The sequence below is a fragment of the Rutidosis leptorrhynchoides genome, chromosome 2 (assembly GCF_046630445.1).
Source record: "Rutidosis leptorrhynchoides isolate AG116_Rl617_1_P2 chromosome 2, CSIRO_AGI_Rlap_v1, whole genome shotgun sequence".
NCBI lineage: Eukaryota > Viridiplantae > Streptophyta > Magnoliopsida > Asterales > Asteraceae > Rutidosis > Rutidosis leptorrhynchoides.
In genome coordinates this window covers 413,219,789-413,291,877 of record NC_092334.1, presented here as the reverse complement: position 1 = coordinate 413,291,877, position 72,089 = coordinate 413,219,789, and the positions used below count along the sequence as shown (strand labels likewise).

At 34.1% G+C, this 72,089-nt stretch overlaps 3 protein-coding genes across 3 annotated transcripts; 2 read left to right on the top strand and 1 right to left on the bottom strand.

Annotated features, from left to right (window-relative positions):
• The first annotated feature begins 56,560 nt into the window (after positions 1–56,560).
• On the top strand, positions 56,561–58,038 carry LOC139892310 (octanoyltransferase LIP2p, chloroplastic-like). The gene is made up of 4 exons (XM_071875368.1): positions 56,561–56,876; positions 56,977–57,241; positions 57,323–57,473; positions 57,565–58,038. Exons 1-4 carry the CDS (start codon positions 56,722–56,724, stop codon positions 57,867–57,869), a joined length of 876 nt encoding a protein of 291 aa, XP_071731469.1. The 5' UTR covers positions 56,561–56,721; the 3' UTR covers positions 57,870–58,038.
• LOC139892309 (cytochrome P450 CYP82D47-like) lies at positions 57,990–60,586 on the bottom strand. The gene is made up of 2 exons (XM_071875367.1): positions 59,337–60,586; positions 57,990–58,782 (listed from the first exon to the last, which is right to left on the bottom strand). Exons 1-2 carry the CDS (start codon positions 60,297–60,299, stop codon positions 58,150–58,152), a joined length of 1,596 nt encoding a protein of 531 aa, XP_071731468.1. The 5' UTR covers positions 60,300–60,586; the 3' UTR covers positions 57,990–58,149.
• An 888-nt stretch (positions 60,587–61,474) lies between these two features.
• Positions 61,475–62,013, top strand: LOC139889154 (uncharacterized). Its single transcript, XM_071872119.1, has 2 exons — positions 61,475–61,908; positions 61,950–62,013. The coding sequence occupies exons 1-2, from the start codon at positions 61,475–61,477 to the stop codon at positions 62,011–62,013; spliced, it is 498 nt and encodes a 165-aa protein (XP_071728220.1).
• The last annotated feature ends 10,076 nt before the right edge of the window (positions 62,014–72,089 follow it).

Here is a 72,089-nt window from a genome sequence, read left to right as displayed (position 1 = left end):
AATTCAAATATTATATATTAAATTATATATGAATATGAATTATTAGACTGTCAACTGTGGACTATCGACTGTGGAATAATAACATTGGATAATTAAAATGAAGTAAAATATTGACTATAACATATGAAACTAAACAATTCTTCAAGTTTGCCACTTGATTTCATCTTAAACCTCATTTGTATCTTGACGATTCCAATCTGTGTTCAAACCTTTCATGATTCTTGAAAACACTTCAATCGAGAGGATGAACCAACTGCACTTCATTTACGGGAGAAACGATTGATGTATATAGTTATGCACCTGAAAATACTCGGAACCTGAGTAGATGTTTAACACGTAGTTGTGTTAATTCCTTTAGCGTTATTATTACCAAAAATAACTTTGAAACTCCTGTTCGAGATAGCCAGTTTTGTCACAGCTCCAGCAAGTTAACTTCGACTTTTCAATCGTATTAGCTTATTATAACCCTGATATATATAAGTTGCCTTTCGTCATCGATACCGGAAAACCATTTATATTTCACCACATTAGCAGTAAAATTACCAGCAACTTCAATGAATTTGGACTTTCCGAAAAATTATTATATTCATTGAAACCCCATCTTGTATTCATCTATACCCTGTAACAATAATTGCCATACCAATTACCGGGAATCAGCAATCAGTACTTCGAATCTCGTAGCATTTCTACATCAATAGTTATATGTATATATATAAAAATTATCTCCTAGGATTACGATCTTCAATTCTGAAATTTTGAAAAGGCACCCAGTTTATGAATCGATACTCTGAATGTTGGAAAAGCTTAGAAACGTTGAAAATGGAAAACGGATAAAGTTAACCATGAAGGAGACCAAGGATAAATACAAGGACCATACCCTATATTCAAAGAATCCAGATAATTCTGGATCCGTTGAAATCTTTAGAGAATATCTTGCTCCGAATTCATGTTAAAATATTGCGGAAAAATCTTTATCCATCAACCATCGAACTTAGAAATTCCAAAATAACATCATCAATATCTTCGATATTTCTGAGGATATTTTCATAAATATTCTCGTTCGAAATTATATACCTCCTCGTGCTTCCTGTGTATCATTATATTGGAAACATTCAATAGAAAATTTAGTACCGAAAAGCGGATTATGCGAAACTATGAAAGAAGCCGTGGATAAATCGCAAAGAATAAGTTTGATTTCAAAGAATCTAAATGATTCAATGTCTGCTGAAGTCTTTTGCGAATATTTTGCTCATTACTCTAAACCCTTGCGGACAATAGTCTCCATCATCCTCTGATCTTAGATATTCAAAAATATTATCGTATCTTTCATTATAAATATCCTCGATATTTCTGAATATATTTTTATAACTAATACTATCTGAAATTATTTATCTCTTCGTGCTATCAGTGTTACATCATATAGAAACTATTAATTTCTATATTCTGTAAACTTTCGAGATTAAAATATGAATGTTATTGAAGTAATGTTGGGAACTGATGCATGAGTTAGTATAATATAATGACACTTGATCAACGTGATTATATTACAGTAAGTCATGCTGAGTTCTAATGGGACATGATGGTTCACAGTAGTTCATACCACCATCATGTGTCATGTTACATAACTCTTTCATTCTAATTAACTTCTGAACATATCAAGAAAGTATATTCTTGATAGCTCTATTCTCAATGATTCTGGTAATTTGACGAATCAAATCGTGCTATTACGTTCTTTCTTGATTATAACATTAAATTCATTCGAAACTCCATACTTACAAATTCTAGACCATTACTCGTTTTACTAGAGATCGAGAGGAGATTAAAAAGACGAAGAGCTCCGAAACATAAAGGAAGATATAAAACCCGACAACAACACTGAAATTACAATAATTAAAAATTAAAAAATCACGACAATTAAAAATTAAAAGATTACAATCAAACTAATCGTCGTCGTCAGTTGTCATCTGCAAAGTAGCGTTCACCAGTCATTTCACCATCCGTGAGGTACTATGGAGACATCGGTATTTCTCTTGATGCCTCAACTGCTGCTTCAGCTGATTCATCGAGGTAACGATAACCCAACGTCTCTTCATCTTCAAGAACCGCATACAAAGAAATGCGTTTACTGCGATCTTCAATGGTATCTTTTATAAAGTACCATTGATCATCGGTACACAAAAAACTTGCCCTACAATCCGCATCATAATCGTCTTTATAAAAGAACACAGACGTGAATTCATACGGAACTTTTTCATTCAGAAAGGATAGCAAGTCTTGTAAACCAACATCACGAATGTCGATATCTTCAAACGAAATACTGTCGCCCCACTTATATTCCTTCATTTGATTACGGAAATCACCTCCGTAATGAACATCGAATGAAACAATCATTGGGGGAAGTGTTAACATTTTGCAGTTTGGGAGTGTTTGATTTTGATTTTGAAAAAGATGGAAATATAAAAGAAATATATGTTTGAGTGTATAAAATGAAGTATATGGTTGGTGTTTTTATAGTGTAAAAGTGACCGTTAGGATAGCCGTTGAATTTTTTTTTTTATTTTACTAACGGCTAAAAATTTGGGTAAGTTTTTGGGCGAAGGTGGACGATGCCCGTTGGGACCTCTCTCATGATAGTTTCATTCGTGCTCTTCGAATAATCGAATTATTTTATCTGTATTATTCTGTAATGATGAAAACTCTATTTATCAGCTCATATTCGTCAAGAAAAACATATTTATTGTTAGCCATGCCGACCTCACTCAAATTTCGGGACGAAATTTCTTTAACGGGTAGGTATTGTGATGACCCGAAAATTTCTGACTAAATTTAAACCTAAAACTGTATATGATCTCGACATGATAAGCAAAGTCTGTAAAGTTGAGTCTCAATGTTTTTTTTTTTAAACTGTTATAATATATTAGTTTAACCTTTGACCATTCCCGACGATTCACGAATAATTATTTGTAAATTAAATATGTACAGATGTACACATATATAGATGTAAATAAATATAATTGGAAATGATAAAATGTAATCATTTGAATTAAGAAATATTATTATTATTATATATCATTTAATTAATAACATGTAATGTTAATATAATAAATTTAATTATAAGTTAAACTATAATTGTTATAGTAATATTATTATCACTTCCAATATTAACAACTATATTAGTAATAATAACATTATTATAAAAATAGATATGAATATAAATTGTTATATTATTATAAATATTATTGTAGATAGTATTATTATCAGTATCATTAATGATATTATCATTATCATTATGATTATAGTTAATAACATTATTATAATAAAAATAATACAATTTAATATGATTAGTATTAATAATAGTAATATATGTAACATATAATTATGAAATATGACATGTAAGAATTATTATATGATAACATTATTATTTATTATAAATAGTATTATTATTAGCATTATTAATAATATTAATATTAACAGTTTTATTATTATTGGTTACTATAAAAATATATTGGAATTATCATTGTTATTACTAACATCATCATATTATCATTATCATCATTAGGTATTATTAGTATTATTAAAATTAATATTGTTATTATTAATAATATTATTATTATAAATTTTATAGTTATTATTATAATGAATATTAATAATAATAATATTATTATCATTATATACAATATATAGGGAGTGTCGGCAGGTAAAAACCATATAACATTCACAAGTTGAAATTAAAACAAGAAAAGGTGATTGAAACTTTGTTTAGACATGTGGGGTATAATGGATATGTATGATCCTAGCTTTAGATCGACATCTCACAAAACACACAATAACATATATATATATATATACATATATTATATACCATATTTTTTTTCCCTTCTGCTATTTCTGTTTCTAATTCAATTCTATACCTTTCACCAAACCATGAACACCCTCAACAGTCCGAACTATATACCTGCTAATTCCATTAGGGTGCAACCCACAAACGAGACCCATTTGATGTCATCTCTTTGCTACTTTACTCGACACTGGTTCTGTTTCGATCAGGCACCATCAACATGAGTCACATCACCTTCTTGTTCAAACTTCACCCAATGTATTTGCTGCTACTGTTGTGCTCGCTGTTACCGTTCGAAACCACCATCATAAACCCATCATTCCATAACCCTACAACCCATATAGTCACCCTATAAACTAATTTAGATCACCATCACCACTTCTGCTATTTTGCACCTAAAACCACCCTCTAATATTGTCACACGATCACCATCAACTCCATGACATCTCCTTCATCAACACCGTAGACCATCGACTCGTTCATCACCACCGGTTATCACCTTTCATCACAGCTAACGGTCCTTTATATTTCTATTAGGATGTTAACAAATCAAAACCCAGTTGATTGCTAATCGACTTACAACAGGATCAAACTCTTAGGACTACTGTTTTCCTGCTCGATGGAATACCAAACCACAACACCATCATCAAACTGAAAGGTTTGTTGTTATTAAAACTCTTCTATTTTTAATTATCTTTACAAAGATTGAAACCACGACAGGTTATATAAATGTTACGATGGCTATTCTGTTTCAAGTCACAATCACCATTAAACCATCATGGTTCCATCATGATCATCACACATCACTATAACATCCTTCTATTTTCATTACCGAGAACAAAATACAAACACCATCTTCATCTCTCTAAAAATCCATGATCTTGAACCCCTTCATGAATCACCAACACAACAAATCACAAACCTTCACCTTTTGTATATAATTATTTTTTTTTCTCTATAATCTTTGTTTCTTTTCTTGACCAAGATCAAACGTTCATCAAACCCATCCAATTTGCTTCCTAACCGTGACTACCATACAACCCAAAACAGTTTATTTGTTGTTTCTATTTTCGCTGCAATTAACCTTTTATTTCTGATGTGGTAGCGTGGGTGATAATGCTAAAAACGAACATATATTTCATAGCATTATTCCTCAAGAAAGACAAGCTTTTAGTTGCAATTGTTCTATTTAAAAGTGATATTCGTTTGAATAATAAAAGGTGAAGACAAAAGACAGATTCGACGAATTGAAGACGCAAACGACCAAAAAGCTCAAAAGTACAAAATACAATCAAAGAGGTTCCAATTATTGATAAGAAACGTCTCGAAATTACAAGAGTACAAGATTCAAAACGCAAAGTACAAGATATTAAATTGTACGCAAGGACGTTCGAAACTCCAGAACCGGGACATGAGTCAACTCTCAACGCTCGACGCAATGGACTAAAAATTACGAGTCAACTATGCACATAAATATAATATAATATATAATTAATTCTTAAAATTAATATATATATTATAATATATTTATAAATCGTCGGTAAGAAAGAAGCCAAAGGAGGGTGAGCTGTATTTTCAAACTCCGCGACTCGCGGAGTTTGAAGGCAAAAGTTGCCGCGAGTCGCGGAGTACCCCTGAACTCAATTCCCTATAAAGCCAACCGAATTCTGATCATTTTCAATATCCATAATCTATCTCTCTCTCAATATATACGTAAATATATATATATAATTTATATTTTAATTTTAATTTTAATTTTAAATCCTAATAATAAGGGTATGTTAGCAATTGTTGTAAGGGTGTAAGTCGAAATTCTGTCCGTGTAACGCTACGCTATTTTTAATCATTGTAAGTTATGTTCAACCTTTTTAATTTAATGTCTCGTAGCTAAGTTATTATTATGCTTATTTAATCTGAAGTAATCATGATGTTGGGCTAATTACTAAAATTGGGTAATTGGGCTTTGTACCATAATTGGGGTTTGGACAAAAGAACGACACTTGTGGAAATTAGACTATGGGCTATTAATGGGCTTTATATTTGTTTAACTAAATGATAGTTTGTTAATGTTAATATAAAGATTTACAATTGGGCGTCCCTATAAATTACCATATACACTCGATCGGACACGATGGGCGGGGTATTTATATGTACGAATAATCGTTCATTTAACCGGACACGGGAATGGATTAATAGCCACTAGAATAATTAAAACAGGGGTGAAATTATGTACAAGGACACTTGGTATAATTGACAACAAAATATTAAAACCTTGGGTTACACTCAGTCGACATCCTGGTGTAATTATTAAATAAAGTATTAAAATCTTGTTACTGTTTAAGTCCCCAATTAGTTGGAATATTTAACTTCGGGTATAAGGATAATTTGACGAGGACACTCGCACTTTATATTTATGATTGATGGACTGTTATGGACAAAAACCAGACGGACATATTAAATAATCCAGGACAAAGGACAATTAACCCATGGGCATAAAACTAAAATCAACACGTCAACATCATGGTTACGAAAGTTTAAATAAGCATAATTCTTTTATTTCATATTTTATTTCCTTTATTTTATATTTAATTGCACTTCTAATTATCGCATTTTATTTATTGTTATTGTATTTAATTGCACTTTAATTTTCGTACTTTTTAATTATCGCAAGTTTATTTTATCGCACTTTTATTATTCGCAATTTCATTATCGTTATTTACTTTACGCTTTTAATTAAGTCTTGTATTTATTTATTATTTTACATTTGGTTTTAACTGCGACTAAAGTTTTAAAATCGACAAACCGGTCATTAAACGGTAAAAACCCCCCTTTATAATAATAATATTACTTATATATATATTTGTATTTTTATAAAAGTAAACTAATATAGCGTTAAGCTTTGTTTAAAGATTTTCCCTGTGGAACGAACCGGACTTACTAAAAACTACACTACTGTACGATTAGGTACACTGCTTATAAGTGTTGTAGCAAGGTTTAAGTATATCCATTCTCTAAATAAATAAATATCTTGTGTAAAATTGTATCGTATTTAATAGTATTTCCTGCTAAAAATTAATAGTATTTTATACCCCTTAGCTTTAACTATCAAGTATTTTTGGCGCTGCTGCCGGGGAACAATTTAGCTTAAAAGCCGGAAGCGCAACGCTAAAAAAAAAAAACAGATTTTTAGTTTACTTTTATTAAAATTCGTTTTTATAAAAATACGTTTTTGTAAAAAAAATACGTTTTTAATTATTCAAAAATATAAAAAGAAAACAAAAATATAAGTATTTTTAAGATTTTGTTAAATATTTAAGTTTTATAAAGTTTCTTTATTTTTATTTTATAAAAATATAAGTTTTATTTAAGTATTTTGTTTTTATTTAAAAAAAAAATGAAAAAAATATATATATATATAAATCTAGTTTTAAGATTTTTATTTATAAAATTATAAAGTAGTTCTATTTTTATTCTAGTTTTTAAAATATAAGTTTTTATTATATAAATATTTTAGATTTTAAAACAGAAAATATAAAACAGAAAATATAAAATAAAAAAAATAAAAAAGAAAAACGCGTCGAATTTCAAAACTGTACCTGAGTTGAATTTTGAAACCCCGTGACTCGCGGAGTTTGAAGCATCGAATACCGCGACTCGCGGAGCAGACCTGACACGGGTACACAGGAACCCTAATTCGCATTAATTACGGGTTTTATTAATTTTAATTAATTTTAAACCCTAATTAGTTTATTTATATTATATTGTTTAGTTTAGTTTTTATTTATTTGTTTTATTTAGTTAAATTAGTTTAAATAAAATATAAAATTAATAGTTTTAATAAATAAATAATATAAAAATAATATTTTTATAAAAATTTGTAACTTTTTACAACTTTTTGTATATTTTTATATTTTGTCCCTTTTTAATTGTTTTAGCGTAATATTTGTATTTTTCGCTCATATTTAGTTTTAAACTTAGTTTTTGCCATAGTTATTTTTATTTCTAGATTTTTAGGCTTTGCCGTAAAATCACTTAAGTGTTTTTTTTCTTTAGACTAAGATTTAAGTGCTTTAGAATTTTGCGACGCCTTTTTAAGTTTTAGTTTCTTTTTAAGTTATTTCCATTTGGGATTTAGTTTTTCCTGTAAGCTTTAATATTTTTAGACGACTTTTACCTATGTATCAATTATCATTCCAATTAGTAATCTCAATTTGCGATTATAATTTTAAGTTAGTTGTGGTAATAAGGTTGGGTTAGTCAAGTGTTTTTAAGTTTTATAAGTTTCTTTTATTTTTCCGTCACCTTTTATTTTTCAACCATTTTTTTTTTCGACCTTTTTCGACACGCTCTTTTTCTTTCTTATTTCTCGCTATTCTAGTTTTTAGGACATAGATTTTTATTCTACTTCTTATCTAAATTTCTTAAAATTACGAAAATTTATTTTAAGTGGTTAAATTGATAGACATCAAAATTTTCTGGTTCGTAGTAATAGTTGGATTTGTACGTGGACCGGGTAATTGGAGCCAAACAGTCCTCAATTATATTGAGACCAAACGAATCCTACCCCTCTGCTGCATCTTTTGGCTATTCGAAACGTGGGCAAAATCAGAAAAGTCTATTGATTGGATAACTTATTATAATTTTTCTTTCCTTTTAAAAACTAATAGGATATTCAGTGAATGCACCGAGCAAGACGTTCACCACCTTTTGTACGTTCACCACCTGTAACTAGATCAAGACATTTAGCAAATATTACTGCCGTTGATTTTTCTTTAGAATCGTCATCCAGTCGACCAAGTACTCCAGTTCAAATTTCTGATAATCCATTTTTTGAACCCGACCTCACAATTGAGAATCCGGAGAATATTCAGGGACGATTCATAGATCCTGAACCACTAAATTTTCCTCTGGAACCACCAATCATTCAAACAGAGATTGTTGAGGAACGAACCATTAAATCAGAATCCTCTAGTGATTCCGATTCAACAAATTCAATTATGGAGAATCTGGAACCATTAAGTATGGAAGACCGAATGAGAGCTAAACATACTGGCCAAGGTCACGCAATTACTCATCCAGACATTAATGAGCCAGATTATGAAATCAAAGGACAAATTCTACACATGGTGACTAATCAATGCCAATTTAGTGGTGCGCCGAAGGAAGATCCAAATGAACATCTATGTACCTTTAATAGGATCTGCACACTATTTAAAATCCGAGAATTGGAGGATGAACAGATATATCTCATGTTATTTCCCTGGACTTTAAAGGGAGAAGCCAAAGATTGGTTGGAATCGTTACCTGAAGGGGCGATTGATACATGGGATGTTTTAGTTGAAAAATTTCTTAAACAATTCTTTCCTGCATCTAAAGCCGTAAGACTTCAAGGAGAAATTGTTACATTCACACAGAAGCCAAATGAAACTCTATATGAGGCGTGGACAAGATTTGGAAAGTTATTAAGAGGATGTCCGCAACATGGTTTAGATACCTGTCAAATAGTACAAATATTCTACCAAGGATGCGACATCACTACAAGGAAAGACATAGATATAGCAGCTGGTGGTTCTATTATGAAGAAAACCGAAACTGATGCTTACAAAATTATTGATAACACTGCTTCCCACTCACATGAGTGGCACCAAGAAAAAGATATCGTTAGATCATCTAAAGCAGCTAGAGCCGATTCTAGCCATGACTTAGATTCCATTTCCGCAAAGATAGATGCTGTTGAGAGACGAATAGAAAAGATGACTAAAGATATTCACTCAATACGAATTAGTTGTGAGCAGTGTGGAGGACCACATTTGACAAAAGATTGTCTCGGTATTGAACTAACAATGGAACAAAGAGAGAACATTTCATACATAAACCAAAGGCCTGGAAATAATTATCAGAATAATTATCAACCGCCAAGACCGATTTACAATCAAAACCAGAATTATAACCGAAATATTCCATACAACAACCAACAAGGTCCTAGCAATCAACAAGTATCCAATAATACTTACAACCAGCAAAGACCTAATTTTCAAAACAAACCACCATAACAAACCGATGATAAAAAGCCGAATTTAGAAGATATGATGACAAAGCTAGTTGAAACTCAAACGCAGTTTTTCACATCTCAGAAACAAACTAATGAACAAAATGCTCAAGCATTTATTAATCAACAAGCTTCTATTCAAAATCTGGAACAAGAAGTAAGTAACCTAGCAAGGTTAATAGGTGAAAGAAAACCGGGAAGTTTACCTAGTGATACAAATGCTAACCCCCGGAATGAAACAGCTAAAGCCATTACCACAAGAAGTGGTACAACACTTAAACCACCTGAAATACCTGTAACTTCTGATGAAGCTATTCCTACTCCACAAGAACCACAACCTAATCAAGATAAGGAAAAAGAACCGGTAGTTGAAAAGGTTAATGAAGATAACACAGTTAAGGCTAAACCTTATGTTAAACCATACCAACCACCACTTCCTTACCCAAGTAAAATGAAGAAAGAGAAACTTGAAGCCGAGCAATCTAAATTCTTGGATATGTTTAAACAGATAAATGTAAATCTTCCTTTCATTGATGTGATTTCAGGAATGCCTAGATATGCTAAATTCTTGAAAGATCTAATCTCAAATAGAAAGAAAATGGAAGAACTCTCGGCTGTTACCATGAATGCTAATTGTTCAGCAGTGCTGTTGAATAAGATACCAGAAAAATTATCTGATCCAGGAAGTTTCACAATTCCATGTTTTCTGGGTAGTCTTAGTTCAATAGAAGCATTGGCAGACTTAGGTGCTAGTATAAATCTAATGCCGTATTCACTATACACTAAACTAGACCTTGGAGAATTGAAACCAACCAGAATAAGCATACAACTAGCCGATAGATCAATAAAATATCCTAGAGGGATAATGGAGAACATGCTAGTTAAAGTTGGTACTTTAGTATTTCCAGTAGATTTTGTTGTTCTGGACATGGAAGAAGATTCTCAAGTTCCTCTCATATTAGGAAGACCATTCTTAAACACGGCTAAAGCAATGATAGATGTGTTCGGTAAGAAATTGACCCTAAGTATAGAGGATGAGAGTGTTACCTTTTCAGTTGATAAAGCAATGCAACAACCGCAATCTGCAGATGATACATGTTATTATATTCAAACTATAGATGCACATGCAGAATTATTAGAAGAATTTCCAGAGTTACAAGGAACAAGAGAATGTTCTTTAAGAGAAGGTAATGAACCAATTGATGAAGTTGAAATGTTAGCTACACTTATAGCTAATGGATATGAACCAACAACAGAAGAAATTCAAATGCTAAAAGAAGAAGACATATATCGATACAAATCATCGATAGAAGAACCTCCGAAATTAGAGTTAAAGCCACTTCCAAACCATTTGGAATACGCTTATTTACATGGTGAATCTGAATTACCTGTAATAATATTGTCTTCTCTTACTGAAAATGAGAAATCACAACTCATTTCTGTGTTGAAAGCTCATAAACCAGCCATTGCATGGAAGATTCATGATATTAAAGGAATAAGTCCTTCGTATTGCACACATAAAATCCTTATGGAAGAAGGTCATAAAACGTATGTGCAACGCCAACGAAGACTAAATCCTAATATGCAAGATGTAGTTAAGAAAGAGATTATTAAACTACTAGATGCAGGTTTGATATATCCAATCTCTGATAGTCCATGGGTAAGCCCAGTTCAATGCGTGCCTAAGAAGGGTGGCATGACTGTCATTACAAATGAGAAAAATGTGCTTATTCCTACTAGGACTGTAACAGGATGGTGTGTGTGTATTGATTATAGAAAATTAAATGACGCCACCAGAAAAGATCACTTTCCCTTACCTTTCATAGATCAAATGTTGGAAAGATTAGCCGGAAATAGTTACTATTGTTTTCTAGATGGATTTTCCGGATATTTTCAAATTCCAATAGCACCCGAAGATCAAGAGAAAACCACATTCACGTGCCCTTATGGTACTTTTGCTTACAAACGCATGCCATTTGGACTTTGCAACGCCCCTGCAACCTTTCAAAGGTGTATGATGGCAATTTTTCACGACATGATAGAAGAATGCATGGAAGTTTTCATGGATGACTTTTCAGTCTTCGGTGATACATTTGAATCATGTCTAGCTAATCTGGAACGAATGCTTATTAGATGCGAACAATCAAATCTAGTACTTAATTGGGAGAAATGCCATTTCATGGTTAAAGAAGGCATCGTTCTTGGACATAAAATTTCAAAAGAAGGAATTGAAGTGGATAGAGCTAAAGTAGATGTAATTGCTAAACTTCCACATCCCACCAATGTTAGAGGAGTAAGGAGTTTTCTAGGGCATGCCGGTTTTTACCGACGTTTCATAAAAGATTTTTCTAAAATTGCCACTCCTATGAATAAACTCCTAGAAAAGGATGCTCCATTCATCTTTTCAGATGAGTGTATCAAATCTTTTAATATTCTTAAAGAGAAACTCACTAATGCGCCGATCATGATAACACCAAATTGGAATCTACCATTTGAACTAATGTGCGATGCAAGTGATTTTGCAATGGGAGCCGTTTTAGGACAAAGGATTGAAAAACGATTTCAACCTATATATTATGCTAGTAAGACGTTACAAGGAGCACAAACGAACTATACAACTACTGAAAAAGAACTCCTTGCTATTGTCTTTGCGTTTGACAAATTTCGATCATATCTCGTTCTAGCAAAAACGGTGGTCTATACCGACCATTCTGCTCTTAGATACCTATTTTCAAAACAAGATGCTAAACCAAGATTAATCCGTTGGATCTTACTCTTACAAGAGTTTGATATTGAAATTCGAGATAAAAGAGGAGCAGAAAATCTCGCCGCTGATCATCTTTCTCGTCTTGAAAACTCCGAATTAGAAGTTCTAAATGAATCGGCCATACAAGACAACTTTCCTGATGAATATCTATTGAAGATAGATTATAATGAAATTCCATGGTTTGCAGACTATGCAAACTACTTAGTTTGTGGATTCCTTGAAAAAGGATTATCGTACCAAAAACGAAAGAAATTCTTCAGTGATATAAAACACTATTTCTGGGAAGATCCACATCTGTTTAAAAGTTGTCCCGATAGAATAATACGCCGATGTGTATTTAGAAATGAAGCTAGTAAAATTTTAAACCATTGTCACACAGGACCAACAGGAGGGCATTATGGGCCTCAATTAACAGCAAGAAAAGTTTATGAAGCTGGATTCTATTGGCCTACAATTTACAAAGACGCACACCTTCTTTGCAAATCCTGTGATGCTTGTCAAAGGGCCGGAAAAATAAGTCAACGTGATGAAATGCCACAAAATGTCATCCAAGTATGTGAAGTATTTGACATTTAGGGTATTGACTTTATGGGTCCATTTCCAAAATCTCATAATAATCTATATATACTCGTAGCCATTGATTATGTATCTAAATGGGCGGAAGCACAAGCTCTCCCAACTAACGATGCACGAGTTGTAGTCAACTTTTTAAAACGTCTTTTTGCAAGGTTTAGAACACCGAAAGCTTTAATAAGTGATCGGGGTACTCATTTCTGTAATAATCAACTTGAAAAAGTTCTTAAAAGATATGGAGTAACTCATAAAATCTCCACCGCATATCATCCACAAACAAGTGGACAAGTTAAAAATACCAACCGAGCTTTAAAACGTATTCTAGAGAAAACCGTAGGATCAAATCCGAAGGAATGGTCCATTAAATTGGAGGATGCACTCTGGGCTTTTAGAACAGCCTACAAAACTCCAATAGGAACCACACCTTTTAGACTTGTTTATGGAAAAGCATGTCATCTTCCAGTAGAAATTGAACACAAAGCATTTTGGGCTTTGAAGACATGTAATCTTGATTTACATGAAGCCGGACGTCTACGATTAAGTCAACTAAACGAATTAGAAGAATTAAGACATGAAGCATACGAAAATTCGTTAATCTATAAGGAAAGAATGAAGAAATGGCATGATAAAAGAATCAGAAGTTTAAAAGAATTTAAAGAAGGAGACATAGTTCTTCTTTTCAATTCACGATTCAAGCTATTTCCTGGAAAATTGAAATCAAGATGGTCTGGACCATTCATAGTCAAAAGAGTTTTCCCATACAGAACGATAGAATTAATAAATTCAAATGGAATTGAATTTAAAGTTAATGGTCACAGAGTTAAACACTACATAGATAGTCCAATGGAATTCGATAATGAAGTTAATCACAATTTCGATACCACAGCTAACTAAGTATAGGGGGTTTATGTATTTCTGTTAGAGTTAGATTGTCTGTTTTCGTGTAGTTCTCGAAAATGGAACCCGAATGGTCTTTCTCTAGCAGACCCTAAAGAACTAGTCTTCTCTCCCCATTCTGAATTTTTATTTTTTTTAGGAAATGAAGACTGCCTGTGAACTAAACCATGGTCTAATGCTACACGTTTTGATCACTAAACGTAATAATGACACACTTCCGAGTGAAATAGTATCAGTAATCAGAGAAAGATTGGACGGAGTTAGAAAAGAATCCAGATGCGAAGATAATAAGTTACAATTTGGTAAAGGAAAATCAAAATCCGCAGCGAAAAGAAGAGCACGACACCTAGAAAGATGTCACAAATGCGAAAAATGGTCACATGGAGGTAAATGTTCAAATAATCAAACCTATTCAAACACCGAATTTGTTACTTTATGCAGAGACGGACCGTTCATATGTTTAGAAGAAAAAACACTGAATGCTCGAGGTTACGCTTATGTAGCCATGGAAAACCAATTAAACCGACTATCTTATGAATGAGATAGATCATATAACTAAGAAATCTATTTCACAGGTATGTTTGTACAGTTTTTATTTTTTTTTATTTTTATTTTTAACCTTTCGATAATAAACGCTAATTTGTTCGCTATAAAGTATTAAATTGGTATTGAATAAAATTAGGTTTGGCGACCGAAATTATTGATATCATTCAAAAATTTATTACATCACTGCGAAATTTAACGTTTATTCTTAAGGTATAAATATCTTTAATCAATCAACCCAAAATATTTCAAAAATTCGTCATGAGTTAAATTAGGTCACGGAATCGAAATTACTTTACCGAAAAGAGGGGCGCATATTTTTGATAATATTTGATTGATTAAAGTGGGATAAAAAGCCAAAAAGATTTTTAATTTTATTTTTACCATGTTTTTAAAATTAATATATAAATCTTAAATTAATATTGTAAACTTTGTAAAATCAATATATTTAAAATTGTAAATATTTGAAAAATTAATATAAGTTTGGTGTGAATTTATAATATGAATTTTTAAATTAAGTTTGGAGTGAATTTTTAATTTTTAAAATATGAATTTTTAATTTTATGCATTTTAAATTTTTAGTTTGGTGTGAATTTAAAAACAAAAATTTACTTTATCTCATTAAGTTAAAAATATGATTTTTAAAATTCGTCGTAAGTTGAAGACTAGGTCGTTGAACCGAAATTGTTTACCCGAGGGAGGGACGAGAACTTTTATTATCATTATTTTTAATCTTATTGAATTAAAGTATGCCAAAAACATTAAAAAACTAAAAAAAAAAAAAATCTAAGCTTTTAAAAACAATCGCTTGAAAAAGACAAATTTTAAAATTTTGTCGAGGGACGGACTAGGACATCGATCCGAAACGACCTCGTCCTAAATAACAAGGGAAACAAAATTTTAAAATTAATTACTTAATTGTTTTAATTAGTATAAGATATAAATAAATAAAAAAAATACAAACTCCGCGACTCGCGGAGTTTGAAGGGTCAAACACCGCGACTCGCGGAGGGACCGAATTACAGAAAAAAAATAAAACGCAAGAACAGCTCAGTTGAACACCCCCATACCACAAATACTGCGAAACATAGCCGAAAAACCCCGAAAAAACACCCCCAAATTTACAATTTTTGACCGTTAATCATCAAATCTTTTACTAAAATCATGTTGAGAAGGATGCTATCAAGGAATTACTCAAGAAAAACGGTAAATTTCTACACCTAAACACCATTTAATCCGAAAATTAGTGTTCTTGAGCAATTTTTTCCCCAATTCGATTTTGATGCTTTTTAGTGTAATTATGCTTAAATTGCTTATGTATTATGCTTGTATAAGCTAGATTGATGCTATTTAACATGATTAGAAGCCTTAAACTTCAAATTTTGAGTAATCTAGGGTTTGTGTTCTTGAGCAAATTTGGGGCTTTTTGATATAAACAGGTTATGGCCGATTTTTGTCATGAATTGTTGCTAAATTAAGTAGTGTAACATGTTTAGGTAGTTAAATGATCCAAACTTTGAGCCTAAACATGATTTTGAGAATTAAAGTGGACTTTTACAAGTCTAAAATTCATGAACTTGATTTTTGAAAGATAATGCCATTTGAAACTTGTTTAATTGCTAGTAATGATTATTTTGACATGTTATTTGAGTTAAATGCTTATGAACTTGGCGAACATTTTCGTATATGCTTATTTGAAAAAGTGTAGATTTGATAAAAATATGAAAATGAGCTTAAGTTTGATATAAATTGATCATGTCATTGTAATTATTTTGATTGATGATTTTGCTGACACTAATGCATATTTGGATGCACAAAAATTGTGTTTGATGTGTTTTCCAGACTGAAAGGGGTGAATCTTCATCTCAAGCTCGCAATGCTCCTGCTAAGAATGTGGAACAACAGGAGGTGGATAACTACTACAAACAAGATATACCTCATCCAGTCATGACATTTTCTGATATGCACTTGGAAGATTTGCACCCGAACCTGAGATTTGACAGACTTTGGATAGATTATCCAAAATACCAAAGGGGTTTGCATACTCTTCATTCTAAAGTTGTTGAGGTACCTAGGGTCATAAAATGGGGACCATTAGAAGCTGTAGAATTGGCCGGGCCAATTAGGGAATTACTTGCACAGAGGTATGGTAATTCTACTTTTAACGACTGGGTACGTTTATTCACCATGCATAGACCTATATATAAAGTATGGTGTGAAGAATTGTTGTGTAGTATAGAATTAAATGATCGGGTAGCTAGTTTAACCGATCGATCTTTTATTAGATTTTTGTTAGGAGGTTCGATGCGCCACATGTCTTTACTAGACATGGCTCAGGCTTTACGTATATATACGCCTGAGGAGTTAGCATCTGCCGATTGTAGAGGGTTGATACTAAATGGTAGAAAGATAGATGAAAATTTTGATACACATGGTGTATGGAGTCAAATGACAAGCCATCACCGATTCAAAGGGGGAAATTACTCTTATTTGGATATAGATAGAGCTGAATTAAGAGTAATTCATAGGTTTTTAGCTAATTCGATTACACAAAGAGGTAAGAACAAGGAAAAGGTAAATGAACAGGATTTGTTTTACCATATGTGTATTCGAGACCCACAAAGCGCTGTAAGTATACCTTATTGTGTGGGTTATTATTTATCAGCTATGGTTAGGGGGATGAGACCGCATAGCATAATAGGAGGTGGTATATTTATTACTTTGATTGCTGAATATCTCGGTGTGGATATAAGTCGGGGGGGATTATTAGTCGAAGAACCAGAACCCCGCGATACAATAGGTTTAAATGTATACCATGGGGCGAAAGTTTTGAAGAGGCGAAATAACGCCGCAGTACAATACCATGGTAGACATCCACAGGTTGAGAGAAACCAACAGCAAGGTAATGTAGGAGGGGGAAATGAAATGCAAGAAATGCAAAGGTTTATAGCTTCACAGGAGTACGAAAATGCTAGACAAAGAGCATTTGAAGATTGGCAAGTTCATCAAAATCAAATCATAGCTTATTGCCAACATATAGGTAGAAACTATATTCCTACTCCAAAGCCCATATTCCCTCCCTGGTCTATAGAGATTCAACCACCGTATCCTACGTATAACCCAGCCGAAGCATTTTATAGCACCTATGGTTATGCATGGAACCCCTACTGGTATCAGTATCATCCCTAGTCTACTTAGTTTTATTTATTTTGTAATTTGTAATGTTGATACGTTTAATACTTATGTTAATATTGTAATAGTTGTTATAATTTTCTAACTTTTATTCTTAGATTTTAATAATTTTTGAATGTGGGGTAATATACCAAACTTCAAAAATATGTATATATGTTTGCAGTTTATCTTATGTACACAACAGGGTAAAACAACGCATTTTCAAAGACTGACATTAAGTTCAGCAAAAGCAACTAATTTTGACGACAAGATGCAAAATATATGTGAAATAACAACAAGACGGAATGAACAAATGATATGCACCATTTATCATTCAGCAAGCAAACACAAATATGTTTGGAAACTTTGGTAAAATTTAATCATTTTCACACAATCACCCTCAATAATTTAAATTGTTACTGATTTCTTGCAAATGAGGGCATTGCAAGATCTTAAGTGTGAGAAGGGGTTAAATTCTTTCGGATTTTTAAAATTTTTATCTTAAACACTTGGTTACCATTAAAAATACTAGTAAAGCAGTAGTTGTATTAGAATCTAGTGCTCTCTGATAATAAAGAACAGCCCTAGTCTTATATACTGACTACCCAATTCTAGTAAAATTTTTCAAAATTTTTAATTAAATGAACTCAAAATCATGTTTATACATATTTATGAACGATAAAACTAGGTTTTAACACCGAAATTATTGTTACCTCGGAAAGGACATAAATTGATAAACAAACCAAGATGTTAAAATTCATTTAAAATGGAATAGAGGACAATAAAAAGGAAAATAAAAGCCAAGTGTGGGAAAATTCTCCAAGTTATTCAAAACATATGTCACATATTTTTGTACAAATAACTGAAAATGCTTTTGTTTTGGACTAAATTAACTGTTTTACCTGATTTACTGTAATGAAAGATGGATCTACACGATGAATCAATTCCATCATTAAAAGGAAGTAAAGTCTTCCGGAAAAAGAAACGCGCTTCTTGATTTAGGTCACGAAGTTGTCGTCCAGACCAGCTGTAGGTTGACGAAAAACCTAGAAAAGTCATCACTAAAATCAGCAGGAAATCCACGGACCTCAGCATCAAACAGGGTCGCCAAGTGGTCAGACTTATCCTAACCATGAGAGGATCTGTCTCATAAAATGGGGAGGGCGCCGTGCAAATTAGCTTGATAAGACTAATGAATCAGACCCCCAGAAAGGATAATCTCCTTAAAGATTAAAAATCAGCTTTTAAGCCTGATATTACTCAATCCTAGAGATTGACCTTAAAGATTGAGAATTCAAACTCATGGAATTCAATGATATCTACACTCGAGCTTGAACGAGAAAATATTTTGATCAAATTATAAACCGATTTGTTTTCTGAAAACCCATTTTCAATGCGTTCATTACCATTGAACGTAAAATCCTAGGAATTCACCGGGAATTCATTAGGTCATCTGAACCAAATTGGGTGTCAACCGTAAGAACGGTGGTTGCATAGCATGGTCGGAGACAGGACCTTGTGCCAGACCGAAAAAATTATAGGATGATCTTACTATTGCTCCTACAAAGGATAGTACTAGTATCCGACACGTTTTTTAACCATAATCAAATGCATGTCATTAGACATTGCCTTAACAGTTGCTTGTTCATCGCTTTCCTTTACAACCGGAAGGTAGTTTACCGAAAGGTAATATACGGGACAAGTAAACTGGACGTGTTGCTTTCCAAATACAAGGTTAGCAAGTGGGTGACACAAAACCATAAGTTTTGAGCTAAAATTTTCAAATCTGAAACCCACCAAACCCACAAAAATATTTTGCAAACACCGGTGAAGGGTTATTCCGGAAAACTTATCTAGGGTAAAAACTAGATTTAATTTTCAAAAGATCAAATGTTTTCATAAAGATCCAATTTCTTTAATGGATCTAAATTTTTATAGTCATGTGGGACTGTAAACCATATCGTTACTACGTGTTTATACCGCCGTATAGAAATCACTGATGTACAAAGTGTGAAGAATAAAGAAGTGATTCTAGTATTTCAAGACGATATTGCTTGAGGACAAGCAACGCTCAAGTGTGGGAATATTTGATAATGCTAAAAACGAACATATATTTCATAGCATTATTCCTCAAGAAAGACAAGCTTTTAGTTGCAATTGTTCTATTTAAAAGTGATATTTGTTTGAATAATAAAAGGTGAAGACAAAAGACAGATTCGACGAATTGAAGACGCAAACGACCAAAAAGCTCAAAAGTACAAAATACAATCAAAGAGGTTCCAATTATTGATAAGAAACGTCTCGAAATTACAAGAGTACAAGATTCAAAACGTAAAGTACAAGATATTAAATTGTATGCAAGGACGTTCGAAACTCCGGAACCGGGATATGAGTCAACTCTCAACGCTCGACGCAATGGACTAAAAATTACGAGTCAACTATGCACATAAATATAATATAATATATAATTAATTCTTAAAATTAATATATATATTATAATATATTTATAAATCGTCGGTAAGAAAGAAGCCAAAGGAGGGTGAGCTGTATTTTCAAACTCCGCGACTCACGGAGTTTGAAGGCAAAAGTTGCCACGAGTCGCGGAGTACCCCTAAACTCAATTCCCTATAAAGCCAACCGAATTCTGATCATTTTCAATATCCATAATCTATCTCTCTCTCAATATATACGTAAATATATATATATATATATATATATATATATATATATATATATATATATATATATATATATATATATATATATATATATATATATATATATATATATAAAATTTATATTTTAATTTTAAATCCTAATAATAATGGTATGTTAGCAAATGTTGTAAGGGTGTAAGTCGAAATTCTGTCCGTGTAACGCTACGCTATTTTTAATCATTGTAAGTTATGTTCAACCTTTTTAATTTAATGTCTCGTAGCTAAGTTATTATTATGCTTATTTAATCCGAAGTAATCATGATGTTGGGCTAATTACTAAAATTGGGTAATTGGGCTTTGTACCATAATTGGGGTTTGGACAAAAGAACGACACTTGTGGAAATTAGACTATGGGCTATTAATGGGCTTTATATTTGTTTAACTAAATGATAGTTTGTTAATGTTAATATAAAGATTTACAATTGGGCGTCCCTATAAATTACCATATACACTCGATCGGACACGATGGGCGGGGTATTTATATGTACGAATAACCGTTTATTTAACCGGACACGGGAATGGATTAATAGCCACTAGAATAATTAAAACAGGGGTGAAATTATGTACAAGGACACTTGGTATAATTGATAACAAAATATTAAAACCTTGGGTTACACTCAGTCGACATCCTGGTGTAATTATTAAACAAAGTATTAAAATCTTGTTACTGTTTAAGTCCCCAATTAGTTGGAATATTTAACTTCGGGTATAAGGATAATTTGACGAGGACACTCGCACTTTATATTTATGACTGATGGACTGTTATGGACAAAAACCAGACGGACATATTAAATAATCCAGGACAAAGGACAATTAACTTATGGGCATAAAACTAAAATCAACACGTCAACATCATGGTTACGGAAGTTTAAATAAGCATAATTCTTTTATTTCATATTTTATTTCCTTTATTTTGTATTTAATTGCACTTCTAATTATCACATTTTATTTATTGTTATTGTATTTAATTGCACTTTAATTTTTGTACTTTTTAATTATCGCAAGTTTATTTTATCGCACTTTTATTATTCGCAATTTCATTATCGTTATTTACTTTACGCTTTTAATTAAGTCTTGTATTTATTTATTATTTTACATTTGGTTTTAACTGCGACTAAAGTTTTAAAATCGACAAACCGGTCATTAAACGGTAAAAACCCCCCTTTATAATAATAATATTACTTATATATATATTTGTATTTTTATAAAAGTAAACTAATATAGCGTTAAGCTTTGTTTAAAGATTTTCCCTGTGGAACGAACCGGACTTACTAAAAACTACACTACTGTACGATTAGGTACACTGCCTATAAGTGTTGTAGCAAGGTTTAAGTATATCCATTCTCTAAATAAATAAATATCTTGTGTAAAATTGTATCGTATTTAATAGTATTTCCTGCTAAAAATTAATAGTATTTTATACCCCTTAGCTTTAACTATCAGTGGGGGTACGTGATAGTACTATATTTTACTACGAAATACGTTACAAATTACACAAGTTTTAATTATTTTTTTACAAATGGGATATACCTAAACCTTGCTACAACACTATAGGCAGTGTACCTAATCGTACAGTAGTGTAGTTTTTAGTAAGTCCGGTTCGTTCCACAGGGAGCGGGCTTATTGCACACTATATTTTTAAACAATTATATTTGTACAAAATATATTATATTAATAATATATAAAAGGGGGTTTTTACCATTTAATGACCGGTTTGTCGATTTTAAAACTTTAGTCGCAGTTAAAACCGAATGTAAAATAAATATAACTTAATTTAAAACGTAAAATAAATAACGATAATGAAATTTCGATAAATAAAAGTGCAATAATTAAAAAGTACGATAATTAAAAGTGCAATTAAATACAATAACAATAAATAAAAGTGTAATAATTAGAAGTGCAATTAAATATGAAAATAAAGGAATTATGCTTATTTAAACTTCCATAATCATGATGTTTGACGTGTTGATTTTAGTTTTATGCCCATGGGTTAATTGTCCTTTGTCCTGGATTATTTAATATGTCCATACGGATTTGTCCATAATAGTCCATCAGTCATAAATATAAAGAGCGAAAGCCTTCGTCAAATTATTCTTATTCCCGAAGTCAAATATTCCAACTAATTGGGGATTCGAATTATAACAAGGTTTTAATACTTTGTTTAATGAATACACCAGGTTATCGACTGCGTGTAAACCAAGGTTTTACTACTTTGTAAACAATTACACCAATTACCCTTGAATGTAATTCACCCCTGTTTTAACAAGTCTATTAACTATTAATCCAGTTCTGTGTCCGATAAAATGAATAATTATTGGTATTTATAGATATCCCGCCCATCGTACCCAGTCAAGCGTACGTGGTTATATATAAATACGTCAAATTATAAGTTTGTATATTAAATTAACAAGGTATTGTTTAGTTAATATAAAATCCATTAATAGCCCATAGTCTAATTTCCACAAGTGTCGTTCTTTTATCCAAACCCCAATTATGGTACAAAGCCCAATTAACCCATTTTTAATATTTAGCCCAACATCACGATTACTTCAATTTAAATAAGAATAATAACAACTTAGTTACGAGACATTAATTTAAAAAGGAGAACATAACTCACATTGAGTATTTATCGCGTAGTGTTACACGGACAGAATTTCGACTTCAAAAACCCGTAAAATAACCTTTACATAACCCGAACTAATCTAATATAAAACTACCCTATTCTATATATATTCTATATATATATTTATTTATTTATTTATTACAGAGTATTATTATTTATTATATTTTTACTCGGCAGAATGCATGGCCTTTTATAGGCGTTTTGATTTCTGACAGCTCCGCGAGTCGTGGAGTTTTAAGCCTGCAAACTCCGCGAGTCGTGGAGTTTGAAAATCCAGCTCACATAATTTTGGAACCTTGCTTGTCGACATAATTTATATATAAATATAAAATATAAATAATTAATATAATTATTTATATATTATATTATATTCTTGTGAATAGTAGACTTGTAATTTTTAGTCCGTTGCATCGGGCGTTGATAGTTGACTCAAGTCCCGATTCCGGATTTTCGAACGTCCTTGCGTACTATTTTATATCTTGTACTTTGCGTTTTGTAACTTGTACTCTTGTCATTTTTAGACGTTTTTCATCAATAAATTGAACCTTTTGAATTGTATCTTGTACATTTGAGCTTTTTGGACGTTTGTGTCTTCAAATCTTCGTTTTCACCTTTTGTCTTCGTACTTATTTATTTAAACAATTACAACTTAAAATAGAACAATTACAACTAAATAATTTACATATTGGGAGGATATTGCTATTAAATATATGTTCATTTGGAGCACTATCAAATATCCCCACACTTGAACGTTGCTTGTCCTCAAGCAATACATAACTTGAAATAATATAATACATCACACGAATCACTTCTTTATTCTTCACACTTTATACATCAGTGATTTTGAGATGGCGGTATAAACAATGATAGTAACGATAGAACCATGGTTAAAGGTGGGTGTGTCATCCACAGTTGCCTCGGGTTTAGGTCAACGACACTTGCAATCAAATAGCCGATTTACTTTCGGTTTCCAAAGCAAAGTGCACATTTGAAAGGCGGTTTACAGTCCCACATGACTATGAAAATTTAGATCCGTTAGGAAATTAGATCTTTATGAAAACATTTGATCTTTTGAAAATTCAATCTAACTTTTACCCTAGACAAGTTTTCTGGAATAACCCTTTACCGGTGTTGCAAAATATTTTTGTGGGTTTTGTGGGTTTCAGATTTGAAAATTTTAGCTCAAAACTTATGGTTTTGTGTCACCCACTTGCTAACCTTGTATTAGGAAAGCAACACGTCCAGTTCACTTGTCCCGTATATTACCTTTCGATAAACTACCGTCCGGTTGTAAAGGAAAGCGATGAACAAGCAACTGTTAAGGCAATGTCCCGTGACTTGCTTTTGATTATGGTCTATAAACGTGTTGGATGCTAGTACTATCCTTTGTAGGAGCAATAGTAAAGATCATCCTATGATTTTTTGGTCTGGCACAAGGTCCTGTCTTCGACCATGCTATGCAACCACCGTTCTTACGGTTGACACCCGATTTGGTTCAGGTGACCTAATGAATTCCAGGTGAATTCCTAGGATTTTACGTTCAATGGTAATGAACGCATTGAAAATAGGTTTTCAGAAAACAAATCGGTTTGTAATTTTGATCAAAATATTTTCTCGTTCAAGCTCGAGTTTAGATATCATCGAATTCCATGAGTTTGTAATTCTCAATCTTTAAGGTCAATCTCAAGGATTGAGTAATATCAGGCTTAAAAGCTAATTTTTAATCTTTAAGGAGATTATCCTTTCTGGGGGTCTGATTCATTAGTCTTATCAAGCTAATTTGCACGGCGTCCTCCCCATTTTACGAGACAGATCCTCTCATGGTTAGGATAAGTCTGACCACATGGCGACCCTATTTGATGCTGAGGTCCGTGGATTTCCAGCTGATTTTAGTGATGACTTTTCTAGATTTTTTGTCAACCTACAGCTGGTCTGGACGATAACTTCCTGACCTAAATCAGGAAGCGCGTGTCTTTTTCGGAAGACTTTACTTCCTTTTAATGATGGAATTGATTCATCTTGTAGATCCATTTTTTCTTTTCTTTCATCGGGTAAAACAGTTAATTTAGTCCAAAACAAAAGCACCTGCAATAACTTTACGGAAACATGTGCTAGATAGTTTTTTATTGAATAACTTGGTATATTCTCCCCACACTTGGCTTTTATTTATTATGTTCTTTGCCTTTTTATTCTCTTATATTCCATTTTAAATGAATTCAAGCGTTTTGGGTTGTTTCTCAATTTATGTCCTTTCCGAGGTAACGATAATTTTGGTATTAACACCTAGTTTTCATCGTTCATAAATATGTATAAACATGATTTTGAATTCATTTAGTTGAAAATTTTTTAAAATTTTCACAAAATTTAGAAAATAAGCCAAGAATAGACCCGAGAGAATTTATAACCCTTCCCCACACTTGAGATCATGCAATGCCCTCATTTGCATGAAATCAGACTATAATTATAAATTCATGAGGGTGATTAGTGTAGAAAAGTGATTGAAAATACCCAGTTTGTAATTTTAAAGCTCGTTGAATGATAGATGGCACGTCTCATCGTTCATTCCTTCTTGTTTTATCACAAATGTTTTTCTTCAAAAACGGTTGCTTTTCTAAACTGTTTGTTAATATTTGAAAATGCGTCTTTTACCCTAACTTATCATGCATTTTTATTAACGAGTTATGCACTAACCCGAACCCCCAATTTAACGTTAAGTTAGGTTAGACTTCCCCACACTTAGCTGACGACATGTGAAGTCGGTAGAATAAGTTCCACGAATTAAAATAGTGAGCCAGTTATTTACATCTCGGGTGGTGTATAATATATCAATGGGTTTAAAGTTTAGACTCGCCCGATTGTCACTACTTAATTCTTTTTTTAAGTGTAGCTTTTAGTAAATGGATATATCTCTTTTCTGGTTCTTGGTCAAATGGATCGATATACACCGACATACTTATTTCTATAGGGTGGACAATTCCTAATATTTCCTTCCTTTTATTCTCGTGATCAAAGTTTTCATCTCTATTACCCGATTGGGTGAAATCCGAGGTGTCATTATCTATTAAAGCTCGTAGTTCATCTTTGGTAGATGACTTGTCTATTGAGAATATTGGGTTGGAAGGTTGTGTAATGGTGAAGTTCGGTTTGGTCTCGGGGGTAAAATTTTCAATGTTATCTTTTTCCCAAGAGTACCAATTTGTCACCCTTACTTCTTCTTCATCATCCATTGATGGATTGATGATTTCGTCAGTAGAGGCTAATGTGTCATTATGTTGTGAAATTGGTAAGACTGAATAAAAAGTATCATCGGGATAGTTGGTGATTTCGGAGCTCTCGAATTCATCAAAATTCGATGATATGAGATTTTCTTGTACAATACTCCTCAGATCAACAGGTGTGTAGTCTGATAGAGTTTCAGCTTGCCGGTTTACAAACTCTCTCATTTGTTCATTTTGAGCATTGAGTTCTTCGAGTTTGATTTTCATATTGTCTAATAAATTTTCAGACACGTAATTTTCCTCGTCTACTGGTTGTTGAGTTTGGAAATATTCTTAGGAATAATCCCAATTTGAATTGTATTCTTCATAATCATTCCATTCAGGTTCCATGGGTGCGTAATTTTCCATAAGAACGTAATAATAACATTCCCATGTTGAGTGATAATCTCCACAGATTTCATAACCAGTTATTGTTTCGTCATTCGTGATCCAAGATTGACCGAACGAATTGTCATCAACACCCGTTTGAGAGTATTGATTTAATTGATTTTGGATATCAAAAAGAGTTTCCATAGCCTTGTTTTCAAAATTTTCCATTTTATTGCGATAGCCAAATTTTAGCTACAATGTGGTGCATTTACTAATTATCCTATTAGTTATAAAAATAAAAAACTTATATAAGTTGTCCAATTAATAGACTTTTCTGCTTTTGCCCACGTTTCGAATAGCCAAAAGATGCAGCAGGAGCCAGAACCCTTTAAATCGGAAGCTCACAACTCAGCCACTAACAAATCCAACTATTACTACGAAGCAGAAAATTGTCAACGTCCATTAATTTAACCACTTAAATAATTTTTCTTTCCGTTTGAGATATTAGATAAGAAATAGAGAAAATTTCTAAGTCCTAAAAACAAAAGCGTCGAGAAATAAGAAAGAAAAAAAATGCGCGTCGAAAAACGTCGAAAAATAAAAATAAGAAAGTAGCGAGTCGTGACTTAAAAGGCACTAAAATTTTAAAATCGTCGCAAAATTCTAAAGCACCTAAATCTTAGTCTAAAGAAATAGCACTTAAGGGATTTAACGGCAAAGCCTAAAAATCTAAAAATCTAAAAATAAAAATAAGCTACGGCAAAATACTAGAACTTAAAACTAGCTACGAACAATAAATATACAATATTACGATTAAACAATTAAAAAGATACAAAATATAAAAATAAAATTAAAGTTGTAAAAATTATAATTTTTATAAAAATATTATTTTTATCCTATTTATTTTATAAAAGTATTAATTTATATATATTTAATAATACTAATTAATATTTAAAATACAAATTAATTTAAAAACTAAAACTAAATATTAATATTAAATATAAACCTAATTAAGTTTTAATAATAATAATTAAATTATACTCGTAATAAATGCCAAATTAGGGTTCTGGGTGCGTCTGTCAGGGCGGCTCCGCGAGTCGTGGAGTTTTAAGCCTGCAAACTCCGCGAGTCGTGGAGTTTGAAAGATGTTTTTTTTTTTAAATTTTATATTGTTTTTCTAAAATAATATATATGTAGCGACCCCGACAAATCGTCAAGTGACGGCGTCGGCTACGTGGGTCCCATTACCTGATTATAAGTCTTTTAGATAACTTTTGACCAAAATATGTCGCCTTCATTTCAAAATAAAGATTGTTTCAAAGTTTACAAGAATTGTTCAACCAAAAGTTAAGTTACAACGTTATAAGTACGATTGAAATCTAGGCGACACAGTTTAAAGTAAAGTCAAAAGACGCTCCATGAAAAGCATGTATACTCGACATCCAATGCAAGTATCAAATAATGAGCGGAAGCATGTATCACATATCGTGCAAGACCTGAGAAAAACATGTAGAAAACTGTCAACGAAAAACGTTGGTGAGATCATAAATGTATTTGTAAAAGTATATTTTGAATCACAAGGTTTAGTATCAAGGCGTATACATCTCTAAAGATGTGTTTGTAAACCACAAGATTTAGTATAAAGTGAATATCAAGTGTATACATCCCAAAGGATGTTGTCTGTATCACGAGCACCCAATTACCAAAACTTAACTGAATCTTCCCTCTGAATTTTGAATATAGTGTTAGAACATACACTATGCACGTTGAAATTATATTTCATCCACTAACGGTAGCGAACCGTCTGAATGAGGGTTCGTTAAACCCGTATGGCCACACAACATAATCACTCGCTTACACTTACACCCTGCAAGTGGAACTAATGATAATTGGATTGAGGACTTTTGTTCTAACTCGTCTGTATCTTTGCTCTTGTATTCGCATTTGTATCCAAAGTATGAAAGTATAAACCGTATAAATGTATATAAAGTATATGTTTCTCAGCCCACGATTTAAAAGAATAAAAATTGTTGAAAAGGTGGGACTATGATCTCACCTCGAGTGCACGAGTATAAAGGTACTTCAACAAGTAAACGTGTGCATGAAAGTTGCTTAGCCTTGACCTAAACAAGTAAGTTATATCAATTAACCGGTTACGACACAAGGTCGGGTGAAATGTGTTCAATTAGTCCTATGGCTCGTTACGACTCGAATAGTATAGCATGTGAATCACGTTGTCAAGTTTCATGCAAGAATCAAGTATAAAAGCATGTTAGAACGATTGTAATAAAGTTTGAGTTGACATTTCAAAACCTTACCATTAGAAAGGAAATCTTATTACGTTTCCAACGATATTTGATTCATCGAAAACGGAGTTACGGTCAAAAAGTTATGGCCAAAACAAGTTTGCTGAAGTTCGGATGAAACATGCAATTGTCACGGCGCGACAAATTGCTCCGCGGCGCGACAAATGCCTATGTTGAAGGTCAGAAAGCTTGAAAAACATGTTCTAAAATCACCCTTTGGGCCACGGCGCGACAAATTGCTCCGCGGCGCGACAATGGCCGTGGCCTGGTCCCTGGCCTGTTTCACTTGTTCAAGGCTTGGTAAAATTTCAAACAAACGCAAAACTCAAACCGTAAACAATTAGGAAGCGTATCTTATACCGTTGGAAAGCTCTTTTGACAAGGAACACAACTAAACATGTTTCATCAAACAAAAACAACATTTTCCATAACCGATTTCTCGTCAAGTGATCGTTTAAAAGTCCATTTTCAAAGTTTCAAGTTCATCAATTGCATTTTAAGTTTCGGGAATCCAATTTACACATACGATATGCCGTTTCGAAGGTAATTAAGCATACATTACAACTAATCACTAACAATTAACATTCCATGGCATTCAAGCATCAAAAGTTCATGTCAAGAACTATCAAACCCTAGTCAAACATCACAAAATCAATATTCATGTTCTTGAAGTTTTCTTAATCAACCTACGCATCAAAACGAAGCTAGTGATACTAGTAACACAATTAAAACATGCACTTTAACAATCTAACAACATTAACTCATCCAAAATCAAGGATTAAGCAAACCCATTTCAAGTTCATGCTAGTTACTCCAAAAACAACAAATCGAGCAAACCAAACATATATTCATGTTAGACTTGAGCCATAGACACTAACTAACACCATTTCAAATCAAAAACACGAATTTAGAGAAATCTAGAGTTTTAGAAATGTTACCCAAATGTGATGAAGTTGGTACCAAATCGAAGAGGATGATGAGAGGATCACGAATATGTAATTTGTTTTGAAGTTTGCTTCCCGATCCGAATTTAGATGATGATTCTATGAAGTTGGGGTTTGTGTGTGTTCTTGCTAGAGAGAAAGAGAGAGAGGGAGATGATGGAAATGGTGGAGAAATGGGTTGACTAGTTGACCTAGTCAACTAGTTTGCCCATTTGGCAACTCCGGTCCCTCGAGTTTCAAAGCGGGTGCGGGATTTAACCGATCGAATATTTTTAAAACGCTCGAGTAAACGGGTGAAATGTCAAAATTAAATAGCGGGAATATAATGAACGTTACTCACGGAAACTATTAATTTAAATACGAAAGATTATGTTTTAAAAAAAAAACGGTGTTAAAATTAAATTTAACGGAAAAACGCGGGATGTTACATTATCCACAACTCAAAAGAAATTTCGTCCCGAAATTTAGTTGGAAGTAGTAGTCGTTTTTTTTTTTTCTTCCTCGAGGTCTTGCGTTGCCAATTCTACGAGTGAGGGAGAAGTACGTTCTAGGGTATTTCAACGAATTTTGACGGTCGGGATCATACGATGTTTTAAGGTTTGGCTTCACGATTTATGGTTTCAACCGGTCCTCCTAGGAAGTGAGGGTTATCGTCGATAGTGAGTTCATCAAAGGAGATAACAAGTTCTCGTTTCGCAAAACACGTCTTTGAGTTGATACATCGAATGTAGGATAAACGGAGACCCAAAATGAGTCGGAAAAGTCTAAACGGTTAGCGACGGGTCCAAAACACCCCAAGAATTTAAAGGATCAAAATATCGCGGATTTAGCTTCCTACGTTTCCCGAAACGGATTGCACCTTTCCAAGGTGCGACTCTTAACGTGACGCGGTTTCCCACGTGGAATTTGAAATGTTTACGTCTAACATCGGCGTAGCTCTTGGTGATTACGAGTCGCGTAGGGTTTTACCTGAATATGAATAAATTTTCTCGGTTGCTCATGAATAACCTCGGCCCCGGTGAATTGATCATCGTTTACTTGGTTCGACAAAGGAGAATGACGTTTCCGGTCACATGTGGTTTCAAAAGGTGTGACGTTAAAACTCGAATGAAAATCATTGTAGTATGAGGATTCGGTTAAGGAAAATACTTTTCTCAAGTAAATTTGAAGTTGGTAATACAAATTCGTATTATGGTTTTCAAGACTTAAATCGTATGTTTGTTCGGTCCGTCGGGTTTTGGATGATACGCGGTACTCATGTCTAAGCGGGTTCCCAAGGTTCCTTGTAAAACTAGAAGTGAAACGAGTATTTCGATACGGAATAATTGACAAGGATACACCGTGTTGGAATAGAATCTCTTAAGATACGTTTGAACAAGTTAGTTAGGGTTCGAAAAATGTTCGTTAGGACTATTCACCCTCATGGCGAATACTAATGTAATATGAGGAATTTCTCTACCCATGGAGAAATGTTACAAGGAGTTTCTTTAAACGAAAAATGCGAGCGATAAAGATAGGAGTGAAATGAGGACTTAGAATAGGATGAGCTTACATCTCGAGGTTGCCATAACGTGCCTCTAGTTGTCAAAAGTTGACGTCTGAAAGAGAAACGAGGTAGTACACGTAGTTGTATAGTTCGGGGTTGAATAATAGTTGACCGATTATCAGAAACACAAGGGCGTTACGTCAAAGAAGAGTGAAGTATCGTTGGATTGTGTGTTATCTTAAATCCCAGTAATATCAGACGGTGACGGTGAAATAACAGAGGTAGGTAGTGTGGTACGGGATGACGAGAAAATTGATCGGATCCACAATTTAGTATTCGAATTCTTCGTGTAAAATAACGAATTTTAGTTATGTTGATTTTTTTTTTTTTTTTTTTTTTTTTTTTTTTTTTGACGAGAGAGTATGCCTTTCGGCGTTCAAGTAGAAATATTTCCATGTTTGAGTTCCATCTAGTGCTATACGAATTTAGCTAGGAAGGTTGGTGTGAAGAATCACGTTCAAGGCTCAGACATGAAGAGGTTTAAAGTTTTCCTTAGTGAGTTAACGAGTTTAAAAGTCGTGTAACACGAAAAAAAGTCAGAAATGAATCTTCGGTAAAAATAGACGAGATTTAAGATTTTACGAATACAAGTCTGAGTTGGGAGAGTTTCCTGATTACATGTGGCTTGATTTCGAGATTGATTGTAATGCCTTGACCTTTAACATCATGGTCTAGAAAATTGGACTTCGTTCAACAGAAATTCTCACTCGGAGAATTTGGTATAGAGTCGCTCTTTTCTCAAAAGTTCGAGACTAAGATGGTGATGTTGTTCGTTTTCCTTCTTTACTTGAATGAGTTAAGATGTCATCTATAAATACGATAACAGATTTGTCTAGATAAGTTTGCATACGTGGCTTAGGAGGTTTATGGATACGGACGGAGTCCTAAATAAATCAAACGGTACTAAGAGAGATTTACAACTAACGTTGCGAGTTCGGAAATGGCTTAGGAGACATCATCTCACTTAACCCCCAATTGATGATAACCGGAACGGAGGTTGATTTGGAAACTACGGGATTCGTGCAAATAATCATGAGGTAATGGATACGAGGGAGAGGGTATCGGTTTCCAACCGAAAATTACTCAGTTCACAACAATCTATACAAGATGATGTGGAAACATTTTTTTTTTTTTTTTTTTTTTTTTACCGAATAGGTTTCGAGCTCCCTAGTTCTATAGGTGTCAAGTCAAAAGTCTTAACGTATATCCTCCAATAAAATTTATAGGCACACAATATTTTCCGTTGGTCACTTAAATCGTCTAAGTAATATCTAGGGGAAAAAGTGGAATGTAAAGAGCACGAGTCAAAGACTTGTTTATAAAATGTCTAACGGTAACCGAATCGAATAAACATGAAACGTGAGAATTTCGAGAAGAAACATACCCGTGACTAGTCCATCGTCGTCTCGGGCATCCTAGGTGTCGATGTTGAAAGTTCAACGGCGTGCGTTGGGGTTGATTTTCTTGTTTGGGCACGCACTCCTAAAATGACCCGGTTGGCCACATTCAAAACAAACACCCGTCTTGGGTGCATTGGGCTCCTTTTGAGCAACGGGAGCGGTATTCCTACAATCGTGGGCTACATGGCCACTTCTTTGACACTTCAAGCAAAATGGTTTGCCACAATCGCCTAAATGATGTTTGTAGCACTCGTTACAATACGGTAGGTGTCCGGTATAACCCCTCTTTCCGTCGGAGGTGTAAGGCTTCTTAGCAAGGTTGTTGTTGCTTGATTGGGAGGGTTCCCACTTTCTTTTGTTGCCGCCCGATTTATCCTCGGCCTTAGGTGCCGGAACTACGATTTCGTCAACCGTTTCAATTAGTTGGCGAGCCATGTTCATAGCGGCTTGATGAGTAGTGGGTTTGGATGACATCACCCCTTGTTTGATGCTTTTTGGAAGACCGAGCATGTAGAGCTCAATCCTTTGAGATTCGGGGTTAACAAGATTAGGACACATCAAGGATAGTTCGGCGAAGCGTTGATTATAAGCCTTAAGATCGTTTCCGACCGCTTTCAAAGCTCTTAGTTCTTCCTCGAGCTTTCGGGTTTCTTCGCGCGGAAAATATTCAACAATCATCTTTTCCTTTAGATCGGCCCAAGAGAGGGCATGAGCTTCATCGGTACCCACCGATTGAACATAGGTGTTCCACCATGTTAGAGCAATTCCGGAGAAAGTGTGAGTGGAGTATTTGACCTTGTCTTGGTCCCGACAACCGCTTATGCTAAAGACGGCTTCCGTTTGCTCAAACCATCGGGTGAGCACGACCGGTCCCCCGGTTCCATCAAAAGTGTGAGGTTTGCACCCCATGAAAGCTTTATAGGAGCATCCCTCGTTTGAGTTTCCGGCTCCATTGTTGTTGTTGTTGTCGTTGTTGTTGTGGTTGTTATTATTATTGTTGTTGGATGAGTGACCGGCCATGGCCGCATCTACGGCGGTAGCTATCATCCGTTCGAGAGCTTGTTCGGGAGTTTCATTGCGGCGCACACGACGAGGAGCCATTGTTCCTTCAAGACACAAGAATATCGTTGGTTAGTATTTTCAACAATACTAACCGGAGTATGGATTAAGGATAGAGAGAAAATTTTCCTTGACTCGCCCTAAATTCTTTATGTCATAATGTCGGAACGTCCATGTGAATCACCGTAATATAATCCCGGAAATTATATTACCCTGATTCTCATGTGCATTTAACATTACTTCATAAAGTCAAGGTGGCGCATCAACAAAATTTATCAACGTAAGATCAAGATCGAATACGAGTTAGATATGATAGAAGAGTTCGAGTATAAATGCACAAATAGTCAAGTAATTCCTACTTCAGTCTATATGCCGGTTGTAGTCTAGATTCACCTATGTACCCTATGACTCGGGGTGGACACAAATGAACTCTAAATCCCTACAACCAAGGCTCTGATACCAACTGTAGCGACCCCGACAAATCGTCAAGTGACGGCGTCGGCTACGTGGGTCCCATTACCTGATTATAAGTCTTTTAGATAACTTTTGACCAAAATATGTCGCCTTCATTTCAAAATAAAGATTGTTTCAAAGTTTACAAGAATTGTTCAACCAAAAGTTAAGTTACAACGTTATAAGTACGATTGAAATCTAGGCGACACAGTTTAAAGTAAAGTCAAAAGACGCTCCATGAAAAGCATGTATACTCGACATCCAATGCAAGTATCAAATAATGAGCGGAAGCATGTATCACATATCGTGCAAGACCTGAGAAAAACATGTAGAAAACTGTCAACGAAAAACGTTGGTGAGATCATAAATGTATTTGTAAAAGTATATTTTGAATCACAAGGTTTAGTATCAAGGCGTATACATCTCTAAAGATGTGTTTGTAAACCACAAGATTTAGTATAAAGTGAATATCAAGCGTATACATCCCAAAGGATGTTGTCTGTATCACGAGCACCCAATTACCAAAACTTAACTGAATCTTCCCTCTGAATTTTGAATATAGTGTTAGAACATACACTATGCACGTTGAAATTATATTTCATCCACTAACGGTAGCGAACCGTCTGAATGAGGGTTCGTTAAACCCGTATGGCCACACAACATAATCACTCGCTTACACTTACACCCTGCAAGTGGAACTAATGATAATTGGATTGAGGACTTTTGTTCTAACTCGTCTGTATCTTTGCTCTTGTATTCGCATTTGTATCCAAAGTATGAAAGTATAAACCGTATAAATGTATATAAAGTATATGTTTCTCAGCCCACGATTTAAAAGAATAAAAATTGTTGAAAAGGTGGGACTATGATCTCACCTCGAGTGCACGAGTATAAAGGTACTTCAACAAGTAAACGTGTGCATGAAAGTTGCTTAGCCTTGACCTAAACAAGTAAGTTATATCAATTAACCGGTTACGACACAAGGTCGGGTGAAATGTGTTCAATTAGTCCTATGGCTCGTTACGACTCGAATAGTATAGCATGTGAATCACGTTGTCAAGTTTCATGCAAGAATCAAGTATAAAAGCATGTTAGAACGATTGTAATAAAGTTTGAGTTGACATTTCAAAACCTTACCATTAGAAAGGAAATCTTATTACGTTTCCAACGATATTTGATTCATCGAAAACGGAGTTACGGTCAAAAAGTTATGGCCAAAACAAGTTTGCTGAAGTTCGGATGAAACAGGCAATTGTCACGGCGCGACAAATTGCTCCGCGGCGCGACAAATGCCTATGTTGAAGGTCAGAAAGCTTGAAAAACATGTTCTAAAATCACCCTTTGGGCCACGGAGCGACAAATTGCTCCACGGCGCGACAATGGCCGTGGCCTGGTCCCTGGCCTGTTTCACTTGTTCAAGGCTTGGTAAAATTTCAAACAAACGCAAAACTCAAACCGTAAACAATTAGGAAGCGTATCTTATACCGTTGGAAAGCTCTTTTGACAAGGAACACAACTAAACATGTTTCATCAAACAAAAACAAAATTTTCCATAACCGATTTCTCGTCAAGTGATCGTTTAAAAGTCCATTTTCAAAGTTTCAAGTTCATCAATTGCATTTTAAGTTTCGGGAATCCAATTTACACATACGATATGCCGTTTCGAAGGTAATTAAGCATACATTACAACTAATCACTAACAATTAACATTCCATGGCATTCAAGCATCAAAAGTTCATGTCAAGAACTATCAAACCCTAGTCAAACATCACAAAATCAATATTCATGTTCTTGAAGTTTTCTTAATCAACCTACGCATCAAAACGAAGCTAGTGATACTAGTAACACAATTAAAACATGCACTTTAACAATCTAACAACATTAACTCATCCAAAATCAAGGATTAAGCAAACCCATTTCAAGTTCATGCTAGTTACTCCAAAAACAACAAATCGAGCAAACCAAACATATATTCATGTTAGACTTGAGCCATAGACACTAACTAACACCATTTCAAATCAAAAACACGAATTTAGAGAAATCTAGAGTTTTAGAAATGTTACCCAAATGTGATGAAGTTGGTACCAAATCGAAGAGGATGATGAGAGGATCACGAATATGTAATTTGTTTTGAAGTTTGCTTCCCGATCCGAATTTAGATGATGATTCTATGAAGTTGGGGTTTGTGTGTGTTCTTGCTAGAGAGAAAGAGAGAGAGGGAGATGATGGAAATGGTGGAGAAATGGGTTGACTAGTTGACCTAGTCAACTAGTTTGCCCATTTGGCAACTCCGGTCCCTCGAGTTTCAAAGCGGGTGCGGGATTTAACCGATCGAATATTTTTAAAACGCTCGAGTAAACGGGTGAAATGTCAAAATTAAATAGCGGGAATATAATGAACGTTACTCACGGAAACTATTAATTTAAATACGAAAGATTATGTTTTAAAAAAAAAACGGTGTTAAAATTAAATTTAACGGAAAAACGCGGGATGTTACAATATAAATATATTTATAGAAAAATAAATTAAAAATATAGCGTTTCGCCGAGTCCCCGGCAGCGGCGCCAAAAACTTGATGTGGTAGCATGGGGGTACGTGATAGTACTATATTTTACTACGAAATACGTTACAAATTACACAAGTTTTAATTATTTTTTTACAAATGGGATATACCTAAACCTTGCTACAACACTATAGGCAGTGTACCTAATCGTACAGTAGTGTAGTTTTTAGTAAGTCCGGTTCGTTCCACAGGGAGCGGGCTTATTGCACACTATATTTTTAAACAATTATATTTGTACAAAATATATTATATCAATAATATATAAAAGGGAGTTTTTACCGTTTAATGACCGGTTTGTCGATTTTAAAACTTTAGTCGCAGTTAAAACCGAATGTAAAATAAATATATAACTTAATTTAAAACGTAAAATAAATAACGATAATGAAATTTCGATAAATAAAAGTGCGATAATTAAAAAGTACGATAATTAAAAGTGCAATTAAATACAATAATAATAAATAAAAGTGTAATAATTAGAAGTGCAATTAAATATGAAAATAAAGGAATTATGCTTATTTAAACTTCCATAATCATGATGTTTGACGTGTTGATTTTAGTTTTATGCCCATGGATTAATTGTCCTTTGTCCTGGATTATTTAATATGTCCATACGGATTTGTCCATAATAGTCCATCAGTCATAAATATAAAGAGCGAAAGCCTTCGTCAAATTATTCTTATTCCCGAAGTCAAATATTCCAACTAATTGGGGATTCGAATTGTAACAAGGTTTTAATACTTTGTTTAATGAATACACCAGGTTATCGACTGCGTGTAAACCAAGGTTTTACTACTTTGTTAACAATTACACCAATTACCCTTGAATATAATTCACCCCTGTTTTAACAAGTCTATTAACTATTAATCCAGTTCCGTGTCCGATAAAATGAATAATTATTGGTATTTATAGATATCCCGCCCACCGTACCCAGTCAAGCGTATGTGGTTATATATAAATACGTCAAATTATAAGTTTGTATATTAAATTAACAAGGTATTGTTTAGTTAATATAAAACCCATTAATAGCTCATAGTCTAATTTCCACAAGTGTCGTTCTTTTATCCAAACCCCAATTATGGTACAAAGCCCAATTAACCCATTTTTAATATTTAGCCCAACATCACGATTACTTCAATTTAAATAAGCATAATAACAACTTAGTTATGAGACATTAATTTAAAAAGGATAACATAACTTACATTGAGTATTTATCGCGTAGTATTACACGGGCCGAATTTCGACTTCAAAAACCCGTAAAATAACCTTTACATAACCCGAACTAATCTAATATAAAACTACCCTATACTATATATATTATATATATATTTATTTATTTATTTATTACAGAGTATTATTATTATTATTTATTATATTTTTACTCGGCAGAATGCATGGCCTTTTATAGGCGTTTTGATTTCTGACAGCTCCGCGAGTCGTGGAGTTTTAAGCCTGCAAACTCCGCGAGTCGTGGAGTTTGAAAATCCAGCTCACATAATTTTGGAACCTTGCTTGTCGACATAATTTATATATAAATATAAAATATAAATAATTAATATAATTATTTATATATTATATTATATTCTTGTGCATAGTAGACTTGTAATTTTTAGTCCGTTGCGTCGGGCGTTGATAGTTGACTCATGTCCCGATTCCAGATTTTCAAACGTCCTTGCGTACTATTTTATATCTTGTACTTTGCGTTTTGTAACTTGTACTCTTGTCATTTTTAGACGTTTTTCATCAATAAATTGAACCTTTTGAATTATATCTTGTACATTTGAGCTTTTTGGACGTTTGTGTCTTTAAATCTTCATTTTCGCCTTTTGTCTTCGTACTTATTTATTTAAACAATTACAACTTAAAATAGAACAATTACAACTAAATAATTTACATATTGGGAGGATATTGCTACTAAATATATGTTCATTTGGAGCACTATCAATTTCCCTTGCAAATCGACACCTCTCATTATTCAAATCAACACTTGCTGCAGCCGTTATATTGATTTCGCCTTCTGTTACAGTAAGTCATGATGAGGAGAGGATGAAGAGTGAAAACGACTGTCATGATGACGATAACCTCTACGATGTTCGATTATATACCAGGATGGTGATGTTATGATCATGTCATCATGATGAAGAGATAAAGAGAAGGTGACGGTAACGATTAGGATAATGATGATTAATGACGATTATGGTATAACAGTTAGATAATATGATTAATAATCGATGATGATAATTGATGATGGGTAATGTAGACGTGGATATTAATAATTGATGCATCACTCGTTTTTCCTTCCTGTCGATTTCATAAAACCCTACCACATTCTTTGTGTCGACTGATTTATTCCACAATACCTGGACATAAGATCGTTGGGCCTGATCCTTATAATTGGGCCGAGAAGTGTTGTTATTGGGTTGAGAAACTGCTGTTGGGCCAAAATAAAATACGGGATATATTATTCATAATATGAGAATATATCAGAAAGGTACGTAACAGTTGAAGCGTTTAATGCATTTGGGTAAACCAAGAGGTCGCAAGTTCGAATCCGGGCTGTGGTGTTTATTGTTTTTAAGCTTGTTTTTAAGGTAGTTCTCTTTTTATGTTTAGTATCACCACTATTATTATTGTTATTATTATTATTATCATAATAATTAAAAGTATTAGTATCAGTTTAGACTTATTATTATCATGAATAAAATTATTATTATGAGGATTATCACTAGTAACAAGATGGTTATAATTATTATTATTATTAAGTATTAAGTATTAATATCAAAATTATTAATTTCATTAATATTGTTATTAATTATCAATCTTATTAAAACTACTGATGTTATCATTATATTTAATACTAGTATTATCATTATATTACTTCAAATATTATCTTAGTATTATTAAAATACCGTTTTAACAAACAAAGGATATACATATATATATAAATATATAAATATATTTAATATATAAAACATAACGAACTTAATATCTTATTTAGTTAAAATATATAAAATGAATACACAGAACATATAAGTTATTAACATAAAAATGATATAACTAAGAAATATGTACATATATTTATTCGATTACGATTAGGTGTATTAATATATATATATACACAAATGATATAGATTCGTGAATCCAAGGCCAACCCTGCATTGTTCAATATAGTCATATGTATTTTTACTACAAAATACATTAGGTGAGTTTTCATTTGCCTTTTTACCCTTTATATTTTTGGGCTGAGAATGCATGCGCTGTTTTTATAACTGTTTTACGAAATAGACACGAGTAAATGAAACTACATTCTATGGCTGGATTATTAAATCGAATATACCCCTTTTTATTAAGTCTGGTAATCTAAGAATTAGGGAACAGACACCCTAATTGACGCGAATCCTAAAGATAGATCTATCAGGCCCAACAAGCCCCATCCAAATTACCGGATGCTTTAGTACTTCGAAATTTATATCATGTCCGAAGGAGGATCCCGGAATGATGGGGATATTCTTATATGTATATTGTGAATGTCGGTTACCAGGTGTTCAATCTATATGAATGATTATTTTTGTCTCTATGCATGGGACGAATATTTATGATAAATGGAAATCTTGTGGTCTATTAAAATGATGGAAATGATTATTTATGTTAAACTTATGAACTCACCAACCTTTTGGTTGACACTTTAAAGCATGTTTATTCTCAGGTACGAAAGAAATCTTCCGCTGTGCATTTGCTCGTCTTAGAGATATTACTTGGAGTCATTCATAGCATATTTCAAAAGATGTTGCATTCGAGTCGTCAAGTTCATCAAGATTATTACTAAGTCGATTATAGTTAGATATATTATGAAATGGTATGCATGTCATCAACTTTCATTGTAAAGAAAGATTGTCTTTTAAAATCGAATGCAATGTTTGTAAAATGTATCATATAGAGGTCAATTACCTCGCGATATAAACAACTGTTGTGAATCGTTTATAATCGATATGGACTTCGTCCAGATGGATTAGGATGGGTCTTCACATTAAATCATTAAGTTAGCATATCATATAGATATAGAACATGTGTTTAGTTTATTTTAAAAGTCAAGTTAGAAGGATTAACTTTTATTTGCAAACAAGTTTAGAATTAACTAAACTATGTTCTAGTGATTACAAGTTTAAACCTTCGAATAAGATAGCTTTATATGTATGAATCGAATGATGTTATGAAAATCATTACTACCTCAAGTTTTCTGGATAAAACTACTGGAAATGAGAAAAATGGATCTAGCTTCAAAGGATCCTTGGATGGCTTGAAAGTTCTTGAAGCAGAATCATGACACGAAAACAGTTCAAGTAAGATTTTCACTCGAAATAAGATTGTTATAGTTGTAGAAATTGAATCAAAGCTTGAATATGAATATTACCTTGAATTAGAAAGATAACCTACTGTAAATAACAAAGGTTCCTTGATCTTAGATGATTACTTGAAATGGATTAGAAAGCTTGGAAGTAAACTTGCAAACTTGGTAGTATTCTTGATTTTTATGAAACTATACTTATGGAATTTATGAAGAACACTTAAAATTTGAAGATGGAACTTGAGAGAGATCAATTAGATGAAGAAAATTGAAGAATGAAATGTTTGTAGGTGTTTTTGGTCGTTGGTATATGGATTAGATATAAAGGATATGTAATTTTGTTTTCATGTAAATAAGTCATGAATGATTACTAATATTTTTGTAATTTTATGAGATATTTCATGCTAGTTTCCAAATGATGGTTCCCACATGTGTTAGGTGACTCACATGGGCTACTAAGAGCTGATCATTGGAGTGTATATACCAATAGTACATACATCTAAAAGCTGTGTATTGTACGAGTACGAATACGGGTTCATACGAGTAGAATTGTTGATGAAACTGAACGAGGATGTAATTGTAAGCATTTTTGTTAAGTAGAAGTACTTTGATATGTGTCTTGAAGTCTTTCAAAAGTGTAAGAATACATATCAAAACACAACATGTATATACATTCTAATGGAGTCGTTAAGTCTTCGTTAGTCGTTACATGTAAGTGTTGTTTTGAAACCTTTAAGTTAACGATCTCAATTAATGTTGTTAACCCAATGTTTATTATATCAAATGAGATGTTAAATTATTATATTATCATGATATTATTATGTATGAATATCTCTTAATATGATATATACATTAAAATATCGTTACAACGATAATCGTTACATATAAGTCTCGTTTCGTAATTCTTGAGTTAGTAGTCTTGTTTTTACATATGTAGTTCATTGTTAACACACTTAATAATATATTTAAATATCATTTTATCATGTTAAATATAGTGTATCAATATCTTAATATGATACATATGTATTTAGTAGACGTTATCATAACGATAATCGTTATATATATCATTTTAAGTTTCTTAACTTAGTAATCTCATTTCTTATGTATATCACACATTGTTAATATATTTAGTGAGATACTTACTCATCATAATCTTATGTCGACCATTTATGTATGTCTATATATACCACAACATGTAGTTTTTACAATTTTGTAACGTTCGTGAATCGCCGGTCAACTTGGGTGATCAATTGTCTATATGAAACTTATTTCATTTAATCAAGTCTTAACAAGTTTGATTGCTTAACACGTTGGAAACATTTAGTCATGTAAATACCAATCTCAATTAATATATATAAACATGGAAAAGTTCGGGTCACTACATCGTACACCATAAATACATTATGTACCATAAATATTTGGGTCTTACATGGTAACCCACAAGATGTCCCAAGTCGACAATCACATGTATCCTTAGGATCCATCAATCGTTCACGATCAGCAAGCATTCTTTTAAAAGCTTCATTTGAAATAAAACCTTGTAACAGTTTGAAACACCGTAGGTTATATTGATGAATACGGACAGTTATGCTCGTTTCCAAACTTTCCTTTATAGCAATATGTTGCGACTGTATGATTTGGTCAACATAACGTACAAATCTATCCAAACCACCTGTGACGACCCGGAAATTTCCGACCAAATTTAAACTTAATCTTTATATGTTTTGACACGATAAGCAAAGTTTGTAAGGTTGAGCCTCCAAAAGTTTGAATTGTTTCATATATTCAATTAACCTTTGACTATGCCCGACGATTTACGAACAAGTATTACAAATATATATATATATATATATATATATATATATATATATATATATATATATATATATACATATATATATATATATACATATATATATACATATATATATATATAAGTAAATATAAATGTAGGTATTGAAAATAATAAAATATAAATGAATCATTAGAATTCAAAATGTAAAATAACAATTAGAATAATTAAACTACCATTATTATATATAGATATATATATGATGATATAAAATATATATATAATATACGAATATTAACTACTCAGTAAAAGTCATCACATAATATAATAATACATAAATAATAAATGATATTGTATTAAATTACAAGTTTGAAAATAAGTAATATATTAATATAATTATATAAATAATGATCATTTTCATATATATATATATATATATATATATATATATATATATATATATATATATATATATATATATACAAACTAAATATATAATCTATAAAGTTATAAGATATGAAATTGTTCGATTACGAGTATATATTTTAATATAAATATACGAATGATATAGGTTCGTGAATCCGAGGCCAACCCTGCATTGTTCAATTATTCAATGACGTAATATGTATTTTTACTACGAAATACAATAGGTGAGTTCATTTGATTCCCTTTTACTCTTTACATTTTTGGGACTGAGAATACATGCGCTACTTTTACAACTGCTTTATTAAATGCTTTTGAAATACATTTTGAATTGCGAATACATGAAATGCTTTTATAAATGTTTAACGAGATAGACACAAGCAAAACATTCCTCGAATGAATTATGTGGACGTGATAATTGCCACCATTGAATTATGTGGACGTGATAATTGCCACAATTGATATGAATATTTTTCCCCTGATTATTATTGCTTGGTAACCTAAGAATTAGAATCGGGTATGGCCCTAATTCACGCGAATCCTAAAGGTAGCTACCGGGTTTAACACCCCCACCCAGAATGTTCACTAGACGGAAGGGCTAGTGGGCATGGTGTTTAGTACTTTGAAGTTTATATGATTATTATACAGACGAGATGTTCTGTTTTTGGGGATATTATTATGCGCATTATATGTTAAGGTCGGTTACCAAGCCAAGCTATGAAAGCAATGAAAAGTGAATGTTATGTATCGAGAGAATGATTTTATACGCAGGTTATGTGTATGTTATTTTTGTGCACAAGATATGTGTACGGTTACTAAGATTTATGAAAGATGATTTCGTACACGAGAAAGGTGTATTGTATTTAAAAGATATCGCATGTACATTACAGGTGGGTATAGGATTCGGGCCCATTTGTACCATGCAGGATTTAAATCTTGTGGTCTATCAAAATGATGAATTTTATTGTTTTATGATAAACTTATGAACTCACCAACCTTTTGGTTGACACTTTAAAGCATGTTTATTCTCAGGTATTAAAGAAATATTCCGCTGTGCATTTGCTCATTTTAGAGACATTACTTGGAGTCGATCATCGCAATGGGACCAGATGTTGGTGACTTCATCCAGATGGATTAGGACGGGGTATGACATGTGGTATCAGAGCGGTGGTCTTAGCGAACCAGGTCTTGCATTAGTGTCTCTAACTGATAGTTGTTTAGATACATTAGTGAGTCTGGACTTCAACCGTGTCTGCATGTCAAAAGTTTTGCTTATCATTTCGTGTCGAAAATTACCTGCTTATCATTCTTAGGGAATCACTTGCTTATCATCTTAATTCTAGACACGTCTTACTGCATTTAGTGCATCGATAGTGTATAGACAAAATTCATATCTTAGCGTATCTGTTACTATAGACCTTTCCTGGCAGCTTCCGTAGATTCTTCCGTAACTTATGGGATTTTAGTATTATATATACATATGTAAATCGTGTATTGCAGGGTACTAATCTACATCCTATAATCTATTTCATATCGAAAATCTTTCATCTGATCGTACGAGATGAACCCCTCAACCAGTTCGAGTCCCTCAGATTCCGATAGCTATTCCGACAGTTATTCCGACATAGAATTTCACTCGATCTCTGAAAGCAATGTGACCGGAATGAATCAACCAATCAGCCATCATCTATTATGGATGAATTGGGGCTGGGTTCGTAGCCTACTTAATCATTGGAGACAAGAAGAAGGTGATCCTTTCCATCAACCGAATTCACCTCTTGGCAAAGAACCTGAAGCACTTACCGGCGAACCTGTCCGAAACACCATTTTCTCTCTCATTTCCAGAGTATCTCGTCACGATCATATACTATACCAAATTCTAGATTTTATTTATCCGCTCGTCCGAACCGACAATCACCCCGGTGTAATAGAAGAAGTCAACGAGCTTCGCGCTCGGGTAGTGGCTTTGGAGAATATGGTGCAAAGGTTACAAACACTAGCAGCAGCATCAGCAGCATAAACAGTACCACCATCAACAGTACCATCAACAGTACCATCACCATCATCAACAGCAACACCCACATCTCACACCTCAACATTACAATTTGTATCTCGAACATCAACATCATACGCACCATAGATACCAAGGAGTACCAACAACAATAACTGATGAAGTATTGATCTATAACTTCATTAATATTCTGTGAAGAATATGTGATTCCTAATAGTTAACGATGAAGTATTGACCCATAAATTCATTAATATTCTGTGAAGAATATGTAGTTCCTAATAGTCTTAGAGATTACTTATTCTAGCTCAAACCGAAAAGCAAATGAGATTATTATCATATTAACTCATTAAATCCATGATTACATCTAAAGAAAATATATATGTATATATGTTTTCATAAAGATTGTAATTAAAAATTCTTTTGTACAAAATGTTAATGATGAAAATATTTTAACGGGTAGGTAATACCCGAAAAATATTTAAATTCCACATTAATAAGTTACAGTGTACATTCTTCGAATCTGATTCAACGGTCATTTACTATCCTACTCACATACACAGCTATACAAATCCGTTCACCACAGAGTAACCATTTTCATTCAATTTCATAATTGGATTTTGACTTATCAAAATCCAACAAGTGGCATAATGAAGAAAATATTGGACAAAATAAAATTTGTTAGAAATAAACAATTTAACTATGAGAAGAATTTTGTTAAGAATCTACGCTAACTGTTCCTAGCTAACTGTTCCTAGCTAACCGGTTACATTTTATTTATCGCAATTTAATTATCGCAATTTACATTCTCGCAATTTACATTCTCGCAATTTTATTTATCGTCATTTAATTTCTGTTATTTATTTTACGCACTTTAAATATCGGGACACGTATACAAAGTTTTGACATATCATATCGACGCATGTATATATATTATTTGGAATAACCATAGACACTCTATATGCTGTAATGCTTGAGTTCGCTATACAGGGTTAAGGTTGATTCTACAATAATATATATACTTTGAGTTGTGATCGAGTCTGAGACATGTATACGGGTCACGATACGTATTAATTAATTTGAATATTATATATTAAACTATATATGAATTATTGGACTGTTAACTGTGGACTATCGACTGTGGACTACCAACATTGGACAATTAAAATGAATTAAAATATTGATTATAACATATGAAACTAAACAATTCTTCAAGTTTGCCACTTGATTTCATTTTAAACCTCATTTGTATCTTGACGATTCTAATCTGCGTTCAAACCTTTCATGATTCTTGAAAACACCTCAATCCAGAGGATGAACCAACTGCACTTCATCTACGGAAGAAGAGATTTATGCATATAGTCATGCACCTGAGAAACTCTCAGCAACTGAGTAAACGTTTAACACGTAGCTGTGCTAATTCCTTTAGTGTTATTATTACCCAAAACAACTTTGCAGTTCTTTTTCAAAGTAGCAAATTTTGTCACAGCTCCAGCAAGTCAACTTTGACTTTTCGTTCGAAACAACCTTATTATAACCTTGATATATATGCGTGCTCATTCATTGTTACCAGAGAACCTTTTATATTCCACCATACTACCATCAGCATTTAATCATCTAAAAACACAATTCTCCTGAAAACATCTCAGATTGATAATCGACGATTCAAATATGGCTGCATTAAATGCAGACGAAACAGTAAAATTGTAGATGGCCTAAATGGCCAAGAGTTGATGATAAGGAATGGAGTGTTGGGAACGCTCGATAGAAAATCTGGTACTGAAAACCGGATTGAGCTAACCATGAAGGAGACCAAGGACAAATACAAGGACCAAACCCTATATTCAAAGAATTCAGATAAATCTGGATCCGATGAAATCTTTAGAGAATATCTTGCTCCGAAGTCATGTTAAAATCTTGCGGAAAATTTTTTTTCTTCAACCTTCGAACTTAGAAATTCCAAAATATCATCATAAATATCTTCGATATTTCTGAAGATATTTTCCTAAATATTCTTGTCCGAAATTATTTACCTCTTCGTGTTTTCTATATTCCATTATATTGGAAACTTCTATAAAATCTAAGTGTAAATTATGAATGAATTATGGAGAAGTGTTGGGAATTGAAGCATGAGTTAGTATAATATAATGACGCTTGGCCAACATGATTATATTACAGTAAGTCATGCTGAGTTTCTATTGGAACATGATGATTCACAGATCATAACGTCATCATGTGCCATGTTACATAACTCTTTCATTCTACTTAACTTCTGAACATATCAAGAAAATGTATTCTTGATAGTTCTATCTTCCGTGATGTATAAATTTGAAAATCAAATCGTGCTATCACATTCCTTCCTGTATAGAACATTATAATCATTCAAAACTCCATATCTACGAATTCTGGACCATTATTCGCTTGATTTAGAATCGGGAATAGAAAACAAGAGCATGGAGCTCCGAAACATAACAAGAATATACAGCCGATCACAAACACAAAAATTACAAACTGTGTATATCAGTGCATATAGCAATATAAAGACACGGGAGGATTAGAAATACTATAATCCTTAGAGCATAGTATGAGTTAACAGATTCCTCCGGTGGTAGATGAAAAAGGAGGAAGACAGAAGCGATTGTCAGAAGAAGGACAAGGATCAGTACTGGATTAAGCATTTTTACAATCTTTAGAAGTATGGATTAAGGAAGAAAGTATAAGAATGGTGAGAATAATAAAACGGAAGAGGTAAATTTATAATGGAAACATCCAACAGAGAAAACGAGGCAGATGACCGCATTTAATTAAAGAAATCTTAATTTCCTTAATCACTGACGAATCAAATCTTATATAGATAACGAAGATTTTCTTTGAAATCCCTTGAATTCTGGAATTCAACCAAGACAACGTCAAAAGTTACGACGAAACTTTATTTCTCATTTCATTCCTTTTATGATAGCTTCACTCGTACTCTTCAAGTAATCGAATCGTTTTATCTATATTACTCAATAGTAATAAAAATTATATATACCAACTCATATTCGTCATGAAAACATTTTTATGATTAGCCATGACAACCACGACCAAATTTCGGGACGAAATTTCTTTAACGGGTAGGTACTGTGACGACCCGGAAATTTCTGACCAAATTTAAACTTAATCTTTATATGTTTCGACACGATAAGCAAAGTCTGTAAGGTTGAGCCTCCAAAAGTTTGAACTGTTTCATATATTCAATTAACCTTTAACTATGCCCGACGATTCACGAACAAGTATTACAAATAAATAATATATATATATATATATATATATATATATATATATATATATATATATATATATATATATATATATATATATATATATATATATATATATATATATATATATATATATATAAATGTAGGTATTGAAAATAATAAAACATAAATGAATCATTAGAATTCAAAATGTAAAATAACAATAGAATAATTAAACTACTATTATTATATATAGATATATATATATATATATATATATATATATATATATATATATATATATATATATATATATATATATATATATATATATATATATATATATGAATATTAACTACTCAGTAAAAGTCATCACATAATATAATAATACATAAATAATAAATGATATTGTATTAAATTACAAGTTTGAAAATAAGTAATATATTAATATAATTATATAAATAATAATCATTTTCATATATATATATATATATATATATATATATATATATATATATATATATACAAACTAAATATATAATCTATAAGGTTATAAGATATGAAATTGTTCGATTATGAGTATATATTTTAATATAAATATACGAATGATATAGGTTCGTGAATCCGAGGCCAACCCTGCATTGTTCAATTGTTCAATGACGTAATATATATTTTTACTACGAAATACAATAAGTGAGTTCATTTGATTCCCTTTTACTCTTTACATTTTTGGGACTGAGAATACATGCGCTACATTTACAACTGCTTTATTAAATACTTTTGAAATATATTTTGAACTGCGAATACATGAAATGCTTTTATAAATGTTTGACGAGATAGACACAAGCAAAACATTCCTCGAATGAATTATGTGGACGTGATAATTGCAACATTGAATTATGTGGACGTGATAATTGCCACAATCGATATGAATATTTTTTTCTTGATTATTTTTGCTTGGTAACCTAAGAATTAGAATCGTATATGGCCCTAATTCACGCAAATCCTAAAGGTAGCTACCGGGTTTAACACCCCCACCCAGAATGTTCACTAGACGGAAGGGCTAGTGGGTGTGGTGTTTAGTACTTCGAAGTTTATATGATTATTATACAGACGAGATGTTCTGTTTTTGGGGATATTATTATGCACATTATATGTTAAGGTCGGTTACCAAACCAAGCTATGAAAGCAATGAAAAGTGAATGTTATGTATCGAGAGAATGATTTTATACACATGTTATGTGTATGTTATTTTTGTGCAAAAGATATGTGTACGGTTACTAAGATTTATGAAAGATGATTTCGTACACGAGAAATGTGTACTGTATTTAAAAGATATCTCATGTACATTACATGTGGGTATAGGATTCTGGCCCATTTGTACCATGCATGATTTAAATCTTGTGGTCTATCAAAATGATGAATTTTATTGTTTTATGATAAACTTATGAACTCACCAACTTTTTAGTTGACACTTTAAAGCATGTTTATTCTCAGGTATTAAAGAAATCTTCTGCTGTGCATTTGCTCATTTTAGAGATATTACTTGGAGTCGATCATCGCAATGGGACCAGATGTTGGTGACTTCGTCCAGATGGATTAGGACGGGGTATGACACCACCGCCGACAACCTTCTACACCCAAGCCACCACCATTCTTCACCCTGTTTTTTGTTCAAAGCGTCTTTGATTTTTTAGATCCGGTAGTAGATTATTCTTTCCGGCAACAGAAACGTGGTCGATGGTGTCTGGGCTTACGGAAGATTACGGCGGTGATGGTTTTTGGCAGCGGATGGAGGTAGTTTTTGGCGGTGGATGATGGTTATATTGTGGTGGTGGTTTCCAGTGACTCGGCAATTGTATGTCAAATAGAACAATTATTACTTACTTGTATATAATCAAATGGTAAAGTGCGTATAGATGTTTATTGTTTTGTTGATTAAGGTGTTTAAATTATGTATTAATGTGTTTGTTAAATAGAGTATTAAGAATTTAAGAATTAAGATTAAGCTACTGTATTTGCTAACTGTATTCTTTGAAAATAGTCTTCTTGAAAATGTGTAATTACTTAGTATTAGTTTTTCAAAAATTTGACTATTGATAAAGAGGTGTATTTGTTAGCTTTTTAGCATGGAAACCTGTTTTCCCATCTTCAGAGAAAAAATGAATATTTTCAAAATTAGGAGAGAGATAAATTGTCTAATAAAAGTAAAAGGTAATCTGACAAAATTAAAAAAATATATGACAATGACAAAAGTAAAAAAAGTAATCTGACAAAAGTAAAAAGGTAATCTGATAATGAAAAATAAGATTGACCTGCGGGTCAATTTAAAATCGCCCATTGTAAATTAAAGAATTCACACAGCTCACGTATGCATTTACTTATGACTGCTATTAACAAGGCATGAAATCCCCTCCGTCATCCCAGTTGGCAAAATCTGACGGCCTCTGACACTGTTAATGGGGCGTTAACCCTGACACGTCAGGGGCATCAGTCGGGTATCCGACAGAAAAAAGACCGTATCAATTACACGGGTAAAACGTTTGATTGGGCCACGAAGTTTGAAAATTCTCAAACGATAATATTACCGTTATTTTTTTATTTTCCTTTTTAAAATCCATTTTTTATCTTTATAAAATCTCATTTTCACCATTCATTTTTTCAAACAAAAAACACACATTTTACAATTCATTTTATTCACATCTTATATTTTTTATAATTATGGAATCGTATTTATATCATTTAGATTCCGATTCGCATGACGTACTTGTTCAACTTATTCAAAAATTATAAGAAGAGTCTGAGCCCGAGCCCTAACGTATTTAAAGAGTTCGAGGTTACATTCTGAGAGAGCGTGAGGTAAACGCGCAAAGGTTATGGGATGATTATTTTAGTAAGACGCCAAAGTATAAGCCCACAATATTTAGAAGGCGTTTTTGTATGCACTGTCAATTATTCCTCCAAATTGCACAAAGCATAACTAATTTCCCTAGTAATGTTATCCCGAGCAATTTAGTTATTTTTACGATGTGTAGATGCTATCGGTACGCCGACTTTTCCAACTTTACAAAAATGTACTTCGGCTCTACGCCAATTGGCCTAAGGATCGTCTCCAATATGTTCGATGAATATTAACAAGTGAGCGAGGCATCATCAATACTATATCTAGACCACTTTTATAAATGTATCATCACTTTAAATAAAAGTCAATACATGAGAACTCTCAATCCACATGATGTTGCACAATTATATAGTGCACACGAAGAGAAACATAGTTTCAAGGGTATGATTGAGAGTATTGATTGTATGCATTGGAATGGAGGAATTGTCCCGTCGCTTTGAAATGACAATACACCGGTGGTGATCACAAGAAACCAACCATTATGCTTGAAGCAGTGACATCATATGACTTGTGAATTTGACATATTTTTTTTAGGATATCAGGTTCTAACAATGATATAAATGTTTTGAATCATTCCCTATATTTGATACCTCCAGAAAGGAACGACTCCATCCGCACCAATAGAGGTAAATGGTCATCGGTACACCAAATATTATCACCTGGTCATCGGTATAAATCCCGACTAGGCGACTCTTGACAAAGGATTATCGTGTCCCACAAATGAGCCTATAATTAAGTTCATAAAATTTCAAGCTAGTGCACGAAAGGATGTAAAAAGGCCATTTGGGGTTCTTCAAAGTCAATTTCATATTTTAAGACTAGTTTCACGTACTATATCAATAAACAAGATGTGAAAAATAATGGTTGTTGTGTCATATTACATACTTTGTAATATGATTTAAGAAGATAATGAATTTGCACTATATCAGTGTGAAGAAGATATGATTATTGAGGATCTGGAGAATCGTCTTGAACTTATAAGAAATAGATAACGGGATCAAGACACACGAACAGAAGAGAAATAATGGATATGAGGTGCACGACCAACTTTTTGAGGATCTAGTCGAGCTTAATTGAAACCTTCCATCGACATTTCACACTTTGCATTAGTTTTATATGTATCTCTGGTTTTAAAATGTTTACATTATTTTATATTTCTAACTTTAAGTGATCATTAAATTTTATGTAATGTTAAATAATAATGAAAATATAGTTTATGTCTTTTTTATATTCAATATCAATATGTATTTTATTTTATGTAGTGTATTTTTTATTATACTTGCTGAAAAAAAAAAATAAAAAAAAAATCAAAAACAGGTCGACCCGTCACAAAAATTCAACACATGAATGTGACATCTGAGGTTAGAAAATGTTAAAACTGACCTTGCCGCATCACAGATAGATTTATAATTTTTGTCAAAAAATACAAAACTGTGAACTTTTAAACCCTCTTTCCATCAACACTTCAATGGAGAACCAAAAATATCATAAAAATGCGGCGGGTTAATTGTAAAAATAATTTCATCATTTCATTATTATTTTTAAGTATGCACCACTTAAGCAATTACAATTACAAATACTCATTACATAAGTATAAGCTTTACCCACAAGCTAATTTTATTGAATGGAAACCAGTTGAGTGACAAAGTTACAAAACCATTGGAAACAACAACAAGAACAAAATCAAATCTTACAAAAGTGATTTATGAAAGAGGTAAGATGTAGATAATCTTTTCCCTATCCTAGTATAAAGAGAAGTCATTTCTTCACCAAGAGTGAAACACCCCAAGAGTAGAGAAAGTCTTCCTCTCAATATTTTATAAAATGAGAGGTTGCTTCCGAATGAACATTCGACCAATAAGTAAGTCAATAAATGGAAATGGTTACAAAACCATTGGAAAATTATGATTAAAAGACCCAATACTAACATTTTATGATAACCAATCATGACAAGACGATTCCTTGCCCACTTCTTGGCATCGGCCTTTATTATGTTTCATGTCCACAAATCGTATTCATGTGCGACTCCCTTCTCTGTTAGTGAATCGATTTCAGCACTTGTACTTCTTTCTTTAGGGCTGTTAACTATAAGGTTATGGTTCAATTCAGGGAGTAGACAATATGTATTAAATGACTCAATACTAGCATTTGAGTGTACTCTTGCGACTGAACTATGGTACAAAGTCAGGATATGGGTCAACTTGCTGATCCCCATCTTCGCATATTGGAATGAGCTGAATTCGTGGTTGGATAACTGGCGAGCTTTTGAAGAATCGAAGGCCAAAGTATATGCGATTTTTGCAGCTTTGATGTGGCATTTGTGGAGATACAGGAATAGTGTGATTTTTCTGGAGAAGACATGAAGATATCCATTCTTTTTTTATTCTATTTTTAGTTTATCTTATTATTGGATTAAGCATAGAGGAAAATTTGATGTAAATTGAAAATTGTGGCTTATTAAGCCATTCTAATCCTCGGTGTTTTGACCTCCTAGCTGCTCGTTAGGAGGTTTGGCTGTAATAAAATGTTGATGTTAAAAACAATACTAGCGTTTTATATAATAACCAATCCTGAAAGAGAAAAAACAACCATGATCTAACAGCATTGAAGAATCCTTCTAACTAAATAAGGGTTATCGTTCAAGTCAAGAGTAGACAACTTGAATACACATATGGAAAAAAATTCATATTAATATATATGCATTTTTCTAATAAAAATAAGAAAATTTTTAAAGATAGCTTTAAAGGCTATACTTAAAGTTTTAAGACATGCATTGAACATTTGTATCATTCTAATAACTACCTCACTAAGCATGCAAATAACAAACTTACTAATTTTTTGTGCACAACTTTTTTTTTTTAAGACGGCCCTTAAGGCTATCATTAAAAAAAACTCCTTAAAATAATAGCGAAACATTATAATAATTTATAATAATGGTTGTTATGATATGACTTATTATGGAATGGTTGTTATGACTTGTGAAAAGTTTAACTGATACTGTGATATAATGTGTTCAATAGAATTTGAACTAACCCATTTACTTCAAATCAGTTGGCCCATTGAGTAGTCGTTTTCCTTAATTCACTCGATAAATTAAGGGAAAATTGTTTGAAAATGCATTGAACTTTCACTAAATTTTTATTATATGCATTTAACTTTCAGATCTCCTATTGTATGCATTCAACTATTTAAATATTTAAGATGTAATAATAAGTAAACTTCAAGTTACCTCAATTTTAAAATTATATCATTGACCCCTCATATTTGTTACGTTACATATTACATCATTTATTTTTTCTAGACAAAATTATATCATTGGTCCCTCACATAGTCGCATACATACATACATATATATATATATATATATATATATATATATATATATATATATATATATATATATATATATATATATATATATATATATATATATATATATATATATATATATATTCTTACATCTTCGTTAAACAAACAACTCAACTGATATCTTCATTTTATCTCTTATTCTTTGACTCATCTAGTATCATATGTAAACTCACACGCTACCTACACTTTCTCAAACTGACTCACCATTTCAGTTGATTACAAAAATCTGAAACTCATATCCACTATCGTTAAACACAGTTGTAATTGTAGTTTGGATTCAAATGAATCACGTTTGTATCATTTTTTCATGAAATTCAACAAAAAATGTATAAAACCCATTTTACTTCAACCTAAACACAATTGTAACATACTCCATGATACATCCTCATGATTGAACTTAACTAACAGTAGCTGAATTTCAAAACCACCAACACTAATTGTTCATTAATTCTTAAAATTAAATTAAATTCTTCAAAATTAAAATCGATTTCCATCCCAGCGTAACAATCTAGTAAGTTCCCTGATATCTCTTTAGAATTTAAATCGATTAAATCAAATCGAATATGAGCTGGTATTTAAACGCGCAGATTCTAATGATTTTCGGACATCTCCAATCGAAACCTTAAACCACCATTGTCTCCAATCGAAACATGTTGTTATCAGATATCGGTACCTGTTGTTTTAGATCTGAGTTTAGATTCGTTATTTGTTCAATTGCTTTAGTGATTTTACAACCTGTAATGAACAAATATCATACATGGATGCATCGATCTGGGTTGTTGAAGAAAACGAAAACACACTGAAGATCCGGGTTTAATTAGTTGATCTGGGTTTTGGCTTTGTGTCATAGGTTAAAGAAACCTCCCTTGTGTGTTTCGGTGTTAGTTGTTTTGAAATCAACTCATACCATTGGGTTATTGTAAAATACTTTTCGGTAAACACAAGGTTCAGTGGTTCACCCTTTTGCACCCCTTTGCACTTGTGCATTGAGATGAGAGTGGGGAGGTTTCAAGTTCGAGTCCCTCCCTTTAAAAATATTCGTGAAATTTATTTGGAAAACGTGTGCGTGCGTAGCAAATGAGAGTATTCGATGCCAACAACTTTCCTTTCTAAAAAAAATTTGTATTATTGATTTGAATAAGTTATTTAATTATTGTTTAGAATTTAGTTTTCGATATGGATAAGTTATTTTTAGTGCTTGATTTTGAGTTTTAATTTTAATTCAATTAACGATTAACGATTTGTGAAATATTATTTGGGAAGTTAAAGATGAAAATGTATTCTTTTGAAGATGATGGAGATGTTATTGAAAATGAGAAGGGAATGATAGGATGAGATAAGATTTAATGGAAAATTTTAACAGACGTTAAGTTAAGGGACTAACTATGAATTTTTTCTACATATTAACTAGATAACTAATGCATATAATAGAATAATTTAAATAGTTGAATGCATGATTATGCATTTTTAAATGATTTTTCCTGAATTAACGGCACCTAAAACCGATAACCAAATATTCATAATCGATAAATCCAACCACCCAGAAACGAAGATTACACATCAGTTAACGTACAAAGAACATATATATTTCTTGGTTCCTCCGTCACTCCATGTTTGTTGCAATTAATTTCACTTTAAGTTCTTCAATTTCACCATGGACAATCCGTTCTAATTCCGGCCAAAAAACAGTATCACCACGACCAATAACATCTCAGATCACAGGGACTGTATCCACCTCAACAACCCAACAGGCCACCACAAGAAGGTAGGTACACCATATTTTTTCTTCCATTCATTCAGGCATTTCGTCGAACAGCTTACGTTCATTACCTAATGGAGTATCGTTTGTAATATATTATGTGTAGATGTGAATGTTATGATATGTATAAAGAAGTGGTTCCATATCCTGAAGCATGGTCATGGCAAAAATCAATTGTCAAAGACCGAAAAACATTAATCGATGATGATAAAGATGATTCGGATAGTTTAATTGTGTTGCAGCATCAACCTGTTTATACATTAGGTACTGCTAGTACAGAAAACAACTTGAATTTTAACATTAATGATTCCCCTTTGCCTTTGTATCAAACTGAACGCGGTGGTGAAGTTACTTACCATGGCCCAGGACAGGTACAATCATCATCATCATCAACAACATAGTTGATTCATTTTCATGAAATATGATTAACCTATTGTGTTGTTACAATGTAGATAATGATGTACCCGATTATGAATTTACGGTTCCAGAAGATGGATCTTCATTGGTACTTAAGGGCACTCGAGGAAGTAGTTATTCGTGTTCTTAAGATCACTTTTTCTCTAAAAGCTTCTCGGGTCGATGGTTTAACTGGAGTTTGGGTTGGTAAGTTCTATAGCTAGTTCATTCAGTTAAGTCTGCTCAACATTTAAAAGTTTGATACTTTTTACTTATATTGTTTGATTTGATTGATTAGGTGACAAAAAACTAGCAGCAATTGGTATACGAGTTACACGATGGCTGACATATCATGGATTAGCATTAAATGTTTCGACTGATCTTTCGCCTTTTAACAGTATAATCCCTTGTGGAATACGAGATCGTGGAGTTGGAAACATCAAGGAACTGTTGCTTAACGAACCCTGTTCATCTTCTAGTTATAATACGTCTGATGATGATGGTAAGCTTATTGATATTGCTCATGATTCGTTACTAAAAGAGTTTTGTGAAGTTTTTCAAGTTGAAATGTTTCATCAGCCAGTATCAATGCTTAAGTTTTAAATGAATTTTTCAAGTTGTATCATGTTTTACTAGCTAATGAGCTGCATTATGTATAATAGTAGCTACTAATCGAAATTGATCGCGTAGGTTATAACTACATTAGTCTTCTATTAAGAACTTTATTCGTATGAAGACACCTGTAATATGTTTTGCAGTCGTATACTTTACAAAAATCATCTCAGTTGTATTAAAGTCAAATACATAATACAAATATTTGATAAATCCACCACACTTGTGCATTAAATACTTGTACAGTACAAATATTTGATGCACTGGAATATCAAGCACCAACATGATACATCTCAGTAGACAAACGAGGGGTAACAAGGACCTCAAGTGGCGTCGCTTTCATGTTAGTTAACCCGAAGCTCTCGCTCATATCAATAAGCTCATTCGATGGTCTTTCGAACACAAACTGTTGAATCAAACTAGCCAATATTAAATGCATCGATTTGAGGGAAAAATAAACACCAGGGCACATTCTTCTACCGCTACCAAACGGCATAAGTTCAAAATGATTCCCCTTGACATCAATATCAGATTTACTTGTCAAAAATCTCTCGGGTTGAAATTCATTAGGATCCGACCAAACGTTTGGATCACGATGTACTTTCCACAAATTTACAAACAATCGAGTTCCCTTTGGGACGTTGTAACCAGCCACAACACAGTCCTGCCTTGACTGGTGAGGAACTGATAAAGGGGCAGCTGGGTATAAACGCATTGTTTCTTTAATGATCGCTTGAAGATAGACTAAGTTCTTGATGTCAGATTCTTCGACTAGTCTCTCTCTTCCAACATGCTCATGAATTTCATCTTGTGCAATTTTTAATGCTTTCGGGTTGTTTAACAGCAACGATAAAGCCCATGTTAGCGTCACTGTTGAAGTGTCCAATCCTGCTGTTAAAAGCGCCTACAAATGACCAAATTAATCAAATTTCAGTTAAATAGAAGAATATATGAATTGACAGTGTAAATCGGATTATAGGATGTTTATCATGTCGTTTTTCGGTTTTCGTAGTTTTGAAAATTTGGAGGCAAAACTGAAACCGTAACCGAATTCAAAATCAAAACTGAAACCGAAAACAGAATTCGCTTCGGTTTCGGTGAAAATCTAAAAACCCAACAAATCATAATTGAACCAAAACTCATAAGAAATCGATTTTATATTCGACTTTTGATTTTAAAATTGACTTTTCGTCTAGGTCCAAGATTCTCCACTGCTGCCCCGTCGGAATCCGGGCCGTGTCTCAATACGTGGCATTGGTAATTTAATATAATATCAGTTGAAGCCTTTTAAACAGAATTTAAAAATGTAAAATCAAAAACCTAACCGAAAACTGAATTCAAATTCCCTTTGATTTTATTTTTCGGTTTTCATGTGGTTCGGTTTTCGGGGGTAACCGGTTTGAAACCGAATACTGAACACCCGTATCAAATTCTACAATTGAATTATATCTAGTTTACCAGGCATGAAGATTTGATGATTGTGCCACAATCAAAATTAAAATCCTCTTGAGGGACACTTTCAAGGATGGAAATCAGCACATCCATGAAGACTTGGTCGCGTTCGTCTTTTTGTTGACCGGATTCTTTGACTTTTCGGTGCTCCGTTAAAAATCCTTCGAGGAATTCATCAATCTCTTTCGCAGTACGCTTCATAGCTTTCTCATATCCTCCAACATCGAAACCCTTGAGAAACGGTATGAAATCAGATACAACAAATACAGCCAATAATTCGAAATATTTCCTCGCCACTGCTTGAAATCGTAAACCTTCTTCATCATCAGGCGCAAATCTCGTCCCCGATATACTCCTCAACACAATGTTTAATAACAAGTTCCCAAACCATTGTTTCATCTCCACTTTCACAGTATTCGAATTTTCAAGTTTCTTGTTCTTTACCCAAGCTTCATATATCTCTTTCATGGAGACTTTAAGTTCCGAAACTCGAATATGTCCAAGCATCTCAACTCGTCGTTGAGAAAGAAGCTCGAGTGTGATAATCTTGCGAACCTGTCGCCAGTACTCTCCATATGGAGCGAAACTGAACATGCCAGAGTTATAGCCTAAGAGTTTAGATACAACCGTTGTGGGTCGATCTGCAAAGTCTTTGTCATTCGTTGTAAAACATACTTTAGCCATCTCCGAGTCACTCACTATCAAAGCTTGGCGAAAACCAAGCTTGATGGTGAAGATGGGCCCACATGTATCAGCCATGGCACCTAAAACCTTGTGAGGTAATTGAGTTTCACCAAGAAGATGTAGGTGCCCGATTATAGGCCATGCACCCTTTGCTTCAGGCGGTGCGTTGTTGTTTCGATTACCTGAACTCTTTTTGTTGTAGATTTTGTATAAGAAATATAGTACGGTAACAAAAAGGATGACTGTTGCAACTGCATTTGTTGGAAGTTGAAGATGGAAGTTCATGGCTTATTGCCCAAAAAGAGATTATGGAGGCCCCTTTTTTAATTAGATTTGTTTGTGAACTTTAGAAAAGGGTCACATGATAAGATTCTAATGTGTCTACATCCCAAAGGTATGGGGTTTAGATTTAGTCAAGATTGACAACTTGGGAAAAAAAAAAAAATTGATTAATACACTTGACTATAGACAACTTGTTGTATAAATAGTACTCTAATTCTTTCACCACAAATTTTAAACCAAGTTTACAGGACAATAGTTCTCCATTGAATAGACTTGAACCAACGGACCTGTGGTTCAGTGGTACCCGGCCCAAATGATCCTTGGCCCTACGCATGTAAAGATGGAAAAGAATAACCATGCAGGCTCGATTCCGGGTCCTGACATGCTGTAGGGGTTTAATGGTGATGGTGTTTCGCCAGGCTCCAGTGGCATACGAGGTGCGGCTGGATGAGTTGACATAGTGTTGGTGATTTTAGTGTCTTCCAACGTACATTTTAGTTAGTTGCGATTTACTTGAATGCAGGTGTTAGCTAGTTATACTTACCAACGGGTTCGGAGAGTGTGGAGTACACGCCCGTAAGAGTTGGCTACTAACGGAACTTAAATAGTTAAACGGAAAAGTAAATGGAAAAAGGCGGGATGTTACACAAGGGGCAGCGCCCCTGGCGGGGTCCAAGGGGCAGCGCCCCTGGCTGGGGTCCCGCTCTCAGGTGAGCGGGCAGGGGTCGAGGGGGCAGCGCCCCTCGCGGGGCTCGGGGCAGCGCCCCGAAACCTCAACAGAATTTGCACTATTCGTTACATAGAAACGTTGCATCCGAATGAGTATAAGCGAATAGTTGCATCTTTTGGTATACCCGAATTTCCCGCCAAAATTGAAGGGTTACACCCTTTCGGTTTAACTGTTTCCTATAACAGTTTAATGAATGTTTTTGTTCATCATTCTGCATTCATCAAACCAACAGAAACACACACAAATTCTCTAACAATTTGATCAGTGATTTCGTTGCCCAAAACACTGATTGCGTTCTTGTTTGATCCCTATAAAGATTTCGTGCAACTGTGGCAATCGTAGGGTCGAAATACTTTATAGAGACAGTGATTACACGATTCAAGAACGAATCCGGCAGTCAATTCATATCCGATTTCTAACAAATCTATAAAGTATAAGGTCTGTAATCATGTCTGGGGAAACAGTGAAAGAGATGACAAGGCAGTTTGCAAAACTGGAGAAATTTGAAGGGGTTAACTTTCGTAGATGGCAACAAAAGATGCGATTTCTGTTAACAACGTTGAAGGTTGTTCATGTTCTATCCACCCCCATGCCAGAACTTCCTGAGGATGCAACTCTGGATCAAATCAGGAGACGAAACAAATGGGATAATGATGATTTCATATGTCGTGGCCACATTCTAAATGGTATGTCTGATGCTCTTTTTGATGTTTACCAATCTGTAGAAACTGCTAAGGAACTTTGGGATTCTCTCGAATCCAAATACATGGCTGAAGATGCTTCTAGTAAGAAGTTTCTTGTGAGTAATTTCAATAATTACAAAATGGTGGATTCAAGGCCTGTTATGGAACAGTTCCACGAAATTCTTCGAATTTTGGGACAGTTTACACAACACAATCTGAAAATGGATGAATCCATTTCAGTGTCTTCAATTATAGACAAATTGCCACCATCATGGCAGACTTTCAAACACATGTTGAAACATAAGAAAGAAGAATTGTCGTTGACTGAATTGGGAGGCACCCTACGTATTGAGGAATCAATACGGGATCAAGAGGGTGGTAAGACTAAAGAAAAGGACGTTGCATCATCCTCTGTAAACATGATTGAGGATGGTAAACGTGGGAACAAAAACAACAAAAAGTTCAATGGAAAGAAACGTAAGTTTCAAGGGAACAACGATGGTTCCAACAAGAAGGATAAGAAATCTCTATCTTGTTGGATTTGTGGCAAACCTGGTCACTTTAAGAAAGAATGTCGTGTTGGAAAGAACAAGGATGGAGCAAGCGGTTCGGGTTCAGGAAACGGGTCTAAGGACCAAGTTCCTAACCAAGGTCAGAATTTTGATTGTATTATAAATTCTGTTCAGAATTATGTATCACATATTTCTGAAGCATTTTATGTGCAGGATGATAACATAGCGTGGTGGATTGATTCCGGGGCCACATGTCATGCATGTAAAGATCGCTGTTGGTTTAAGACGTTTCAACCTGATGATGATGTGCTTCACATGGGGAACGAATCAGTCACTCCTGTCCTTGGTCGTGGTGATGTTGTTTTACAATTTAGTTCTGATAAGACAATAACTTTAAATAATGTAGTGTATGTTCCTGGGTTGAGAAAGAATCTGATTTCCAATCCTATATTAAATAAGTGTGGTTATAAACAAGTATTTGAATCCGACAAGTATATCTTGTCGAAGGGTGGCATGTTTATTGGATTTGGATACTATAATAATGGTATGTTTATGTTGAATCTTAAGAATGTTCCTGTTGTTGATAATTCTGCTTGCATGATTAGTTCTAATTCAAATGATTATAGTTTATGGCATGCTCGACTAGGACATGTACATCAAAGAAGAATGAAAAACATGTCTAAAGTGAATTTAATACCGACTTTTGAAAAGTGTATTGACAAATGTAATACATGTGTGTTGAATAAAATTACGAGACATCCTTTTAATACCATAAACAGGAAATCTTTGAATTTAGAACTAATTCATTGTGATCTTTGTGATTTTCATGCTACCCCTTCTTTAGGTAATAAGAAGTATGTAATCACGTTTATAGATGATGCGTCTAGGTTCTGTTATGTTTATCTTTTGCATACTAAAGATGAGGCCTTAGACAAATTTAAAATCTATAAGACTGAAGTGGAATTACAACAAAATGGTTTGATTAAAACGTTGCGCACCGATAGAGGTGGTGAGTATTATGATCCAATATATTTCCAGTCTGTAGGGATCATTCATCAAACTACAGCTCCGTATACACCACAACAAAATGGTGTAGCAGAGAGGAAAAATAGGTCTCTCAAGGAAATGGTTAATTCCATGATGTCCTATTCTGGTTTAAGTGACGGTTTTTGGGGAGAAGCCATGTTAACGGCTTGCTACATTTTGAATAGAGTTCCCAATAACAAAGGAATCACGACTCCTTACGAACTTTGGTACAAGAAGCAACCAAACTTGCATTATTTGCGAGTTTGGGGTTGTCGGGCAATTGTAAGATTAACCGAACCCAAAAGGAAAACTTTGGGTGAAAGAGGTATTGATTGCATCTTTATTGGATATGCTGAGCATTCCAAAGCCTATAGGTTTTATGTGATAGAACCTAATGATTTTATTTCGATTAACACCGTTGTAGAATCAAGAGATGCAATATTTGATGAATCCCGTTTTACATCAATACCTAGACCAAGGGACGTGATTTCTCATTCAAATGAGACTACACAAGGAGTTAACCTGGAAGAAATTCCAAGTGAGTCACTAGAACCTCGTAGGGGTACTAGAACTAGGACACCCAAATCATATGGTTCTGATTTTCAACTTTATTTAGTTGAAGGATCGAGAGATTGTGTTAAATCTAAATTGTCTTACTGTTATAGTATAGATGATGATCCTAGAACCTTTGATGAGGCTATGAAATCTCGTGACGTTGCTTTTTGGAAAGAAGCAATTGACGACGAGATGAGTTCTATTTTGGAGAATAATACTTGGGTATTAACAGATTTACCACCGGGATGCAAACCTTTGGGAAACAAGTGGATCTTCAAGAAGAAGATGAAAGTCGATGGCACAATTGACAAGTTTAAAGCTAGATTGGTCATCCAAGGCTTTAAACAAAAGGAGGGTATTGATTATTTCGATACATATGCTCCTGTTGCTCGTATCACTACTATTAGATTGTTAATAGCACTTGCTGCTACGTTTGATCTAGTGATCCATCAAATGGATGTCAAAACAGCATTCTTGAATGGTGATTTGGAAGAGGAAGTGTATATGAGACAACCAGAAGGGTTTGTTATGCCAGGACAAGAGCATAAGGTGTGCAAGTTGGTTAAATCATTGTACGGGCTGAAACAAGCTCCCAAGCAGTGGCATCAGAAGTTTGATGATGTGGTGTTGTCTAATGGTTTTGTACTAAATCAATCTGACAAGTGTGTATATAGCAAATTCGATCAATCCGGAAAAGGTGTGATCATTTGCTTATACGTGGATGACATGCTGATCTTTGGTACTAACCAAGATCAAGTTGATAGAACAAAGGAGTTCTTATCTTCGAAGTTCTCCATGAAGGACATGGGAGTGGCGGATGTAATCCTAGGCATAAGGATTAAAAGGGATGATAGAGGTATTACGATCACACAATCTCATTATATTGAGAAGATTCTGAAACGGTTCAAGTGTGATCAATGTTCTCCCTTGAAAACTCCCGTTGATGCAACTGTGAAGCTTATGCCCCATTTGGGTAAAGCTGTATCACAGCTTGAATACTCTCGAGCAATTGGATGTTTGATGTATGCTATGACAAGCACACGCCCCGATATTGCTTTCATAGTGGGAAAGCTGAGTAGGTTTACTAGTAATCCGAATGCTACTCATTGGCGTGCTGTGGTTAGAGTATTCAAGTATTTAAAGGGTACTATGGATTATGGTATCACTTATACCGGGTTTCCTTCAGTTTTGGAAGGATATTCGGATGCAAGTTGGATAACCAACGTCGAAGATCATTCATCTACGACTGGTTGGATATTCCTACTTGGAGGAGGTGCTATATCATGGGCTTCTAAGAAGCAAACGTGTATTACAAATTCAACCATGGAGTCTGAATTTGTAGCTTTAGCTGCAGCTGGTAAGGAAGCTGATTGGTTGAGGAATCTGATTCATGAAATTCCTTTGTGGCCAAAGCCAATATCTCCTATTTCTATCCGTTGTGACAGTGAAGCTACTTTGGCTAAGGCTTATAGCCAAATGTACAATGGAAAGTCTAGACACTTAGGTGTTAGACATAGTATGGTTCGCGAGCTGATTTCACATGGAGTGATATCCGTAAGTTTCGTTAGATCGCAACAAAACTTAGCGGATCACTTGACAAAAGCGTTAGCCCGAGACTTAGTGCACAAGTCGGCTATTGGAGTGGGATTGAAGTCCATATAGATCTTCCAAAGTGAGACGCCCAATTCCCTTCTAGTACAACGCTAGAAGCTGAATTCAATGAGGTAAGCTTACTTTCTGAAGATTGAAACACATAATATTCTGATCCCAAAGTATGTGTTTAGACCTGCAAGTTGAGTTAGGTTGAAGTTATTCTTCTTAATAGTTCTTTTGAAAAATTGCATATGCAGGTGCAAGATGTAAAAGGACTACCTATGTGAGCATGAAGTTTTGCCGCTTCAATGGAGCTTTGGACTTAGCTGCCAATATGTTCACTGAAGGATTGGGACACATGGCTTATAATAGTGTCAAGATTGTTTTAGGGATATGTAAGAAACTGATGTGTATATTATTTTATAGTTTTCATATGAATTGAAGGGTTCAATTCCTCGTGAACACCCTGATTTTCGAATTCTCGTAAATATTATACTAAGTGGAAATTCAATTCTTCATGAACATTTCCATTTATGCATTAGTTTGTTCTGTTGTTTAGTTATTTTAGTAAATCAAGGATTACACTAAAATGGGGGGGGATTTGTTGGTGATTTTAGTGTCTTCCAACGTACATTTTAGTTAGTTGCGATTTACTTGAATGCAGGTGTTAGCTAGTTATACTTACCAACGGGTTCGGAGAGTGTGGAGTACACGCCCGTAAGAGTTGGCTACTAACTGTCGCGCAAAATGCGGGGGTCAAGGGGGCTGCGCCCCCTTGCGGGGTCCAAGGTGTAGCGACCCCGACAAATCGTCAAGTGACGGCGTCGGCTACGTGGGTTCCATTACCTGATTATAAGTCTTTAAGATAACGTTTGACCAAAATATGTCGCCTTCATTTCAAAATAAAGATTGTTCCCAAAGTTTACAAGAATTGTTCAACCAATAGTTAAGTTACAACGTTATAATACGAATGAAATCTAGGCGACACGGTTTAAAGTAAAGTCAAAAGACGCTCCATGAAATGCATGTATACTCGACATCCAATGCAAGTATCAAATAATGAGCGGAAGCATGTATCATGTATCGTTCAAGGACCTGAGAAAAACATAGAAATCTGTCAACGAAAACGTTGGTGAAATCATAGGTTTAAGTAAGTAAGTACAAGTGAACCACAAGATTTGCATCAATGAAATAATAGTAATACATTCCAAAAGTTTGTTTCACGAGCACCCAATTATCAAAGCTTAACATTCCTTCCATTGTATACCCCATCACTTAGTGCTAGAACAAACACTGATTCTCGAAAATATATTTCATCCGTAGACGGTAGCGAACCGTCAAGGATGAGGGCTGTCAAACCCATATGGCCATATAACATAAGTTCTCGCTTACACCCGGCAAGTGTAACTAATGATAATCGAATTGAGGATTTTGTTCTAAACTCGTATGTAGAATGTTTGTTTTCCCGTTCTTGTGTTCACTTAGTTCAAAAGAATCGTTTATGTTTTCTCATCCCAATATAAGTTCAAAAAGAGTAAAAGTGGGACTATGATCTCACCTCGAGTGCACGAGTATAAAAGTACTTCAACAAGTAAACGTGTGCAAAGAACAATGCTAGTCTTGACCTAAACAATAGGTTGTATCAATAACGGTAAACACGATAGGTCAAAGATGTTCAATTAGTCCTATGGCTCGTTACGACTCGATTATTTAGCATGTGAAATCAAATTGCCAAGTTTCATGCAAGATACAAGTATATAAATAAGTTAGGAAGGTTGCATAATCATTTGGTTAAGTTTGACAAAAAGTCAAACTTTGGTCGGTCAAAGTCAACGAAAGTCAACACGTTCGGGTCGGGTTCCGAACTATTTTTCTAATCTTAGAAATCATATATGAGCATGTTGGCCAAGTTACATGTTAATCGGAGGTGCGTAGCATGCCAAACATTATTCAAAAATTGACCAAGTTGGACAGAATCTGTCCAGGCCATTCGGCGCGCCGCGCGGGGGGTATGGCGCGCCGCGCCACCCTGCTGCTTCAGCTATTTTTCTGCTTTTTAAATGTGCACGAACCAAAACCAATTCTAACACAATTCTTGACCCGCAAACGCTCATAACGCCTATCATACATCGTTGGAAAGGTATTTTGACAAGGAATGCAACTAAACACATATCATCAATCAAGCTTGCACTTATGACAAACAAAACCGCATTTAATGTTCCATAATCAATGCATTCAAGTCAATATTGCAATTTAATGATTTGGCAACCAAATTACATGTACAATATGCCGTTTCGAAGGTAATTAAGCATACAACACAACCTAACACTTACAATTAACATCTCATGTCATTTAATGTATCAAAAGTTCATGTAAAGCTCATCAAACCCTAATCCAAAATCACAAATTCAACAATCTTGCATATGAAACTAATCCATGTCAACCTACATACCAATTTGAAGCTAGTGATGTTAGGAACACAATTAAAACATCAACTTTCAACATCTAACAACATATGAGCATCCAAAATTCAAGAATAACACACCAAAATTCAAGTTCATGCTAGTTACACTAAAACAACGAGATCGAGCATATAAATCATATATTCATGTTAGACTTGAGCCATAGACACTAATTAACACTTTTATAAGTTAAAAACATCAAGAACACAAAATCTAGTGATTTTAGAAAGTTACCCAAATGAGATGAAGTTGGTACCAAAACGAAGAGGATGAAGAGAGGATCACGAATATGTAATTTATTTTGTTGTAAGCCTCCTAGATCGAATTTAGATGATGATTGAATGAATATGGTTTTGGGTGTGTGTTTTCTTGCTAGAGAGAAAGAGAGAGAGAGATGAAGATGAAATGAATGGGTGAAAGGGGTTTGACCCTTTGACCTAGTCAAGGGTTTGACCCCTTGTCAAGTTTAGTCCCTCAACTTTCGTTCGGGTGCGGGAATTACCTAAACGAGATAATTCAAACGCGTATTAACGAGATGTGTTATAAACATATAACGGAACTTAAATAGTTAAACGGAAAAGTAAATGGAAAAAGGCGGGATGTTACATTACCTACACCTTAAAAGAAATTTCGTCCCGAAATTTAAGTAGGCGTAGTAGTCGTTGTTTCTTCCTCGAGATATTGCGTTTCCGAATTCACGAATAGATGAGGATACTTCCTTTGCATTTGATCTTGTCTTTCCCAAGTAAACTCGGGTCCTCTTTTGGCGTTCCAACGGACTTTAACAATCGGGATTCGGCTTTGTTTCAATGTCTTGACGGAGGTGTCCACAATTTCAACCGGTTCCTCCACAAAATGAAGTTTGTCATCAATGGTAAGCTCCTCGAGAGGAATGACGATATCGGGTTCGGCAAGACACTTTTTCAAGTTAGATACATGGAAAGTAGGATGAACGGAGCTCAATTGAGGCGGAAGATCCAAACGATAAGCAACGGTTCCAATACGCTCCAAGATTTCGAAAGGACCAATATACCGCGGATTTAGCTTCCCGCGTTTCCCAAAACGGATTACACCCTTCCAAGGTGCGACTTTTAACATTACTCGGTCACCGACTTGAAATTCAAGATCGTTGCGTCGTTTATCGGTATAGCTCTTTTGACGACTTCGGGCCGTCCTAAGCCTATCTCGGATTTGAACGATTTTCTCGGTGGTTTCGTGAATGAGTTCGGGTCCGGTGATTTGCACGTCGCCTACTTCGGCCCAACAAAGAGGTGAACGACATTTGCGGCCATATAGCGCTTCAAAAGGTGCGGCTTTAATACTCGCGTGATAACTATTGTTGTAAGAGAACTCGGCGAGAGGTAAGTGCTTGTCCCAAGCTTTTCCGAAGTCAACCACGCAAGCTCGTAACATGTCTTCTAAGGTTTGAATTGTACGTTCGCTTTGTCCATCGGTTTGAGGATGATATGCGGTGCTCATGTCTAAACGCGTTCCCAACGCTTCTTGCAATGTACGCCAAAATCTAGAAACGAAACGGCCATCTCGGTCGGAGATAATCGATAAAGGTACACCGTGTCGGGCTACGATCTCCTTAATGTAAAGTTGTGCAAGTTTCTCCATTTTGTCCGTTTCTTTCATGGCAAGGAAGTGTGCGGATTTGGTGAGACGATCAACAATAACCCAAATGGTATCATAACCGCCCGTCGTTTTTGGTAGTTTTGTGATAAAATCCATCGTTATCCTTTCCCACTTCCATTGCGGGATTTCGGGTTGTTGAAGTAGTCCGGACGGTCTTTGGTGTTCGGCTTTGACCTTGGAACATGTCAAACACTTGGAAACATAAGTAGCTACGTCCCTTTTGATGTTCGGCCACCAATATAGTTGTTTAAGGTCGTGGTACATCTTATTGGCACCGGGGTGAATCGAGTATCGTGACTTATGGGCTTCATCTAAAATAAGGCTTCGTAGGTCCCCATAACTAGGCACCCAAATTCTTCCGGCGAAATATCGGAGTCCGGTTTCTTTAACTTCGAATCGAGAGGTGAGGACGTTCAAGTGTTCGAGAGAGATGTTTTCATCCTTGAGAGCCTCATCTTGGGCTACCCGAATTTGGCTATTAAGGTTTGTGTGGATGGTGATGTTTAAGGCTCGGACACGAAGAGGCACCACTCTTTCTTTTCGACTTAAGGCATCGGCTACTACATTTGCCTTCCCGGGATGGTAACGAAGCTCGCAGTCGTAATCGTTCAAAGTTTCAATCCACCGTCGTTGTCTCATGTTTAGTTGCTTTTGATCGAAAATGTGTTGGAGACTTTTGTGGTCGGTAAAGATAGTACTCTTGGTTCCATAAAGATAGTGTCTCCACATTTTAAGTGCAAAGACAACGGCTCCGAGTTCGAGATCATGTGTCGTATAGTTTCGTTCATGAATTTTAAGTTGTCGAGAAGCATAAGCAATGACTTTCGTTCGTTGCATCAATACACACCCAAAACCATGTTTTGAGGCATCGCAATATACAACAAAGTCATCATTGCCTTCGGGAAGTGACAAGATAGGAGCGGTGGTTAGCTTCGTTTTCAAGATTTGGAATGCGGATTCATGTTCGGTCGCCCAAATGAATTTCTTTCCCTTGTGAGTCAAGGCGGTTAGAGGACGTGCAACCAAAGAGAAATTTTCGATGAATCTACGATAGTACCCGGCGAGACCCAAAAATTGACGAATGTGAGTAGGAGTAGTAGGAGTCTCCCATTTGCTAATGGCTTCGATTTTCGATGGATCGACTTTAATACCTTGGTCACTTACAACATGACCAAGAAATTGAACTTCCTTTAACCAAAATTCACACTTGGAGAATTTGGCATAGAGTTGTTCTTGTCTTAAAAGTTCAAGCACAAGTCGGAGATGTTGTTCGTGCTCTTCTTCATTTTTAGAATAAATCAATATGTCATCGATGAACACAATAACGAATTTATCGAGATACGGTTTGCACACGCGGTTCATAAGATCCATGAACACCGCCGGTGCGTTAGTGAGACCAAATGGCATGACAAGGAATTCATAACTACCGTAACGAGTCCGGAAAGCGGTTTTGGAGACATCTTCCCCCTTAACCCTTAATTGATGATAACCCGAGCGGAGATCGATTTTCGAATATACACAAGACCCTTGTAGTTGATCAAAGAGGTCATCGATGCGAGGAAGAGGATATCGGTTCTTAACCGTCAATTTATTTAGTTCGCGATAATCAATGCACATTCGTAGGGATCCGTCTTTCTTTTTAACAAACAAAATCGGAGCGCCCCAAGGTGAATGGCTAGGTTGGATAAAACCACGATCAAGTAGTTCTTGGATTTGACTTTGCAATTCTTGCATTTCAGATGGAGCGAGTCTATATGGTGCACGCGCTACGGGTGCGGCTCCCGGAATAAGATCGATTTGGAATTCAACCGGTCGATGAGGCGGAAGACCCGGCAATTCGTCGGGAAATACATCGGAATAGTCACTAACAATTGGCACATCATCGATGTGCTTCTCATCGGACTCGACTTTCTTAACGTGGGCAAGGATCGCAAAACAACCCTTACGGAGTAGTTTTCTGACTTTAAGGCACGAAACGAGGTTGAGTCTGGTGCAACTCTTATCGCCATAAACAATCAAAGGTTCACCATTCTCGATAGGAATTCGGATTGCGTTAAGATCACAAAGAATGTGAGATTTCGTTTTGACTAACCAATTCATACCGATTATTACATCAAAGCTTCCTAGTTCCATGGGTATCAAGTCAATTTCAAATTCCTTACCCAAAATGTTTAACGTACACCCCCGGTAATATGTGTCGGCACTTAATAGTTTTCCGTTAGCTACTTCAATGGTATAAGTGGTATCTAATGGAAGAGGTGGAGTGCTAAAAGAATGAGTCAAAGTCTTGGATACAAAGCATTTATCGGCACCCGAATCGAATAAGCAAGAGACATAAGAATTGTTGAGAAGAAACGTACCCGTGACTAGTTCAGTGTCATCCCGGGCTTCCTCGGTGTTGATGTTGAAAGCTCGGCCGCGCGTATTGGTGTTATCTTTCCTTTTCGGGCATGCATTTCTATAATGACCCGTTTGGCCACATTCGTAACAAGTGCCCGTCTTTGGTGCATTGGGCCACTTTCGAGCGACGGGAGTGGCACTTTTACAATCGTTGGCCTTATGACCAACTCCTTGGCACCGGTGGCAAATTATCT

What these genes read in the sequence shown, in the direction of transcription:
- LOC139892310 (XM_071875368.1), top strand. Translation starts at nt 56,722, where the DNA reads ATGTTTGTTGCAATTAATTTCACTTTAAGTTCTTCAATTTCACCATGG. An exon ending in CTTACCATGGCCCAGGACAG is followed by an intron (nt 57,242 to 57,322) that starts GTACAATCATCA and finishes GTTACAATGTAG; the next exon opens with ATAATGATGTACCCGATTAT. An exon ending in TTTAACTGGAGTTTGGGTTG is followed by an intron (nt 57,474 to 57,564) that starts GTAAGTTCTATA and finishes TTGATTGATTAG; the next exon opens with GTGACAAAAAACTAGCAGCA.
- LOC139892309 (XM_071875367.1), bottom strand. Translation starts at nt 60,299, where the DNA reads ATGAACTTCCATCTTCAACTTCCAACAAATGCAGTTGCAACAGTCATC. An exon ending in TCATCAAATCTTCATGCCTG is followed by an intron (nt 58,783 to 59,336) that starts GTAAACTAGATA and finishes GGTCATTTGTAG; the next exon opens with GCGCTTTTAACAGCAGGATT.
- LOC139889154 (XM_071872119.1), top strand. Translation starts at nt 61,475, where the DNA reads ATGTCTGGGGAAACAGTGAAAGAGATGACAAGGCAGTTTGCAAAACTG. An exon ending in ATTCTTCGAATTTTGGGACA is followed by an intron (nt 61,909 to 61,949) that starts GTTTACACAACA and finishes AATCCATTTCAG; the next exon opens with TGTCTTCAATTATAGACAAA.